This window comes from Cheilinus undulatus, linkage group 17 (genome assembly GCF_018320785.1).
Source record: "Cheilinus undulatus linkage group 17, ASM1832078v1, whole genome shotgun sequence".
NCBI classification, from domain to species: Eukaryota; Metazoa; Chordata; class Actinopteri; order Labriformes; family Labridae; genus Cheilinus; species Cheilinus undulatus.
The window spans coordinates 12,158,759-12,214,174 of NC_054881.1; the positions used below are offsets into that span (position 1 = coordinate 12,158,759).

Below are 55,416 nucleotides of genomic sequence, written 5' to 3' on the forward strand. Positions count from 1 at the left end.
CTAGCAGACATAAAATGTCATTTCATCAAGCAAAATAACTCTCAGTACCTTTTATGTTTGCCCTTGTACTGGCCAATATGTGAACTTTTCATGCAATATATATCCTGTATATATATTATACATAATAAGATAGAGAAGCAGTACAAGCAGAGGCTTAAATGTAACTTCTCATTACAACGTTTAACTGGAACTAAAAGAAAAATGTATCTCACATTAATGCTAAAGGGGAAACTCTTAATATCTTATTCTATGCCTCTGCTTCTGCCATCAAATATAATTTTATATCTTTAAATGTAGACAAATATTGTTTTTAACCAATCATAAAATGAATAAAGCAGCTTAATGTTATCTTATTATCACAGGCAGAGTAGATGGAAAGGTTGATCATACTACAAAGATTTTGCCAGATTGCCTGAATGCATCATTGCTACTCAATGGCAAACATCAGGCCTAAATACAAACATCAGGATATAACTGTGTAGAAATGTGTCCGAAATGCCCAAAATCCAAGTTTGGCTAGAATGGATGAAAAAATGGTGAAAAACTGTTAAAAAGTGGCTATAATTGGTGAAAGGTGTAAATAATGGGCAAAAATGGATTACAAAAGCAAAAATTTGCAAAAAGTGAAAAAAATGGGCAAAAGGTGGAAGAAATTGTTTAATAGTGGCCACTTTGAGTTAAAAAGGCAAAGTAGAGAAATGGGTAAAAAAAAGTAGCACAAAAAAAGTAGAAATGGCAGAAAGTGGCAAAAAAAGAAATGGTTAAAAGAGGCAGAAATTGGCAAAATGTGTAAAGTAGGTGGTAACAGTGGGGTTAAAGGGTTATAAAGGGCATGAATAACTTATTTTAACATCAGAAGCCGATAACAGCTTGACAGACCTTCCAGCTCCAAAATGTAGTAAATGTAAGCCAGGAAACTGGTACCATTGCTGATGATCCAACACACATGCATTAATATCATCAATAAAACACAGCTGGGAGGGCCCAGTCTCTGAGTTTTTAAGGAAAATATGTCAAATATGTGTCAACATTATAAAAAAAACAGTAGTTTTAAGCTAGCGCAGCAGTACTTTAACTCAACGACAGGAGGGGTGTGCCATCTCTTGAATACACTTACATAAATGTCTTTGAGGGATCAAAATCGAGAAATATATGTTTTTTACATTTTTAATTGTCTGTACTTAGTCTTTAATGTATTTACCAATCATGTATTTTTACTGAGTACATAAATAGAGGTCATAACCTCTGTTTATTATGAATTCTAGACTTGCTTTATGGCCTGAGATAATCATTTAAATTGCATTTGAATCAATAATAAATAAACACATAAAAATGTGTGTTTTTTTTCCTTCTTTCTTTCTAGTTTGAGTCTTAAACTGTTTGGTTGTATGTACGGTTGCTTTACTGTTTTTCTTAAAGAAAGCTTCAGAGGTTTGAAAGAAGATTTTCTCATCCTTGCAGAAAGCTGTGACTAGGTTTGATTCTGCTTCTTTTGTGAATTTTCAATGTGTTTCAGCAAACATACGGTACCGCTTTGGCTTGGAATTGTGTATTTCTGTCATCTCCGTCATGTATCCCCAGAGCTTAAAGCTGCTATAGGGGATAGTTTTTATATTCAGAGATGAATTACATGTGCTGTTAGAAAGGATCGTTTTTGAGCACTGACCTCCTGAGAAATCTTCTAAGGCTGGAGGTATAGATAATGTTCAACTATGCCTACATGTACACAACCAGCTGATTCATGAGCGTTATTTTTCAGCTACTTGACTAAACACATTGCTGGGACTGAAGTAGACCTACTGAGGGATCAACAGCGAGCTCAGGCTGTTTACAGCAAACAAATATGTGGGATGTAAACAGACATGACAACACTAGAGAAACTCACTTCAAGGTTAAATCGATATCATATTAACATCAGTGATCAACAAAAACATCTGCTCTGCCGAAGCGGCTTGAATGATGAAACACCAGCAGAGTCTTCTGCACACCATGTCTCTGGCGTATGCCTCCTTAAAGGTTCCAGTTTTACAGTACAATGTGAGACCTTGTTAGCTGGTAACTTTAAGCCAAATGCCCCCATAGACATGTAGCATCCCAATCAGATTTAAGTCCGGACTTTGACTTAGCCACTCCAAAACCTTTATTTTGCTTATGAAGCCATCCAGAGGGGGACTTGCTGGCTTGCTTTTGTGTTCTTTTCAGTCAGAAGTGGTTTTGGCCATTAATGCCATTTTTGCCCAGTCTCTTTCTTATCACTGAATCATGAACAACAACCTTCACTGAGTCAAGTGAGGCCTGCTGGTCTTACGATGTGGTCGTGGATTCTCTTGTGACCTCCTAGATATCTCTTCAATGTGCTCTTACAGTAATTTTGGTAGGCCGGCCACTCCTGGGAAGTTTCACCACACTTCCAAGTTTTCTCCATTTGTGGATAACAGCTCTCACTGTGGTTCACTGGAGCTGTAAAGCCTTAGAGAGGCACAGTCGCCTTTGGTTTTAGTCAGACATTGAGTAGACCCTGATCTGAGGACCTGAGGACTGGGATGTAGGGGTGGAGCAGGTTGGAGATATATTACCTGATTATGAAGGGCTTTATAAACAAAAAAAGGGCCATGAATTTTATCTGAATTGCACTAGAAGCCAATGTAGAAAATGTAAGATGGGTGATTTGTAATTTGATCTGCTAAACTTGGTAAATAGTCTACCAGCAGCATGTTTGTATCAGTTGTAGGCTGTAAGCAGAGGACCCTCGTTTTATCAGTAGTAATCTAAATGATTCTTATTCAGTCAGACAGTTGAGCAGTGCATTACATAACTTTATCTTTGTCATTTGGCTTAAAGGAAATATGCGTCTGAATGTTGTCAGCAAAAAAATGAGGCCCAGTATAGAACCTTAAGTCACACCACAGAATGAAAGATTCAGGTAAGTAACGCCCAAGGGACCCTAAGTTTCCTTAACCTTTTTTTCATGACATTTCCACCTATTCTGCCATATTTGTTTTCACATTAAACCCATTTCCCCTACTTTTAGCCAATTTGTGCTACTTTTAACCCTTTTGTGTGATGATCCAAACCTCCCTTCCCCCTTCTTTTTCTCCATTAGAGTGTTTGTGTGATAATCAGGAGCTGAGCTGAGATCACCTGCTGCCAATCAAGCCTCCACACCTGCTGCTCATCTCCATTCAGACACTGCTCCACCGGCTCAGACCCCCACTCATCACCAGATCGTCTGTTTAGCCAGCGTGTTATACAGCTACTCAGGCTCTTAGGATGTTTTTGAAAATTTCCTCCTGCATCATTCTAATTCTGTGTTCAGATCTCTGTACCCAAGCTCTTGCAGCTCCACTCCCTGTTTCAAGATCATGCCACAGCTCTGTCTCCACCCGGAAGATTCAGACAAAGAGGACAACCTTGATCTGCTTCAGATTCTGTTTAATAAACTCTGCTCCTGACACATCCTGAACACCAGTTAGCATGTCTCTATTATGCACCCAGTTGATTCAACACTGATACAACATTTTGAGTACTTCAGCTACTCATTTTTACTTTAAGCCACCTATTTGTGCCATGTTTGGCAGATTATGACACATTTTAATTCACTTTGAAAGCTGCTTTTCACCATTGTACCACCAATTTTTGCCACTTTTTCCTTTCTTAACACATTTTTGCTGCTCTATCCTTTTTTGCCTCTTGACCAAGTTTCACCACTTCAGTTTTTCAGCTTTTAACTTTTTGCCCCTAATAACCCATTTTTGTTTTTTTTTTAACTGCTTTTCACCAATGTCACTGCCCTTTATTCCATTTTTAGCAATTCCTCACAACTTTAAGCTAATTTTTACCAATTACAACCCACTTTTGCTACTTTTTTAATATTACTTTTCACTTTTTTCACTGCCAAATTTTGCATTTTTTTTCCTTTCTTATCCTAAGTTTGCTAATTCATCCATTGTTTTGCCTCCTTTATTTGATTTTTGCCACTCTTCAACACAATTCACCACTTACTTATGCCATTTTTGGCAGATTCTTTAAAAACGTGTCCACTGTGAACTCATTTTTGAAACTGCTTTTCACCATCATACCACCTATTTTTGCCAATTTTTTGCCTCTATAAATCTATTCATGCTGCATTTAATCAATTTTTGCCACTCTTTAACCAAGTTTCACCACTTATTTATGCCCATTTTGCCACTCTTTACTTTATGTGCCACTAACACTCCATTTTAGTAACTCTTTAACTGCTTTTCACCAATTTTACTGCCTTTTATTCTACTCTAAGCCAATTCCTTGCCACTCTAAGCTGTTTTTCACCACTTTTAACCCATTTTTGTCACTCGTTCACCCCTTTTTACCACTCATGTCTGCCAATTTTAGGCCATTTTTACCCACTTTTTTTTTTTTTTTTGCTTTTCACCATTGTACCACCAATTTTTGCCACTTTTTCCTTTCTTAACACATTTTTGCTGCTCTATCCTTTTTTGCCTCTTGACCAAGTTTCACCGCTTCAGTTTTTCAGCTTTTAATTTTTTGCCCCTAATAACCCATTTTTGTTTTTTTTTAACTGCTTTTCACCAATGTCACTGCCCTTTATTCCATTTTTAGCAATTCCTCACAACTTTAAGCTAATTTTTACCAATTACAACCCACTTTTGCTACTTTTTTAATATTACTTTTCACTTTTTTCACTGCCAAATTTTGCATTTTTTTTCCTTTCTTATCCTAAGTTTGCTAATTCATCCATTGTTTTGCCTCCTTTATTTGATTTTTGCCACTCTTCAACACAATTCACCACTTACTTATGCCATTTTTGGCAGATTCTTTAAAAACGTGTCCACTGTGAACTCATTTTTGAAACTGCTTTTCACCATCATACCACCTATTTTTGCCAATTTTTTGCCTCTATAAATCTATTCATGCTGCATTTAATCAATTTTTGCCACTCTTTAACCAAGTTTCACCACTTATTTATGCCCATTTTGCCACTCTTTACTTTATGTGCCACTAACACTCCATTTTAGTAACTCTTTAACTGCTTTTCACCAATTTTACTGCCTTTTATTCTACTCTAAGCCAATTCCTTGCCACTCTAAGCTGTTTTTCACCACTTTTAACCCATTTTTGTCACTCGTTCACCCCTTTTTACCACTCATGTCTGCCAATTTTAGGCCATTTTTACCCACTTTTTTTTTTTTTTTTGCTTTTCACCATTGTACCACCTGTTTTTGCCACTTTTTTCTGTCATACCCAAATTTTCTGCTATATCCCTTTTTTTGCCTGTTTCAACCTATTTTTTGCCACTTTTAGCCAATTTTTGCAACTCTTTAACAATGTTCCACCACTAATTTCTGCTTGTTTTTGCCACTTACCATTTTTCACCACTTTTTTCTGCAGTTATTATCTTCCCCCTTAAAGTTATTTTAATTTCTTCTGCTATATTTTCTGGTATCCTGATGTTTGTGAACATTCTGGTTTAGTCTGACATTACTATCCTGATAGTTGCCCATCCACATAGTTAACAACACCAAAAAAGCTGGTTCTGTAAAGGGGTTTTCATTTTGATTATACAACTCCAAAAATGAATAAAATTCATCTTTTGTTGCTTTGAGAAGTATAACTATTCCAGTTAAATATACAATATAATAAACACAACTTTACGATGGACCATGATTTTGCTGACCTCCTCATGGGCCCCCATTTGTCCCCCCTTATGGGCGGCCTTGTCTACTTGCAATCACTTTATGGGGTTTGGGAACAAAAATCTGTGTGTCACCATAACTGCTGACTAAAAGGCCACATACGGGGCACAGCGCAGCATCCCTGCCACCATAAAGATGTTCGTTTTTGCCCTTCCCATTGTTATGGAAACAAAATGGCAAGCTGTCAGTTATGTGAATGAGTAATGACAGAGCGTGTGTGACATGATGATAAGGGTTGTTGTTTTGATGCTGGCAGAAACAGGCAAACAAATACTGCTGGCATAAACTGAAAGCTTCATCAAACAAATTTAGCTAGGATCAATAAAGAGCCTTGCATTTTTTCCACATTATTTATAGATTTGCCTCTCGAGTTGTTTGGATTCCTCAAAATATCAGAAGGCGAAATAACAATGAAAGTGACAGCTGTGTTTTGCTCTGTGAATTAGACATGTGCTTGTTAAGCTGTTTTCATCACTCAGGTCTGTCAGTCGTTTTAGCATTCTTGGCATGGCTGAGCACTGGAGAAAAATCTTTAAGAGATGACTGACCTGTCTGAAAATAGACAGTACTTCTTTACTTCAGTTAAAGATGGATAATTCTAGAGCAGCACAATAAACCCGAGCATGGCGGGGTATCAGAACAGAGAGCATTTGAAAGCTGCTTTTTAACCTGATGGAGTTTAAATCACAAATTCCTTTGTGTGACCTTAAGTTTCACCTTCTAGTACCCTGATTAGAGCACATCAAAGAAACTTCAAGCAGCACATGTGGCCCTGTAGAGAAAAAGATGAAAAAGTGATGCAACCTCAGGCATTTCTCTTAGAAGTCCTAATCTCCTGTGGTTAAAGGTAGCTGCATATATAAAAGGACAGCATGCAAGACTAAATGAGACTGAGACGGGACCTTATCTCTTTTCAGCAACAGTTATCAGCTTCTTCCTCTATATGCCACTTACTTTTTTCACTGTAGAGTGAAAGTTTTTCTTTTAAGTGCTGTTCTCTTTGCAACTACAGAGCTTGTGCTTGCTCAAAGGAGCTAAAGGAAACTTAAGGTGTCACTGAATAGTCAAAGTTCATCATAAACTTCCTCTCTTTTTTCAGCAACAGTCTGTAAGTCAAAGTAAGGAGACCAGCTCCTGGAGCTTTCAGAGGGGAATGTTGTCCCAGTCTTGTCTGATCTGATCTGTCTAATGCAACCCCATATCATCAGAGATGCAGGCTTTTAAACTGTGCGCTGATAATGAGCCGGATGGTCCCGCTCTTCTTTAGTTTGCAGGACAGGGCGTCCATGGTTTCCAGATGAAATTAGAAATTTTAATTACGTCTGACCACAGATCAGTTTTCCAGTTTCCATCAATGTCAGATAGTTAAAATGTCTAATTTTCAAGCAGAAGACCTAAAAGTGTTGACTGTTTTTTTTTAAATGTGAAACAATAAAGAAAGCAAAGAAACAGGCATTTACGGAGATAAAAATGGCCAGAAGTTAAAAAATAATTGCAAATTAAGATTTATTGAAACATTGATGCTGATAATTACAGAGAAATAATCTGTAGTCTGTTTCTTCATGTGAGAGCTGAAAAGCATGTCAGGCTTTTATTGGGTTCTGATGTTGGAATTATTTATTTATGTTACTTTTTAACCACTGTCACCTCTTTTTCTACCCATTGTTGCCAAATCTATTTGCCATTTTTAACCAATTTTTGCTGTTTTTGCCCATTTTTTTGCCCCCTTTATCCAATTTTTCCTTTTTACCCATTCCCTATTTTTGGCTATGATTGTATTTTTTTGCCCATTTGTTTTTTGCCCTTTTATTCTTTTGCCAATTGGCACATGTCTGTGACATCTTTTTGCAACTTTTTGCCTACTTTAGCCTCCTTTTCCCATTTTTTGCTTGTTTTGCTGTTTTTTGACATTTTTTCCCCTACTTTTTTCTTACTTTTTTTGACCATTTTTGACCTTTTTTGATCAATTCTTGCTACTTTTTAACCACTTCTTGTCTGTATTTGTAGGGTTTTTTTTACCTTGTTTTTTTTACCCCACCTTTTTCCTATTTCTGCTACTTTTTTGCAACTTTTTGCATACTTTAACATCCTTGTTCCATTTTTGTCTGTCTTTTCCATTTTTGTGTATTTCTTGCCACTTTTTTTGCTGCTTTTTGACCATTTTTGACAAATTTTGGCAATTTTCTCCCACTTTTTAATAAACTTTTTATGCCACTTTTATCCTACATTTGCCCTTCTTCACCATTTCAGTCACTTTTTTAAAACAACTTTTTGCCTATGTTAGCTGCTTTTTGCCAGTTTATGTTCACTTTTGCCAGTTTTTGCTGCATTTAACCAATTTCTTTGCTGCGTCTCACAATTTTTCGCCACTTTTTCAATTTTTATTACTTAAGCCTACTTTGCACATTAATGCCAATTTTTGATATTTTTGTCTCTTCTTACAATCATTCAGTTATTCACTATATTTCCTAAAACTGTGTTAGAGTCTCTGTGTTTCTTTCTGGCATCCCGACATTTGTGCACATCATGGCCTGGCTATAAAGTCTGACATTACTTGCCTAATAGTACAGTACATCCATCCACATCATTAACATTACTAATAAAGAGATGATTCTGTTTTGATAGAAGGGGTTTACATTTTGAAGAGGATATATTGTACTAAAGTATAAATAAATAAAATTCAGTTTTTGTTGCTTTGATAAGAGTTATTATTATTCAGGTTAATAAAAAACCCTACTTATCACAGATTAACTTATAGACTGTGATTTCGCTGACCTCCATTGGCCCCCAGTTTGGCTGAGCTCCAGAAAGCCCTCCCCCTTACCCCCCCCCTTATGGGTGGCCTTGTTTCAACCATAATACCAGATCTTGGCACTGCCTTCGTCACCCTCACCTCCCATAATGTGCCCTTTGGTTGTCCTCCACACTTGAAAGCACTCTAAGTTGAGAATGACTCCTGAGGTGGCATTTAGATTAAATTTACCAAATGCAGATGTTCTCAGTCATTTTTCCTGATTTCTCCTCAGCTGTGCCATCCCAAACCAGTTTTCAGACTAGGTTTTCACACCTGTTAGAGCTCAACAGCATTGTATTTTCTCTCCTATGTCTCCGTATGTCTCTAACTGCATTTAGAATCATCAGTGGTGAGGTCAAAGTGTTGAATAGCACTCCTGATGTGGGTGTTATTTATGAATGTTATCAGCTGATGATCAAACGGTGTCAGACTGCCTCTTACAGAGATTAAAAAGCCATGCTTTCATCAGTAGCTGATTTTGATAAGTGCCCCGCCCACCTCCACACCCCTGACATGGACCCCTTGTTATATACCCTCCCCTTGTCTGATAGAACATATGACTACACTCTGAATATGAATACAAATGGGAGGCATTAAACAGAGAGCTGTTTGATTATTTAATCAGACATGATTACACTGAGACACAGTCACACTGCAAACTCAACAGCCTGATTACACCGAGGAGGGGGTTTGGGGTTGTGATCGACTGTGTGAAGGTACGGGAGAGAGAGGATGAGGAAGAAAAGGCTTTAAATGAAGAGAGCAAGCACATCAGATAGGGCATACAGAGGCAGAATTACAGTGAGAGATTAAATTATGGAGAGAAAATGGACCTCAAGTCGTAAGAAGAAAAACACTAAGATTGAATACGAAAATGGGCAGAAAGACGCAAAAATGAGTCTGATAAGAGAAAATGTCTTTAATAATAGTAGAAAACCTGAAGAGCATCAAGATTAAACTTCCTGTAGAGGTAACAGGACCGGGAGTGTGAAATATGGTAGACCAAATATGATAAGACATTAGTGAGCAGAAGATTTAAAGCAAGGTGAATAAAGAGGTAAAGTTTCAGAGATATCATCTTCATAATGATGTGTGACAAGGCAAGCCATTTACTCAAGTTTCAGCAGCTTTGGGATCAGTAGATGAAGTCTAATTTGCAGATACTCTCTGATGATTATTGGAGAGAGAGCCACAGCATGAAAGCAATAACTGGCTGCATAAAAAAAATGTAATCTGATCTTGCCTCATAGCTGGAACAGCAACAAGCATGAAGTTATTCAAATGATTTAACACAGGCAGAGCAAAGGGGGTGGCTTACACGGCTCAAGTCCCCACATTTTTCTTTCAAACCCCCAAACCTTACAGGTTGGTATGAAGTTATGTTTCTGCAGAGGGTTATGAAAGATGATACATCCTGGTAACATCAAGTATTAATGCGATTAACAGCATTTTTTGGAAAGCTGAGTTTAATTTCATTATCCACACGAGGCCCTGATTACTGCCAGACCTGTCTGCAAATTATCTTGTTAAAGAAATTCAAGACCAGGTGAAAAAAGTCATCAACATCTGTCAGTCTGGAAAGGGTTACAAGGCATTTTTTAAGGCATTGGGTCACAGTGAGAGCCATTATCCAAAAATGGAGAGAACTTGCAACAGTGGCAATTCTTCCCAGGAGTGGCTGGCCTACCAAAATGAATCCAAGAGCGCATCAATGACTCATCCAGGAAGTCACAAAAGAAACAAGAACCACATCTAAAGACCTGCAGACCTTACTTGTCTCAATTAAGGTCAGTGTTCTTGATTCAACAATTAGAAAGTGACTGGGAAAACTAGCGGCAATGGAGAGCTCCAAAGCCAAAACCACTGCTGATCAAAAAGAACACAGTGTCTTCTTGATTTTGTTTCACCAACTTGCTCCACTTTTAGTTAGCAGTGATGGCAGCAACTACACTATATTGCCAAAAGTATTTACTCACCCATCCAAATAATTGAAATCAGGTGTTCCAATCACTTCCATGGCCACAGGTGTATAAAATCAAGCACCAAGGCATGCAGACTGTTTCTACAAACATTTGTGAAAGAATGGGTCGCTCTCAGGAGATCAATGAATTCCAGCGTGGTACTGTGATAGGATGCCTCCTGTGCAACAAGTCCAGTCATGAAATTTCCTCACTCCTAAATATTTCACAGTCAACTGTCAGTGGTGTTATAACAAAGTGGAAGCGATTGGGAACTACAGCAACTCAGCCATGAAGTGGTAGGCCACGTAAAACGACGGTGCTGAGGCGCATAGTGCGCAGAGGTCACCAACTTTCTGCAGAGTCAATCGCTACAGACCTCCAAACTTCATGTGGCCTTCAGATTAGCTCAACAACAGTGCATAGAGAGCTTCATGAAATGGGTTTCCATAGCCGAGCAGCTGCATCCAAGCCATACATTACCAAGTGCAATGCAAAGCGTTGGATGCAGTGGTGTAAAGCACGCCGCCACTGGACTCTAGAGCAGTGGAGACGCGTTCTCTGGAGTGATAAATCACGCGTCTCCATCTGGCAATCTGATGGACAAGTCTGGGTTTGACGGATGCCAGGACAACTGTACTTGTCTGACTGCACTGTGCCAAGTGTAAAGTTTGGTGGAGGGGGGTTTATGGTGTGGGGTTGTTTATCAGGAGCTGGGCTTGGCCCCTTAGTTCCAGTGAAAGGAACTCTGAATGCTTCAGCATACCAAGAGATTCTAGACAATTCCATGCTCCCAACTTTGTGGGAACAGTTTGGGGATGGCCCCTTCCTGTTCCAACATGACTGTGCACCAGTGCACAAAGCAAGGTCCATAAAGACATGGATGAGAGAGTTTGGTGTGGATGAACTTGACTGGCCTGCACAGAGTCCTGACCTCAACACGATAGGACACCTTTGGGATGAATTAGAGCAGAGACTGAGAGCCAGGCACTTCTCATCCAACATCAGTGTGTGACCTCAAAAATGCGCTTCTGGAAGAATGGTCAAAAATTCCTATAAACACACTCCTAAACCTTGTGGAAATCTTTCCCAGAAGAGTTGAAGCTGTTAAAGCTGTACCTCGGAAGACGGATGTCGGAACTGGGATTTCCCTGTCGTTTGCGTTCCATTTGTCACTACCATGATGAGTTGGGAAAATGATAGTTGCTGCGCTTGCATTAGCCATTGTTTTTTTTTTTAGCAACATTGCCCAGTTGCTAGCCGATGAGCCTTTAAAACAACGCATTACGCAGTACTTCATGTATTAAAAGACTGTTGCTGCACACTACATGCAACTGCAGGGTAGTGCTGTGTTTACAATTTCTAAAAATGCACTGAGAAACAGCTAAAGGTTCTGAAAACAGGTCAGTGAGTTGTAAATAGGACTTGGAGAGAAGATCCATTGGCCACTTCCGGTTGGAAGTCAGAGAAACAAGTTGGAATACGAGTAACAATGATAAATGGGTTAGGGTTAGCATATCAGTCGAGATGGATGTCAGACATATCCAATGCAATTGACAGGTGAAAAAGTCTAAGAGTGGGGAAGAAAATGTCAAAGGCAAGGCTTGGTCTACTCTGGGGTTATCAAATCTGGATTTACATCCGTTACAGTTAAAATTGCATTAACACTCTTATTTAAACCTTATACCAGGGGTTCCCAAACTTTTCAGCCCATGACACCTGAAATAACAAAGGCCCAGGATACCCACCATCCCAGGAGTTGGTTAAACATATGGTGTTGCAGACAGGCGACTGTAGCTTAGTAGGTAGACAGTTAATTGGAAGATTGTTGGTTTGATCCACGGCTCCTGCAAGCACATGTTGATGTGTCCTTGGGCAAGACTTGGCGTGTAAATTGGTAAGGTCAATGCAAATGGAACTACCTAATACTGATGGCCAATTCTCTCCTGCAAAACTCCCAAAGTGCCATACAAGCTCAAGACCAACATGTAAAAAAGTTTATTTGAAGAAGTTTTTGTTTATAATAATAACATTCAAGCACAAATCTCACCCAATAACTATGGTATTATTCTAAATTCAACTGATTTTTTCTCATGATAATGGATGAAATACATCATTTCAAATTTTCCTAAATTTCTCTTTGCTTTTGTGACAGTTATCCCCATTTGGAAAATACTGCTTAATACAATTGTCAACATTAAAAACTGAAAACAAGAGTGGATCTACAGTGCTTAAAAATTTATTAGACCACCTGTCATAATTGTCTCAGAGACCATCCAGCATCATTAAGTGCTTTAATGCGGACTCTTTCAATTTCAGTGAGCTCTCCATGTTTAATCATTTTGAACAGGAATGAGGAATTTCAAACTGAATTCACCTTTTTATAGCCAAATTTGAGCCGGCTCACTGGGCTTCTCTGAGAAGTCAGAAATGAATCAAGCATAACATTCAAACACTAAAACTAATTTTTCTGTTCAGAAATGCAAGTACATAACTATAATTTGACATATTAATCAAGAAATAATAATGTGCTTTACTATTTTTTTCAGGGTTTTTTTTAAACCAGTAAATTTGAAAATTCATGGTTAACAATAATAATTATATTTTAGCATTAAAAATATCTTTTCGGTTAAAGAGCTTCTACATATTGGTGTATTAACCATTGCAGAAACATAAAAAAATGATTTTGGTAATTACCAATGCTGTTAATTTAGGGCAGCTGTGGCATAAACCTTACTTTTGGTGGTGGTCTAATAAATTTGTTAAGCACTGTATTTTCTTGGGGTTTTATCAGTGAAATGTTGAAATCATGTTGATTCTTGACAACAATGTCTCACTTTTTGTGTCTTTCAGGGGACCAAACTTTTTAAGATACAAGTAGGGGGGCTTCCAGGAAACATGGTTGTGAACCACTGCTCTAAATGATCTTTTTAGGTGAAACTCTTATTTTTGCCCTAATGATTGAAAGATGTGTTCTTTTCAAATCTAACTGGATTTTAAAATGGCTTGGAATAAGTGCATATATTGCCAAACAGGCAAGAATTCTGCAAGGAATAAATCATCTTCAGACCCACCTCAGACTGGGCTAATATTGAACACATCAGACAACAGAAACATGTAGAGTGACAGGATGTGAAAGTTTGGACTTCAGGTGATCTGAATGAAGCACAGGCTTTTTAACAGTCATGTAAACAAAGAGCTGAGAACAACAAACCCAGAGGGAGTTTGACATTACATTGAGTGTATTTGATTTTTGCTCTATTGATATTCAGAATGTCACATGCTATACCTCCTAAGTGTTTGATTATTTCGCTTCTCTCATATTCTCAGGCTGTTTTGCAGAAATAACAGCAAAAGCTTCACCTCCCAAGTTTTAACCTTGCCCTTGGAACAGCCAGGAGTCCCTGATGTAAGGACACGCAAAGAATGAGTAAACAGATAATGGAAAAGATGGCCCGTGGGCAGGTCATTTTGCCAGAGGCAGGGTGATATTCCTGGCATGCAGGGCAGCTCTGTCCGCTCTGGTAGGTATAGGTCATACTGAAAAATAAGTATAGCAATTCCTAGCTGCTCTTCAGGGACTTTAGGTACATTGCAACATGAGCACGTTTACTTGTTATGGGAATATGTAAAGGTCATAGTTCTATGATGAGGTGATTATCATTATTGGAATAGGGATTGGAATAGGAACAAGCATCTTATGAGTTAATCTTTGATCTTTATATCACATAATGAAAAAAATATTGAACCTTTGATGCTTTATGCACTCTGGAATCACTGGAAAGCTTAATATAATTTATTGGAAAGTGCCTCAGCCAATACATTTTGGCTACATAGACTCCTTGTTTTATTCTCTGAGTCTGATCTAAAGGTTTTAATGGATTGCAAACCAGTGAGTCTATTATATTAACCTGGAAACTTTCTACATATAGTGAAGCTACACATTTATGTATTTAGTATCTGAACAGCAAAACCAGTACTCTAGACATATTATGTGAAAAGACTGAGAGCTATTGGTGAGTGAGAATGCCACTCATGAGGGGGGAGAACGGGAACGCTTTACCAGGCCAAGACCTATTGAGGGGCCCATAGAGGGAAGCTAAACATGGTCCATCCAATGGAATGTGGCTCTCTGAGTAAAGTAAACATACTTGGCCGGCGCATCACTGTTTGACCTGTAAATTTGGATTGTATTTAGCAATGCCAGGGCCTCCAAAAAACTTGAGATGCAAAAAGGGAAGGAGAAGAAAAAGAGCAACATGGCTTGTCATCTTGCTGTTGAACCCTTCACTTTTATGGACTAAACCATGTCTTTGGATGACCTAGGGACTGAATTTTAGATTTAGACCATTAGAAAGGTCACATTGAGGTCTAGATCAGCCCAAATTTTGGACTCAGTGGCACACCTGGGCTACTTAACTTTAACATTTACTTATTTTTGGGGTATTGGTCTCCTTTAAATGTTCACATATCTAGGCATCAGGTCTTTCAAGAGTAGCTGAGATTGGTAGCCATCCTCTGTGTCTCTCTGTTGTGTGTTGCTTGAAGCATCACTTGAAGCCATACTACTTTCAGTATGCAGGACATTGCCAGCCACATGCCAAAAGGTAAAGTAGGCAACGCTGGGATTTGGAACCCAGGATCCTGTTTAGACAGGCGCTTTCACCAACTAAGCCACAGCGCCATTGCAAGACAGTTTTTCTTTGTGTTTTCGTTTTTCTCTCATAGAATCCAATCAGCTTGTTAACATCTTGTTGCTTTCCCTCTTCAGTTAAGTCCACAACAATGAAAGCAAAGCTGCAGGGAAAATTCTAGAAACAGGTCAGTGTCAAATCCCCAAATGAGCATCAAAATGCAAGTATCTGATCAGATTTTGGAGGCACAACACAAGGACGACAGCCCAAGAGCAAATAGCAAACCCGAAACAGCTGCCAAAGACTCACGTTTGGCGAGGTGGAGCACCAAGACCAAGCACAACAAACAGAAGTGGATGAGTTGAAGAAAAGCTGCTCCTTGCAACTGGTTGGTCCTGAAGTTCACAGTAATATGCAGATTTCATCCCTGAGTGGGCTCGAACCACCAACCTCTCGGTTAACAGCTGAGCACGCTAGCCAATTGCACCACAGAAACATATGCAGTGTAGCTATAGCCTCTCACCACATGGTGTGTACCTTAACCTGATCTCCTGGCACAATGCATGAAAAATGCATCTTTTTCAATGAATTTCTCCCAGGGATCAAGGGATTTCAAGAAACAGTGGACTTGTGATGGTTTGAAGGCACTGCTGGGATTTGAACCCAGGATCTCCTGTTTACAAGACAGGTGCTTTCACCAACTAAGCCACAGTGCCCATGGGATGGAACTTTTTGGGCCAATGCTTTCACATATCTAGGCATCCGGTCTTTGAAGAGTAGCTAAGATTGGTAGGAATCCTCTGTGTTGCTTGAAGCCTTACTACTTTCAGCATGCAGGACATTGCCAGCCACATACCAAAAGGTAAGGTAGGCACTGCTGGGATTCGAACCCAGGATCTCCTGTTTACTAGACAGGCGCTTTCACCAACTAAGCCACAGCGCCAACACCAGACTGCTTCTTTTGAATTTTCGTTTTACTCTCTCATAGAATCCAATCAGCTTGTTAACATCTTGTTGCTTTCCCTGTTCAGTTAAATCCACAACAATGAAAGCAAAGCTGCAGGGAAAATTCTAGAAACAGGTCAGTGTCAAATCTCCAAAGAGATCTTTAAAATCTCAGCAAGGTGGAACACCAAGCTCAATCCCAACACACAGAAGTGGATGAGTTATAGAAAAGCTGCTCCCTGCATCTGGATGGTCCTCAAGATTGTAGTAATATGCAGATCTCGTCCCTGGGTGGGCTCGAACCACCAACCTCTCGGTTAACAGCCGAGCGCGCTGGCCGATTGCGCCACAGAGACACATGCAGAATGTCCATGGCCTCTCATCACATGCTGTGTACCATGAGCCCAATAACCTGTGTCTCTTCTTGTCATATATGACAACATGGGTTAAGGATCCTGCCTAAGGGTTCACTCTGGATACTAGTTATGGTTCGTTTGGTAGACTAAAAGATCTTAAACAAAGCAACACATCATTTAGGCTTTGGGACTCCAGTTAACCACAGTGAGAGCTATTGCCCACAAATGGAGAAAACCTAAAAGAGTGGTGAACCTTCCAAGGAACTGTCAGCCTTTCACAAATACTCCATGTGTGCATGGATGACTCATCAAGGAGGTCACAAAGGAACCAGGAACATCTAAAGACCTGGAGACCTCACTTGACTCAATTAAGGTCAGCGTTTATGACTTAACTATTTATAAAGAATGCTTGCAGAACCATGTTGAATCTGTGCCATTAAGAATTAAAGCAAAATACAGTCAAACCCAGTTCTACTAAACTGTACCTAATAATTGGTCGGTGAGTGTATATATTCTGTTTGGAACGCATTTATCTATCAAGTACATACTCTATTTTGAGGTCAGAAAGTACAGAATCACAACACTTTCATCCCCATGCCTCCAAATTGCCCTGTTGGTGCCCAATTACTGAAAGATCTTCATTTATTATGCAGCGGTAATTTATTGTCAGGAAGAACTTGACAAGTGGAGATGCTGAAATCACAGGGAGTGAGAGATGAGGAGTTAATAGGGCAATTGCTAGGCTTACAAGTGCTTGAGTCCTTAGTCCACGTCGCCATCCAATCATTCCACTGCGGGTCAGGTCCTCAGGGCCTCCACTCGATCAGTAATCAAGATACAAAGCACAGGTTGGGGCGCATAGAGTCGAAAGCACTTGTCAAATTATCCACAGAGCATTGATCCAGTATTGATCGCCTTGCGCTCACACCAGATGGGAGGGTGGGACTGGGCGCTGTCCCTGATGCTGAATGGCATTTGAATATCTTGTTCAGGCTGGAGCATACAGACGACTCTTTCATCTAGTGTGAGACTGCAAGAAAGGAAGACAGATGACAGGTGATGATGAGGCGGATAGTATAAAAGCATAGCAAGGATGGGATCTTCTGTCAAACATGAGCATTAATCTCCTAAAGGCCTGCAGCACTTAAAGCGACTGACTTGAATTTTTTTGGTACTTTCACACCAATTCACCCATAACTTAATGTGACTATGACTGCTTCCATGCCTGCCATGTGTCCTTAAAGGTCACATGAGATGACAGCAGCCCTCTTGTGACCTTAATGAGTGTGCAGCTCTGACAGCTCTAAATGTCCATGAACTCCCCAGCTATTCTGAAGTGATGAGCCAACACTTTGGCTTAGTTCTTATACCTTATAACTCATGTGTTGTGTGCTCCATATTAAAAACGGTGAAAAGTTTGAAAATATGCATGCTCACTATCTCCTTAAGTTGACTTTTGTGAGTCCAGAGTTAGGGATGCCATCACCTGTCAACATCAATGTTCGGTGTTTTGAATCTGCAGCAGCAGGGCGTCACAGCTCCAGGCTACTTCAGCCTGAACTACAGGCTGCTGTATCCAGCAGTTACATAAAGTTAAAAAGGTGGTAAGTATGATAAATGAATTAATAAAACATAGATAACTTTTAAAAGTGATGCTGCATAAGCAGCGTTTTTCTTCATTGATATTTTTGTTCTTAAATGCCTAAAGAGACGATCCACACCAGGAAAATCTGCACTTCTGCAGTGAGGTCGATCTAAATTTTGGTACTTTTCTTAATATGGGATATTTATGCCTAGGGTACACAAAGGAAAATATTCTGGAAAACTGAGATTTCCCCCCTCTATTTTTTCAAAAATAGTCCCATTCAGACATGCTACATTCTATTATACATCTTAATTTACTTAAAAACATAAAACTCCCAGTGAAAGGGCTGATAAAAGCGTACCATGTTAACAGTTCTTTGTCCTGCAGCTACAATGCCCTTGGCATGTGAAGATGTTCATTTAATTTTCAAAGTTTTCCTATCTACTGAGGCCCAGACCAGGTCTCCTCCATAACCACTGACATTGGCAGCAGGCTTTTTTTGTCTACAAATAGATGTTTGAAGCAGCACTGTTCATCCACATAGAGCAGGGGTGTCAAACTCAAGGCCCGGGGGCCAAATCTGGCCCATGGTAAAGTTGTACCTGGCCCGCCAGATCATATCATATTTTTATCATAACTGGCCCACTGATCTGCAGATTTCCTACAGTTTAATAATGTAAACCTAACCCTGATGATTTGAAATATCCTTGTTTCTTCAAAAAATAGGAAAAAGTGAAAACCATTAGATAAAAAGTCAGGAATGTGGGAAAATAAATTTCTGTTTTCATATTCTTGATTTTGTGTCTCACAGTTATGGTTTTGACTTTCTATTTCATATTTTGACCTTTTCCATTCACATTTTTGTCTTTTTACCTTTTCTTTTTCTTTTTTTTTACCTTTTTTAAACCTCAATTTAAAAATTTTGAGTTATATTTTGACCTTTTAACCCACCATTTTATTTTTTTTCTCACGTTTTGACCATTTAAGCTCCTTTGACTTGTATCTCATATTTTGTATCCTCAATTTTAAATCTTAAGAAATATTTTGACCTGTGAAACTCAAAATTCATTTATTTTCCTCAGGCTTTGACATTTTTAACCAATGATTTTTAGAATTATCTCATATTTTGACCTTTAAAAATTCATTATTTCAAATTTTTATCTCATGTTTTGGTCCTTAAAACTTATGATTTAAACTGTCTATCTTATATATTGGCTTTTTAAAATTATGATTTTAACTTTAAATGCCTTTTGAGCTAATAAGCTTGAACTTTTATCTCAGATTTTGAACCTATAAACTTACCATTTTCACCTTTTTAAATCTGAAAACCATTTATCATCAGTGCTACAAGTAAGTGTCATAAATACATCTAATGGTGTGTTTTCACAGATTTTATGGCCAGAGGTGTGTATACATCATATCAAGTCGAAGTGCAGAAACTATGAACAAAATCTAAGATATCAGAAATGACGATATGCTAAATAGGTTAATATATTGATGTAACTCTAATATAATTAATCAAAGGTAACATTTTATTCTACAACTGAAAATATGAATACTCTGGCTCAGGTCTACCTGTATGTAACTGGGATAAAGTTTGAATTTAGGACTTTTACTTATAATGCAGTAGTTTCATAGTAAAGTGAGAGGGTTTAACTGTCTTACATTCTACAGATCACAGCAGAGCTTCGGATTTAACCTCAAACTTAATTAGCTTTCTCTATAAAGTGGTCTCACAGTCTAATTAGCCTATAGTATGATACTTTACAAAGCTCAGTCACCCACTGCCTCTCTCTCAGACTTTCTGCTGCATGGACTTCAGTCTTTACAAATTTGGCACATCTTGACAGGTGGTTTCTTTTGTTCTAATCTGACGTTTATTTACGAATCCAATTGATCATTTTTGAGCTTAAGTTTCGTTTTCTTCAGACACTTTAGTTTCACTTTTGTAGGTGGAGCAGATTTTGAGGAGGGAAGGGGGTTAAATGGACCTTTAGGAGACATTGGGAGTATAAACTATCATATTAAAAACAACAACCAATGAGCTGCCATCCCTGCTCTATGGGCCAATGCATAGTAAATCCCATACATACATCATATTTGCTGGATGGTCATAGATGCAGGTCTCGTCCCTGGGTGGGCTCGAACCACCAACCTCTCGGTTAACAGCCGAGCGCGCTGGCCGATTGCGCCACAGAGACTTGTGCAAAACCACTCCATGGCCTCCAAATACATGCTGTATACCCTAAACGATTGCCTTGTGTGATGCAAAGACATTTTTTGCACAAACATGTTCTTCCATCTTATGAGGACCAAAAAGTAATAAAAAAAATCTGTGACAAAAAATCTGAAAATTATTCACATATTTACAAAAAAGGTCTTGCACTCTTTACACTCTATGTGTGCCATTATTCAAAGCACTTCCTGTCTGCCGTGACACAGAGTCTCTTTCTCTCCATTCTTAGGTGTTAAGACCGTCTCCACCATGATTTGCCCAATCAGACATGCATAGTTTCACAAAGACAGAACTGCATGGAACTGAATGCCCAGGTCAGTGGCAAAGTATTCTGGGAAAAATATGGAGGTAACATTAGCTAGTAGCAGGAGAAATGATCAAAAATGATTTTAAAAAATGGATTAAAAAAGGTTTAATATTGGATTGACCACTGTTGATTTTCTTTAAATACCTTTTTAGTTATTCTCTTGTGTAGTCCTGCAAACTGTAAGATTTTTGAGCTTACCTTTTGGTTGCCTTAGGGAAACCGCTGCCCGTGTGTTTGGATTTCTGTGTAGCATCTTTGATAATTAATCAGGCTTGGACCTTTAGTAGCATCAAAAGTTGACAGACAGCCTAAACACTGCATCTGTTTCATAAAACAGGCTCCTCAGGGATTAATGAATCCATCAAAATTGGAAGTAAACGTGTTCACACTACCAAAATTACACATGCACAGGGTTAGTATCCTTCCAAGAGCACTTTGGCAGTTCCCAGGAAGTGAACTGGTACCTTTCCAGCTACTAGACCAAACTCCAGACATGGTTCAACCATGACTTTAGCCAACGACCCTCCATTCCCAACCAAAGTCCTCCCAGACTGAGCTACTATAACCCTCTCTCAGCAGGCAACTGACAGAACATGAGGACATCTTGTCTCTTCCAAAAACTAGGACTGATCAAACAGTTTGTGAAGCACTACTAGAGTCATGTTAACAGGATTGGACTCAAAAACAAGATCAGCTTTAATCCTGAATCAAAGGTTGAGCTAACATTAGGAGTTTGATGACTAGTCTGGGAGAATTAGAGGATCAGTAAGACATTAGAGGTATGCAGCAACATGTGGTGAGAAAACTGAAGCCAATAAGGAGGTGCAAAGGGATTAAGTTTTTTGAATATTCACTTGAGGATATCTGCAAAAGAACTTTAAGTCTAATTAAGAACCATATTGAAGTACTAAAGTCAAAGTGCTTACAGCAAAATTTGGCATGAACAGCTCACTTTTTATTAAAATAAACTGTATGGTGGTGATATTTTTAGATGTATGCATCATTTGTGGTGTAGGTAAGCTGAATGAAAGGTGGGAGTGTTGCAGCTGTTTTGCCAGGGTTTTAAAGGCCAACTCCAGCTCCCCCTCTTTGCATAGCTTAATCAAAAGTTAAGCAAATATTCAACAGAGGTCCAGCCAACTGGTGCTAATAGTCTCACAGTTGGGGAAACAGGGATCAGCTGAGTGCAGTGAATGTGACTAGAGTTATTTTAGTGTGAAGACACCTAGGTCTGGAAGGTCCAGTTACTGGTTAATCTGTATCTCTGGCTACCATTACACCATGTGGACAAAAGAACTCTCCAAACAACCCAAAGAAAAGGTTACTGAAAAGCAACAGGAGATGGATTCCAAAAATTTGAAAGGCACTGAACACCCCCCAGAGTTCAGTTTATACATCATCAAGAAATTGAAGGAATATGGCACATGTGTAAATATGACCAGATCAAGCTGTCCTCACAAACTGAGTGACCATGCAAGAAGTAGGCTAGTGAGAGGCCACCAAGACACCTATGACTACTCTGAAAGAGTTAGAAGCTTCAGCAGCTGAGATGGGAGAGACTCTGCATACAACTGTTGCCCTGGCTCTTCACCAGTCAAAGCTCATAGGAGAGTGGCAAAGAGAAAGCCACTGGTAAATCTAGAGTTTGCCAAAAGGCATGTGGGAGAATCTGATGAGACCAAAATGATGCTTTTTGGGCACCAGACATGTTATGTTTGGTGACACCAAACACTGCACATCACCACAAACACACTATCCCCACTGTGACACAGAGTGGTGGTAGCATCATATTGTGGGGATGCTTCTCAGCAGCATCAGTAACAGGGTAAAACATACATTAGGTTGAATACTTTTTAAAGGCACTGCAAAGACACTTCATACAACATGACTGTATGCAGAGTGCTGTTTCAGTCACAGCCATTGTGTGCAGGGGTGCAGCTAGGGATTTTGGGCCCCCAGGAAGAATATTACACGGAATATTACCCCATAATTGGCTAGCCAAGCAAAAAATGTTGCCTTTTTTTTAAATATCCATGCATTTTTAATGTAATTTTGAACCATAATTTCCATTTATGATCCAAATTTTACTGTGGTTAAATTAGGTTTACTTTCAATATTTCACAGCACTGGACTACACCATTTTGACATTTTCTAAGGGGAGGACTCAGGGGCCCCTAATCTGACACGCCAGATGGATTTGTTTCACACATCCAATTGGAAAACCTCCCATAGACTGTGTTTAGGAAGGGCAGAGCCTTAAAAAAAACTGAGGGTGATTGGATGAACTTTCTGTCTGTCACATCTTCACTGGCCAGTCAGAGCAACAAAACATGTGAAGTCATGTTTTCATCGCAGGCTTCTTAAGGGCCCCTCCCTACTGCGGGCCCGGCTAATCAGTATCCTTTTCCCCCCAGTGCTGCACCCATGACTGCATGAGTTAGCATTTCCAATATGGCAACTACCATTGATTAACCTCAACTATGCCTCAGAAACCAACAGGTACGTAGACTCCGTCCATCTTTATATGGTTTCTGTTTGAAGGATGATGCTGCTGAGCTTTATAGTTCACCTTGATTGAAAATCAGCATGAAACATGGGAAGACTTTGGGACAAAGTTGTATAAGGGTCCTTTGGTGAACCCAACCCCGAGGCATGGTAGCAGAGTGTGCCTCTGAATTACCAGGGAAGTGTGAAGTCACTATTTTTACCCACAGACAGTTCAAGGCACTCATTTCTGTTCAGCCTAAGGGCTGTTGAGTTCCATAATTCAAATGCAAAAGGTTAAGAAACATGTGATACACACAGTTTGCGCTTTGGGTTAAATTTTTGTGTCTTGAGCTTGTGTCTGGCAGCTGTGTCAGAGGACAGAGGCAGGGTTTTGAATTTCAGACGTTCACAGTTAGAGTCCAATTCTATATGAATATTTAAAGATGTATGTTTCTATATTTGATCACAAGTCATTAGAGTCAAATCTTGTGTCTTTGAGGCGAATCAAATGTGAAATGGAAAAGGGCCATCCTTGGTATTACACACCACAGCATTATTGGGTTGGCTGGAAATGCATGGATCAAGTTCTTACCCTTAAGTAACATTGACATCCAGCACTTCCTGTTGCTACTGCAGCATACTGAGTGAAGACTTCTGCACATACCCTCAGATATGAAGCATTGTGCAGACAGCATTAATAGTAAATCGGGTGTATCAGACGGCAGCAGCAGTTGTGGGAGGACAGTCAATAGATTTCCATAGCATAGCAAACAGCGGCAGATGGTGATGATGTAACGGGCGATCAAGTCACAGGCAGCAATTCTTTATGCCCTCTTGTTCACCTTGCTATCATGCAGCTTTTTGCATAGAAGGCAGCTGTCAAGAACAAGCAATCACCCACTCAGCAGTGCAGAGCAGGAAAAATAAGACTCTGATGCAATGTGTAAGCACCCAATCACAACAGCTGCATTTTTGAGAGGCAGGGGCAACTTGGAGACATTTATGTCAAGGAATTGACTATTCAAAGCAGAAGGGTTTACATTTAGATCTTGCAAAAACAACTCAGCTCTTTGAGGTAGATCTGAGGGAATCTGCACTGCAAAGCTGAGTCAATGATGAGAGAAGTTATACTCCCAATTGACACTTGTCTATGGAGTCTTCATCTGATCAAAACAAGGCATATGTCTTTCAAATAGCAATGTCAAACTCAATTAGTCTGAGTAGTTTGAGTTAATATCTAACTGGCATTTGTATAACTTGATAGTTTTTGTTCTCTGGTCGCAAAGCAACTGGATAATGAGTGTGTGAAAGAGTTGATGCCAATCAGCTAATGCAGGTGTGACCTCAGCGCTCTACCTTTGCTTCTTTTATTTTCACTGTGAAAATTCTGCTCTGAATGCTGCTTTCATAAATAAAAGATGGACTAATTGTCCAATTAGCCAAAGAGGTGTAAGGTCAATGTTTCCGAGTTTTATAATGGCAAGGGTGAAATAACGACAAGATCCCTAGAAAAATGTGTGTGAAAAAGTTTTTGCCACTTCTTAAGGTCTTTTTGCATATTTGTCATACTGAAATGTTTCAGATCATCAAACTAATTTTAATATAGGACAAGAATAATAAGAGAAAATACAAAATAGAGTTTTTAATATCAAATTAAAAAGGGAAAATACATCTTTGACTACTGTGAAGAAGGTTACAAGTTTCAGCAGCTGAGATTTGAGCCACTCTGCACACAACTGTTGTCTTCATCAATCAAAGCTTTATGGGAGAGTGGCAAAGAGAAAGCCACTGTTGAAGAAAACTTATTAAATCTTGGCTAGAGTTAGCAAAAAAGGGGGACTCCATGATCATGTGGGAGAAAGCTATTTGGTCTGATGAGACCAAAATAGCGCTTTGTTGCCATCAGACAAGACGCTGTGTTTGGTGGATGCCAAACAAGAATGGTGGGCGTGACATCATGCTGTGGGGATGCTTCTCGGGAGCCAGACCTGGAGGGGCAAGTAAAGGTAGAGGGCAAAATCAATGCGGCAATTCTGCAAAATATGGGAAAACCCTAGAGGACTGACTTATTCAGTCTGCAAGTGAACTGCAGCATGGGAGAAGATTTATTTACCAGCAAGACAATGACCCGAAGCTTTAAACAAAAGATCCACAGGAAAGGTTTGAAGACAAGGTAAATGTTCTGGAGTGGCTGAGTCAAAGCCCAGACCTCAATCCAATAGATAATTTGTGGCTGGACTTATAAAGAGCTGTTCACACCCAATACCTGTGCAACCTGACAGTTTTCAAATGTGCAAGCCTTTACTTGCAAGCCTTTATGCCACTGATCATCAACTGGCAGACCTAAGGCCAAATCAGGCCCCCCAAAGCTTCCTGCCCAGCCCCAGAAGATCATTAAATTCAGAAAATGTGAGCAGGAAAAGATCCATGTTGTATTTTTCTGGGTATCTTTTGGTTTTAAGTACCTGCAGCTGTGAAATCCACCCCCAAAATGGTCAATGTCGAAACAGTTTTTACTGAGAATGACTTGTCACTTGTCAGCAATTATTAGTAAATATATTTCAAAAATTAAAAAATGGGTTAAGACTGGCAGAAATGTTGCAAAAATGGCTGGATAAAGTGGTGAAAAGAGATAAGAAACTAAAAAAAAAATGGTGATAAATGACAAAATAGGCTGTGGAGAGGCAAAAAAGGGACAGTTATTGGTGGGAAAAGTGGGAAAAAAAGGCTAAAGAGTGGAAAAATGGGTTCAAAGAGCAAAAAAAAAATTGGAAAAAGTATCAAAAAGTGGTTTAAAAGTGCCAAAAATATTGCAAAAATGGCCTGGTAAGGAAGTGAAAAGTGGTAAAAGAGTGGCAAAATGGGTAAAAGTGGAAAAAAAGAGGCATAAAGTATCAAAAGTGGGTTAAAAGTGCCAAAATATTGCAAAAATGGCCTTGCAATGTAATGAAAAGGGGTTAAAGAGTGGCAAGATTGGTGCAAAGTGGCAGAAATGATCAAAAATGGGTTACAAGTGCTAAAAAATGTTGCAGAAATGGCTGGATAAAGTGGTGAAACAGGGTTAGAATGTGGAAAATAGGTGATAAGTAACAAAATGGGTTGTGGAGAGGCAAAAGGGGGCAATAATTGGTGGGAAAATGGTCAAAGTGCCAAAATATTGCAAAATTGGCCTTGAAAATTAGTGAAAAGGGGTTAAAAAGCCACACAAGGGCAAAAATTGTCAGGAAATTGGGAAATTACTTTTTATAAGCACTGTAGATGATTGTAACTGGTGATGTGTAGCTGAAATAAAGAACATGACTGCGGGTAAAAATGATGGTTTTCTCACTTGAATTTTCCATTTTTTAATAAACCAAAGACAATTATCCCGTCTTCCTGGTAAGCATCTGGTCTGGTGCAGGCCAATAAAATGAGATGTCTCTAAAAGTCATTTCCAACATGATTTACCGCTCTTTTGGATATTTGCCTTGGCAATACGCAGTGACACGGTCTGTGCTTAAAGTCCCCGTTGGGGTGGTATGAAGGGTGTGTCGAAAATGTGCACATGCTCTCTGAGGCAACACTATCACCATGCCATCTGTAGTCACTCCACAGGAACATAACCAGCACCATTTATTGCACATATGATTACTGGTTGGCATACCTTTTTTTTTTTCATCTTTTACAAGCCATCTGCTCAGGAGAGGTGAGAAGGGAATTGTGAAAAGGAATACTGTGGCATATTGATTCTCTGCTTTAACACATAAATATTTTGTCACACTTGGCTCGGTTTTAATTGTGTGAAGTGAGCCTGTTAATTGTAAAGGCTGTTATTAGCCTGATATTTTCAAAGTTTCAAGAACAAAGATGTTACTGTTGTTCAGTAAGAGCTAAAGGGAAGACTCAAGAAAGCCTTTGAGTGAAGATGTTAAACACAAGCCCCCAACCTCACAGTATTTAGATCACATATTGTTCCTGTGTGTTCACAAACAAGCCGTCTGTTTGAGGTGAATGATTGGAGCTGGCGAGTGAATCTGACGGGGGCTTTTGTGTGTTTGTGTCTGTTTGTTTTTGAGCCCATGCCCCCATAACGTCTGACTCATTTAAAAGCTTTGGAGTCATTTCTAACAAGACTGAAAGGAAGTCTGTCTTTCTCTGTATGCTTGTGAAGATCTGAGAATAAATGTCAGAATAACTGCTACTGCAACCTTCAGAGGAGAAGTCTTTGTGTCCATATGGTTGAATTGGATTGGAGATTGCTCAGTGTCATTGACTGGACATTATTATTAAAGTACACACCAGTTTGGAGTAGAGTTCTTAATAACATCACTGCAGTTACAAATGCATAGCAGTGGAGGCAAGTGGTGAGAAATGAGGAGAAACAAGCCACATCCCTGATATATGGGGAAATGTCTTGTTCTAGTTCATGGTGTCAGAATATGAACTTACAAAGCACTGCTATAAAGACGGCCTTTGTCAAGTCCAGTAAAGTCCAGATTCATTTACAGCACACTTGAGCTTGAGGTCATGAACTGAAGGCTGGACTTCCTCCTTCAGGATTTTCTGTAAGAGAGCAGATTTCATGGTCCTATCAATTACAGCAAGTCATCCATGTCTGAAAAAAACTTAACTTACCTTAGGTCTGTTTTTTAGTCCAGTCTTTGTCTTGGAAAAAAGGCTGTCAATGCACATTTTTAGTCATAGTTTTAATCAGCAAAATTAACACTGATTAGGTTGGCAGTGGTTTTAGCCTTGGAACTCTCCAATGGAGGCCATTTTTGCCCAGTCTCTCTCTTTTTGTTGAATCACGACCCTAACTCAGTCAAGTGAGGCTGGCTAGATGCTGCTCTGTCAATGGTTGACAAGCTCTTGGAGTAATTTTGATAGGCTGAACACTCCTGGGGAGGTTACTCACTGTTCCAAGTTTTCTCCATTTGTGGATAATGGCTCTCGGCATGGATATCTGAAGTTCCAAAGACTTAGAAATTGCTTTGTAACACGTTCCAGACTGATTATTGACATTGACTTTGTTTTCTTTGTTAATAAATTTCTTTTTCCTAATCAAACAAAATAACTTTATAAAGCTTAACTTAAACTAAAATTACATACAAAACATGTGGTTACACATGCAGTTTTAAAGATGGTGGACTGAGGACAAGAATGGAGCCATGTGGTAAGGAAAGAGTTCTCAGCAACAAAGTCAGGATGGTAACTTCACCACCCAGAAACCTGGTGGCCAGACTTTGATTTGACAGCAGTCACACTAGTGTTTGTGTAGGTTAAGGCACAGTATTGGACATAAATGGACACAGCAAAGTAAAACAACGCCTGAACAGAGACAACGAGACAACAAATGCAATTTTCAACGAATGCACAAACCCCCCCCCCCAGCTATTTCTGCCCAAATTAAACCTACTGTGATCACTGTGTGTGATTAGAGTCTGATGTCCAACTAGATACAGGAAAGATTTTGTCAGCAGGGATCAACTTTTAAGTGAGGCAAGGCTCTGTTGCTTTTTGGAGAACATTAGGCCTTGTTTACACGACAATGTTCTGCTTCGTCTTCCGTTTTCATTTTCAAATAGAGCCACAATAAGATGGCATTGTTTTGAAAACGGTGATGGTGATGACAGTTATTTTCATGATGATCGATAAATAAGGTAGAGTAATTTCCAAAATTAATAGAATGACTTTATCTAATGAAACTGGCATCTACACCAGACGGCTTGGGTCTAGCTGTCACAGCTTAACTCTGAGTGCTGAGACGCTCGTGCTTGACAGCTGACTGCAGCTGTTGTGCGTGTGTGCGTTTTCAGAAAGTGTCATTTCCCTTTTTCCGCAGAGACAGAGAGGGGGCGTTTTGAAAAACTGTCACTCTGGACAACCAAAATGCCGTTCTTGTGTAAACGGAAAGCCAAAATGCTAAAAAAGGTTTTGCATTTTTACCCAAAAGCGTTGTTTAAACAGGGCCGTAGATGAGTTCTTCCAATGTCCGTCTTCAGATTACAGGGGCTGCCTGTTTTTCTCCCATCTGGATACATTCCTTGATGTCAAAGAGAGGCACGAGGGATGAATCTCTCAGTGCTCAACTGGGTAGTTGCTGACTGCGTGGAACCTTAAGCTGGAAAACAAAGCAGCAGTCATAACTGCTGGTCTGCTGCTAGAATTGTTATCAAATGGCAATACAGGAGGGGTCACTGGGGCTTTTATTAACTGTGTACCCCCTGCAGTTTCTGCTCAGGTCTCCTCCTAATTCTGGAAAAAAATAATGTGTCCTTTTCACACCTCAGTGTGAAGTGCTGCAAGGGCTACTAGGAAAATATGTCTCTCAGGCTTCCTGGTTCTTTGTTTGACATTTCCCTCTAGACAACAAAAACAAGAAGCTGCATTGCATGCTAGGCATAAGTCTGTTGTCCACATGGCTGCCCAGCAGTGTTATGGTTTAAACCGTGACGGTGTAAACTGCTGACTTTCAGACAAACGTGTCTGATGGATCATTTCTTAATGAAAGTGTTTTTGTTTAGATTCCCTGACTAAAAAGCTGGCCGAATGAAGATGTAAAAGAGTTTCAAAGCTTACAACTATTTGTGTGGCTCAGTTAACAACCTTGGATTGAAAGTGATATTGAATACCGCACATGGCACAAGTCCCAGTGGGAATCAACAACAATGCATTATAAGCACTGTTTACAAAATCAAGTTACTAGACTTAAGGAAAACTATGGCAAATGAATCATTAACACTGCTAGACATGTGCATTAAAAATAGATCCCCCCTACCAGAAGACATGATTTGATCAGTGTGGGTATTGATTGAGATAATGGACAGCCTGAACGACCAATGTTGTTCTTTACATCTTATCAGGAATAAAATTTATTCCTAAATGGGCAGAATCAGATCATTGTTGTCCTACTTATGACAATTAGAGGATATTATCATGGCCTGGCTTTTATTCAGATTATTTGTGTCCATATAAAAACATCACATTTGATTCCATTTGTCAGAAATGAGTCAGCCAGACCCCACCAGGCTGCATCAGATGGGTGTATTGTAAGGCCATAAGATCTCACAGGCTCAGTCATGTTTGAGTTACAGCAATCCAAACACAAGATGACTTGAATTTGGAGTACAAAAAGCAAGATTAAGTCATGGCTGCAGTGTTAGCCTAACAGAAGTGTTTGTTTTTGCTTCGACTGCTGCCACACAAAGTTCTTTGCACTTGTGTTCAGAAAAGGTCTGAAAAGGGGGAGAAATGCAGACAAAATGCGGTGCCAAAATGCTCTGTAAAAATCACACTGTGCCACTGATCTGAATCAACACAAAATCAGCTGTGCCTCTCTGCTAAACTCTGAAACAGGTTCATTTGGCAGTCACGAAGCACTTTGGGCCAAAGATCAATGACTGACTTTGTAGCTGTCTCATTAGGCTGGAGGTGTTACGTCCTGGGAGAAGACGTGCTGTCAACTGATCCCCACCTGCTAGTGATTTAGATCAGATGGCAAAGAAGGGGATGTTTAGCGCACTTAAATCTGTGTTCCTCTATTTGCAGGTTGAATTAGCTTAAGTGATGATTTCCATCCAAACGATTTCAATTCTCACTTACGAGCAAACTCCCACCAATTATGAGCAGGGGTCAGGAACATTTGATCCTTGTTCAAACCCTGCAGCATGGACACCAGCAGTGAGGGAGGCTGTAAAGCTGGAGAAGGAGGCCATCCAAGCTGGGTTGGCAAGGGTTGGCGAGAACAAGAGGATAGATTTTCACTGGCCAAACAATCCTGTGCAGGTGGAAAGGCTACTGTGGTTTCAGAAGTACAAGGGAATGTTTTGAGAGGCATTTCAGGATGGCTGTTTACCCAGTTAGTCTCTTTAGAATTGTTAAATCTTAAATTCACTGCATTTATAAAGTTATTTTATGGTCCTCTGACCAGTCAAAGCATTTTAACAGTAATGTCACATTCAGCCATGCAGTGATACTCCGATGGCAGATGGTGCTATGTAATCACTATCACAATCAGAATTAGCTTATCCCATTCATAAGCATACACATGCTTCTGGATAGCCACAGGGACCATTTGTGGTTCAGTATCTTGCAATCATTTCTAAATATGTAACCATCCCTTCAATTAAGAGACAACTGACTGCATCACTAGGGACAGGAATTGTGTCTTTTATATATAACCTTACCAGTACTTGCAAATAATCCATGTTCTTATAGAAACCACTTTTTTACTTCTATGTTACTACTTTTTAAAAGTTGTTTAATTGGATTTAGATGTAAAAGTACTGTCTTTAACATAAGTGAGATCCATTTCACATTGCTAAGAGCACACCAGATTGACTTTTTCATATATCAACTGCATAGATACAGTCCATTCATCTGGGGAACCTCCCGTTGGCATTTGGGTAGGGCAGGACTTTACAGAAAAATTCTTGAAGGCAACTGGACAAACAATCTGTCGGCCAATCAGAGCAATAAGACAAATCAAGGCAGCAGATACCCGTGGCTCAAATGCTAATCTGAGCTATCGAGGCTAGTGCTACCATGTTGGTGGATAATATTCATACTGAAGCCTATCAGGGGACATTCAAACACGTCTTTTTTGCTAGGAGATGTGGCTCTCTTGTTTTCATAAAGAAATGTGATCGAGGTCTGATTAAACTAATGGTTTTCTACAGCTACACCCAAGCTAATCGCTACTGTGGTGGCAGACATTTATGCATCAACAAGGTACGACTAAAAAATCTGAGCTTGATATGTTCAACTCAATAAGAGGCATAATGACATGGCCCAATTTTGTCACTTGCTGTTGCCAGCAGGGGGAGGTAGAACAAAACCCTCAAATTAACCAAAGAATGTGTATAAGGGAAGGCCTTGATTGTACACATGAACTTCAAATGAAATCAGAAGTGTCATTTGAGAGTTACGCCAACTTCCTGTCTCAGGGCGCATTCACACCAGAGCTGGTCCACTTTAAATGAATTCTGGCCCATTTTCCCGGATAGTCCAGTTCATTTGGAGTGGTGCAAAAGCCCACACAAACTCTAGTGCGGACCAAACAAGCGGATTCTGGTCCGCTTAAAAACAGGGGGTCTCGGTCCACTTCCAAACGAACCCTGGTGCAGATCGTTTGAGGTGTGAAAGCAAAGTGGACCAACTTGTGAACCAAAGGGAGGAAGTGGCATAAAGCATAATGATATATGGATTTGTATGTGATTAAATACATTCAAATACATGTCAGCACCTCGCTCAGCATCTTTATAGCCGTGGCAACACGTCGTAGTCGGTGCTGATTTATCACAGAACGACATGCTGGACGGCTCACTACCTCGCTGCTGGCTGGTAATACCCCAATGCAAAAGCAGGAACCCCAAGACAGCGTAAATTTGGTGTTTTTTCATTGTTTATCTGGACAAAATGATGGGCAGAAGATTGATTTCTGGTTTTGTCTTCTTCTGCACATCCTTTTCTTCTTGATCGCTGTTTGTTTGTGACGACAGCACCCCTAACAGGCAGAGGTTGAATTGTTCCCCGGACTATCAGGTGTGAAAACGACCTCAAATGATGAGATTTCAAAATGGCCACCATTGCCACTAAGGCTTCCTTTAATAAAACATGTCAGTGTTGGGGATATACTATTTTAGGCCACACATAGGTTCAGCACAGTAATAGGAATAAAGAAATGGCCCGATTGCATCACTTCCTGTTGACAGTAGGGGCGCAAGAGCAAAACAATAGAGATAAACCTTTGAATATGGGGGCAGACCTTTATTATACACATGAATTGTGTCACACCAACATAATGAGAGTTACACCAACTTCTTGTCTGAAATGGTCAACCCCACCAGTAACAATTACAAACTCGTGCTAAAACACGTCTGCAGAAGAACAAAACCATCCTGTCTGTCATTAAATGCTTTCAGTGTGGCTCTTTGTTCTTGTTTTAATGACGAAATGCTGTCCATTTCAGATAAACTGCCCCTGTGGTTACATCTGAACTAACCACTCCACCGGCAGCCATTATACCGACTCACACTGCAAGCATGCTGGCCAGTTCCAATCTGCACATCCCATCACCAGCACATTATGTCAGCTGCTGTTGTGAAGGTAGTTTGGTTTCACATTTTTGTGTAATAGAAGAATTTGGGGATGCATTGTCACACTAATATACTGTCATTCTTATATTGTTAGGATATTAAGTGGATCTCTTTGGGCTGGGTATTTCCTCTGCAAACTTGAGGCTTAAGAGGGGATCAATCTTGTGATTTTGGCTGCAGTTTGCTCCCCTGCACTGTTTGGTTTAATGTGTTGAGAGCAGCACAGAAGCACAAAGCCCTTTATGCCAAGAACAATTGCATGTCATTTAGTGCAATTTGAAATCCCTTGACCTGCCTTACAAAAATTGTGAGACTTTTTTGCACTAAAGTCTTTCTGCCATTAGCTGATAAGTATTTGCTGACCCTCACAATCACAAGTCACATTCAAACAAGACAGTAAGACAGCCTGAATAATCCTACAAGCTCACACCTTGACACTCAATCTTCTGATCGTGTATTCTGCCTATACGTCTGCTGGATTCTTCGCTTACTTCTATGTGCTGGTTCCTCCCTCCTCCTGTTCCACCGTCTTATTACCATACTTGAGATGGCGTCTCCCGCCTTGTGCATTATGTATGTCCCACATCTCAGTGATATATACCCTCTGGGTCCTCTTCTGTGTACTCCTTGTAGTTTTAATGCACTCTCTCTGAATCTCATATGCTGTTTGGACTCATTTAGACGGCCCCATCGCACACAGAAAACTGATATCATTTCAATATAGACAGGTTCAGAGCTCCAGCCTCCCCGTTAGAGGTAATGGATAAGTATTTAAATAGTCTCTGAAGTTGGTGTGTTCTCTGTGTGTCTTAGGTTTGCTCTTTTGTATCCTCTCATTAACTTTTAAGTCGAAATATCTTGACAGATGTGACTGCTCAGATGTTTCAGCCTAAGGTCAAATGAGAATAAGTAAGCAAGCCCAGTTAAAATACTCATATGTGCTATTTTGAATGGTTATACTGCAAAAAATCAAATGATATTCGGAGCTCCATATTTAAGTAAATTGAATTCTAACGCTCTCTAGGTTTGTTGTTCTCAGCTTTGTGTTTACACACAGAAAAAAATTTCTACAGATTGTTTGTGTGCCACTAAGAGTCTTGCTGGACTCAATGGGCAAGGTGGTGGCAAAGTCAGAGTCTTCTGGGGCTTGGTCCTCCTGGTCTCACTATACTTTTGTGAGGCCTGGACGCTAACTGATGGCTAGAGGCGCCAGCTGGACCCCTTTGTGACGACTTCTCTTAGGCGTGTTTTTGGGTGAATTCTGGAGTGTCAGCTGCACTTCTACAGGCATTTGATGCACTTTTCTGTGCCTGATCCGCTTGCTGCATTCTGGGTGCCCAGGACCCAGTGGGCTGGACCAGATGTTGGGAGTGGCCATATGCATCATAAAGGGGCAGCTGGGAGGATACTCCCATACCTGACTTGACTTGAAGAGTCTCAAACATCTTCCAACTCTTTTTTTCCCCAAGGAAACCTCTACAGCAGGGATGTCAGACTCAATCACAGCAGGGTCAAATTGTGAATGGGTCTAACTGTTGCACACTTAAAGAAGAACTCTCAGTGTGACTTTAAGCAATTTAATGAAGGGTTCATGAGCTGAAAAGATAACAGAAAAGCACATTGTTGTGATCAAGCTTCTGCACAGCTTCCTACTACAGCTCAGAGCAACAGTGTGTTGATACTGTTTCAAATGTCTCAAAAAAATAAAAGAAAATACCAAATAAACGTTACATAAGCATACAAAACAGAATTGTCACTCCTTCCTAACACCACTACATATTTGCAGTCACTTAACAAGCATTTCAGACACACAACAGTTACATATCATGTCACTCGATCTCTAGAACACCAGAAATTAGCTTAGCTCCTATCATAGTGTAGCAAGCTAGCTTTACTTCACTTGAACATACTCGGTGGAAATATACGGCCAACTTTCTCACTCTACCTGTGAGAAACCATCTCTTCTAACTGTTTCTAATAAGATTTATGTCTTCTTACCTGAAAAGGTAACAGAAAAGCACATTGTTGTGATCAAGCTTCTGCACAGCTTCCTACTACAGCTCAGAGCAACAGTGTGTTGATACTGAGCAGAGCACGGCAGAAGGGCTCACTCAATAGCATACTCCATCTTGTGGCAAAAGTGGGTAACTACACATAATCTGCGCAACAGTGCTTTCTGCCTGCGGTTTCTTCTTTGGAGCACAATAACTACTTATAACAAAAAAATAAATGCAAAGCAATCTCTCAAGAACACATAAAATGGATTATACTTCTTTGACAGTAATAATAAAAATAATACGTAAAGTGGGGTGCCTTCTTATGTGCTTGTGAACTTATTATCCTCACACTCTCCCCTCAAAAATCAAATGGCGTCCCGACATTGAGTACTAATTCACATTATGAAAAACATTGCCAACACCTTAGTGGTATGAATAGCATACAGGTAGGCTACTTCCAGGTAGGAGTCAGAATTCAGAGTCCATAAGATGCAATACTGTAATCAGTCAATCATATGACATCTATCTCCTGTTAATGCCATATGTTCACAGTAGATGTCATTGTGCACTATAACAGTCCACTGCTGCTTCCGTCAAGGGTACGGGTATCTGCATCCCTTCTGAGAGTAAGTAACTATAACATAGTAGCAGCCTGACACTACATTAAGCATGCTGCACAATAGCTATGATGAGTAACCTCAATGTCTGAAATTCTAGACTGTAGTGTACATTTTCCCAATGCTACAATTACACATTTTTACAATGTTTAACAGATTCACTAACCCTTATGTAACTATTCTGAACTATAACAACATTGATATGTCTTCATCACATAGAACTAAACAAGGTTACTTATTCATTACTCTCTTCATAAACTGCTGTTCTACTCAGAAGACAAAGTGGGCTGTCCTAACTTATGATAAGTAAATATCATTTTAGGTTTTCTCTGACGAAAAGGATACTTTTTCTCTGCAGACAGCGACTGATCAGTGTCTTCTCTGTCACTGGTAGATGACCTGGCAGATTCATCTTCCTCACTCTCTGTTTGTGGTGTCTCATTCCCAGTGTTCAGTGTCTCAGTGTTCTCTTCTAGTGTTGTGATGTCTTCTTCAACCATTCTGTGTTGTTGCTCTATGTTGTCATCACACTGGAAAGCATCAGCTGCTGCTGTTTCGTTGTCTGGGAAGAACTCAGGTGCTTCTGCTATAAGATGACTGTCCTGGTAACGACTGCTTAGCTGTGATCCCACGATTGAGTCCCACTGGTCCTCATCCTCTGAGCTGTGTTCCTCTTCCCTGTGTGGATGTTTACTGTGTTCCTTTCTCCGTTTCCTGAGTTCTACAGGAACATTGCCTGTTGCAACAGGGAGGAAGTCACATGGCAGGAGAAGGTTCCTGTGCATGATCCTTATGCGTCCTTTTCCACTCTCTGGTCTCAACTCATAAACTGGGGTGTCCGGATATTTCTGCTGTGTAACCACATAGATTTGGTCTTCCCAAAATGATCTCAACTTCCCTGGTCCTCCCTTTTCATTCAGGTTCCGAACCAGCACTCTACAGCCTGGGTACAACTCTGCACCATAGACCTTCTTGTCATAGAGAGCTTTACTGCGGATCCCTGCTGCTCTGGATGCCTTAGAGGCCAATTGGTAGGCTTCTGCCATTCTCGACTGCCATTTCTCTGCGTAGTCTGCATGGGAAGGACTCTGATCTCTGGCTGTGAGGCCAAACATGAGGTCAATGGGAAGACGTGGCTGGCGACCAAACAAGAGATAATAAGGAGCATGACCAGTGGCTTCACTTCGTGTACAATTATAGGCATGCACTACTTTTGCCAGGGAAGCTTTCCAGTCTACTTTTGCCGTCTCTGGTAGGTTTCTGAGCATGGCTAATAACGTCCTGTTAAACCTTTCGACCTGGCCATTCCCTTGCGGTCTGTATGGTGTTGTGCGTGATCCTTTGACCCCACTGTATTCCTGAAGCTTGGCAAACAGTTTATTTTCAAACTCTTTACCTTGGTCGTGGTGAAGTTTTGTGGGAAATCCAAAACGCAACACAAAATCTCCAAATATTTTCTCTGCAGCTGTTTTGGCAGCTTTATTCCGGCAGGGGTAAGCTTGAGCGAAACGGGTAAAGTGGTCCATCACAACGAGGATATATTCATACCCCCCCTTGCATCTCTCCAGATGTAAGAAATCAATGGAGACTAACTCAAAAGGGTAGGTGGTGATGATGTTGGTGAGTGGAGCTCTAGTTGGTCTGTTAGGGCGCTTGTTTTTAAGACAGCTGCACACACGTGTGACATAATGCTCAACATCTTTTTGCATGTGTGGCCAATAAAAGCGGTCTCTGACGAGATTCAAAACTCGCTCCACTCCTAAATGACCCATGTCTTCATGAAGCTCCTTGTAAACCAGCTGGTGAAACTTTTTAGGGAGGAGTAGTTGGGATCGGGTAGCACTCTTGCGATACAACAGCCCATCCTCATCAGTATGCAATCTCTGCTTTTGTCTGATCAGAGCAGCTACTTTGCTGTTGAGTTGTTTCCCATTTCTTGGCCACTTTTTTGAAATGATGTAATTCAGCACCTCACCAATCACAGGGTCATCCCTCTGTGCTTCTCTCAAGGCTGTTTTAGGAATTTCTGCCACTGACGTCATCAACGCATCACTATCCTCACTTAGCATCTCGTTAATGGTTGCGGGGCACAGCCAGGGTTCTGCTTCCTGCAACTGAACAGCAACTGCTTGAGTTACACTTGTGATGACTTCAGGCGAAACTGCTTGTGTACAGTCCTGCATGTACTGTTCCATGTCTAAGGGCATGCGCGAGAGACCATCAGCATCCCTATTTACTCGACCAGGCCTATATTTGATCGAAAACTGGAAGTCAGCAAGTTCTGCTATCCACCTATGAGTGGTTGCGTTCAACTTGGCCGTGGTAAGCACATATGTGAGAGGGTTATTGTCGGTATAAACAACAAATGGTGGAGAGTAGTAGAGGTAGTCTCTAAACCGCTCACATATTGCCCATTTAAGAGCCAGGAACTCCAATTTTCCTGGGTGCAGGTGGTAGTTTTTCTCAGGGGCAGACAGAGTCCTGGATCCATATGCAATCACCACCAACTTCCCTTGCTGCCTTTGATAAAGCACTGCCCTGAGTCCTTCCTGTGAGGCATCACAATGAAGGGTGAACGGCTGTTCGAAGTCGGGGTATCCTAAGACTGGAGGCTGAGAGAGAAAGTCAATTAACTGGCAAAGCACTTGCTGGTGCTCAGCTGACCACACAACTGGATGTGACGATGGCAGTTGACCCCCATTGTTAATTTTCTTCTTTCCATGTTTTACTTGTTTGTGATTCCCACTCACAGCTTTGTCCTTGGAGAGGAGGTCATAAAGAGGCTTTGCTATGCGGGAAAAGTTTGGAATATAACTGTGATAGTATGAGATGAATCCCAGCAGCTTTCTGAGTTCTCCTATGATGGTAGGTGTTCTTTGCCTCAGAGCCTGCACAGGTGCAATGTCTGCAGGATCCATAGTGTAACCATCCTTAGTAACCAGTCTCCCCAAGAACCTCACCTGGTTTCTGAAGATCTCACATTTTCTTGGAGTCAGTTTGACTCCATGGCTCTTGTAGCGACGCAGCACACTCCTCAGATGATTAAGGTGGTCCTCAAAGGTCTTAGAGTGGACTAGGTTGTCATCCAAATAAGGTAGGCATATTTCATCACGGAGTCCAACCAAGCACTCCTCCATTGATCTCTGGAACTCAGCAGGTGCAGATGATAAACCAAAGGGGATTCTTACCCACTCATATAAGCCCCAGGGTGTTATAAATGCAGTGAGAGGACGGCTTGATTCCTCCAGGAAGCCCTGGTGATAAGCCTTCCCTTGGTCGAGTACCGAGAACCAGGCACTTCCCATCAGGCTATTGAGCATGTCTTGTATGCGTGGTATTGGATGGCGATCAGGTATGGACTTTCTATTCAGCTCCCTATAGTCACAACAGAGACGGAGGCCACCATCCTTTTTCCTCACACAAACAATAGGACTTGAGTAGGATGATTTTGACTTCTTTATCCAGCCTCTGTTCAATAAGTCCTCAAGGTACTCTTTTACTTCCTTGTGGAGTGGCTTAGGTACTGACACGTATGTCCTTGTCACAGGTGTCGGGTCACTCAGGCGGATTTTAAGTTGCAGTGAGGGTATGGTACCAACGTCATGTTCATCCTGAGCAAAAGCTCCACTCTCCTTGCGCAGCAGTTGTTTGACTTGCTGCTGCTGTGCGGGTGAGAGATGACTGAGGGGAACTGGAGGGTCCCAACTGTTATCACTACCACTCTCTGCTTTGCTTTCTCGCTCTGATGTTTTATTTTCTGTGACTGGTTGAGTTACTTCACTAGTATTCTTGACAACTGTCTCTATCTGTTCCATGTCCAGTGGTTTTGTCTGTGCCGGGTATATGGTCTTCACTATTTGAGTTTGTCCAAGTGTGGTTTTTGGAGCTAACATTATGTCATGGGTGGTATTATTTGTAATAGGGATGGTGAGGCGGGACCAGCGACCTCTCTGCAAGCGCACTACACCATGTTTCATTTCCAACCCCTCTGGCAACTGTGGATGTGGATACGGTTCAAAAAGAACATCCTGTTGTTCTGGAAGTCGGCCTGCTCTCACGCTACACTTCACTACTTTAGTCTGGCCTGCTGGAATGGTCATGTTTTCTCTCCCTATCTTCACTACACCACTGCCTAGACCATCATCCTCACTTTTCATCACTCTAAGGAACACTTCAGTTTTCTTGCAGTCAAAAGAGAATGCTGCACTGACAGCGTCTGAGACAACACGTGGTGGGTCTATTCCCATCTGTAGTAAATGTTCAATTACATTGAAGCCAATTATTGGTTCTTCTCCCACCCCCTCCTCATTAGCGACCAAAACTGGAACTACAAGCTCCAACTTCGTGGGACTAACTGAGGGTAACCTAAATTTGAGTTCAACCCATCCAGAAAAGGGGATTGGAGTTTTATTGACTGCTCTCCCATCCAGTATGCCTGGCCCAATGATCTCTGTGAGGCTCCTAACTGCAACCTGTGGGATGTTCTGTTGTCTCCACTTTTCATTTATGAGGCAGACTTGTGACCCAGTGTCCCATAAAGCTTTTGTCTCCACTTCATCCAACAGACAGGTGATCATATACTTATTTCCAATTAGGTTAAGTAGACCTTCTCTTTGTTTTGGGGAGAGGAGATTGACACGGATCACCTAATTTCTCTGAGATCCAGCATCTGCTATTTTTGCTTCTAAGTGCTGGATACTGTCAGTGATAAGCTTGTAAACATCTTTTAGTTGGTCACTCTGTTTTTGGTTTTCCACAGGTTGTGCTGGTCTGGATGTGACAGTGCTAGCTGACATATCTATCTGTCCTGACTTATCAGTGTGGCTCCTTCTGGATCTACATCCCCGGGACAGATGACCACTCAGTCCACATTTAAAGCAATGATCACACTGATCTCCCCTGTTGCTATCCTGGCAGCTTTTGCAACCACGTTTTCTGCTTGTTCGTTGTTGTAGCCTTGGAGACTCATGAATGAACTTTTTAATTTCGTCCATCTCTCCTTTTAGCTGTCTGATAGTGTCCAGAAGTTCTGTTTCTGTGCGAGACACTGTTTGTTGAGCTTTTATAGTTTTCACTTTTGCGCCTGTGGAGGATGGTAGTTCCTGTCCCCCAACTGCTACAACTGCTGCTTCTGGGACTGACTGTGTTGCTGCTCTTATTTCTCTCACCTTTGATTCTTTACTGTTTCTCTTAAATTTTTGTTGCCTTTCCCATTCAATGCTTGCAGCTTCGTTTGTCTTAGCTATCAGGATATCATCAGTGACTCTAGGATCATCCAGGTGATTTTTGAGCTGATATTTTACATTGTCACTAATAAGTCCCGTTCCCACAGCTCTCAGAAATTTCCTCTGGACCAGGTCAGGGCTATACTGTTCCTCTGCTCCAGGTTCTCTGGATGAAGCTAAGAGTCTCTCTTTCAGCTCTATTGCCCGGAATAGGAAGTTTTGCGGGGATTCATTATTTTCTTGTGTGATATTTATCAGCCGATGGTACAAGTCGGTTGAGCTATCTTCCTTGTAATGTCCCTTGAGTATCGTGCGTAGTTGTGCTAAGGTGAGGTCTGTTTTGATCTCCAACATGTCGCGGAGGTTGAGACCTGGGCTTATGGCTCTGACAACTGCTTCAATGATCTCTGCCTCACTGTGGTTTCTCTTAAGGCCCATTTCAATCTGATGCATCAAGTTGGAATAAGACAGCTTATCTTTCTGGCCCCTTTCACCTATTTGGCCATTTATTTTGAACTCTCTCCGTATGGTGAATTCAGGTGGCTGGGTAACTAAGGGAGTTGCTGGAAGAGGGAAAACATCACCTGCTTTCTGGTTTGTTGTTTTATTTAGCAAGCTTGCCATTTCCTCCTCAATTTTCTTTGCGGCTGTCTGAAAGCTCAACTGTAATGCCGCATATTGCTCCTGTAAGCTAGCTAATGCAGCAGCCTCTTTACTGGTGCTTTCCTCTATCACTGGTGTTTGGTCAACACCTCCTTTACTTTCTGTAGCAATTTTTATGACGCGTACAAGGAACTCATTAGACACTTCCTCATCCTCTTCTTCAATTGCTCGGTCAACTGTCTCATTTATGAGTCTAATTAGCGTGTGCTTTTTAGCCTTCTTGTCAGTGGAGATTTTTATTTGCAAACACACCTCTTGTAGCTGCTCCGCTTTTAACTGCACCAGGACCTCACTTAGCTGATCTTGCAGTTGCTCCAGCTCCATGACTTGTGTGTTGACTCCGTGATCTCTCACTGCCTTCTTAGTAGCACCGCTAATCCCACCGCTGCCACCAAATTTTGTTGCACACTTAAAGAAGAACTCTCAGTGTGACTTTAAGCAATTTAATGAAGGGTTCATGAGCTGAAAAGATAACAGAAAAGCACATTGTTGTGATCAAGCTTCTGCACAGCTTCCTACTACAGCTCAGAGCAACAGTGTGTTGATACTGTTTCAAATGTCTCAAAAAAATAAAAGAAAATACCAAATAAACGTTACATAAGCATACAAAACAGAATTGTCACTCCTTCCTAACACCACTACATATTTGCAGTCACTTAACAAGCATTTCAGACACACAACAGTTACATATCATGTCACTCGATCTCTAGAACACCAGAAATTAGCTTAGCTCCTAGCATAGTGTAGCAAGCTAGCTTTACTTCACTTGAACATACTCGGTGGAAATATACGGCCAACTTTCCCACTCTACCTGTGAGAAACCATCTCTTCTAACTGTTTCTAATAAGATTTATGTCTTCTTACCTGAAAAGATAACAGAAAAGCACATTGTTGTGATCAAGCTTCTGCACAGCTTCCTACTACAGCTCAGAGCAACAGTGTGTTGATACTGAGCAGAGCACGGCAGGAGGGCTCACTCAATAGCATACTCCATCTTGTGGCAAAAGTGGGTAACTACACATAATCTGCGCAACAGTGCTTTCTGCCTGCGGTTTCTTCTTTGGAGCACAATAACTACTTATAACAAAAAAATAAATGCAAAGCAATCTCTCAAGAACACATAAAATGGATTATACTTCTTTGACAGTAATAATAAAAATAATACGTAAAGTGGGGTGCCTTCTTATGTGCTTGTGAACTTATTATCCTCACATAACCTAAGGGCCTACCTGGGTCAAAATTTCCCATAAATTGTCAACCTCATCTTCACTGGTGACAAATTATTGGGAAAAAAAAACATAATACTGATGATAAAAGCTTTTGCAATAAAAAAAAGGTAAAAAATTACAATCATGATTTTTAAAAGTTAAAGTACCAAAATCATAGGTTTTAAAGGTAAAAAATGAGACAAAAAATAAAAATGTGAAAGGAAAAGGTCAATATTTGGGATTAAAAATTATATTTAGGAATTGGAAAAGTCAACAACTGAGAATGAAATTGAAAGTGATAATATTTTTTTAAAAATCAAGATTTTTAAAGGTCAGAATATAAGAAAAAATTTGAAATAATTAGTTTTTAATGTCAAAATATGAGATATGATTAAAAAATACTGAGTTATAAAGGTCCAAAGATGAGAGAGAAAAATAAGATTTTAAATCAAAAAAGTTGTAATTGGGGTTGAATTCAAAGTTAGGAGTTAAAAATGTAAGATAAAATTCAAATTCATGAGTTCAAAACGTCAAATTATGACGTAAAGATTAAAATTGTGAATCTAAATGGTCAAAATACAAGACAAAAGTCAAACTTATGATTTTAAAAGGTCATATATGAAAAAAAATCAAAACCAAGACTTTAAGTCAGAATTGTGAGATGCAAATTAGAAAATATGAAATGAAAACACAAGTTTCTTTTCCCACATTCCTGACTTTTTATCAAACTATTTTAACTCTTTACTCTTTCTAATTCTTATGACTTAAAAAGGATATGTCCAGTCATCAAGGTTAAGTTTACATTTTTATAGTGGAGGAAATGTGCAGATCTCATAAAAGTGGGCCAGTTATAATAAAAAAATGATCTGGTGGGCCAGGTATAACTGTGCAAAGGGCTGGATTTGGCCCCCGGGCCTTGAGTGTGACACCCCTGCTCTACAGTGTCTGGATTTGTGCAGCATTTCATCCCCATCGTGATGTTATTGCACCCCTGGTCAGGGCTTTTTTATTTCTGTGGCTTGTTTTTTCCGTCCATCTGGGGTGCACATCAGAAATTAAGCTCAGCGTTACTTTATGGCTTACAAAAACTGGACAATAGAAGATTGGAAACACATTGTCTGGTCTGATGAGTCTTGATTTCAGCTGCGACATTCAGATGGTAGGGCTAGAATTTGACGTAAACATGAAAGCATGGATCCACCCTGCCTTGTATCAACAGTTCAGGCTGGTGGTGTAGCTAAAGCCTACCTTAGTATTGTTACAGACCATGTCTAACCCTATAACCACAGTTTACCCATCTTCTTACTCCCAGCAGGATAATGCACCATCTTACAGAGTTCAAAAATCATCTCAAGCTGTTTTTTTTTTTTACAATTAAAAATAATGTGTACTTTTTCAAAGTGGGTCCTTTGGGGGCTTAGCTTTTCTAAGACACAAGTAAGGGGGCCCTAAGGTGAAAAAGTTGGGAACCACTGCTATAGGGCATAAAGACTGAGCCTCATTGCAAGAATGCCACTGAAGGAAAACCAATGTTCCAAAACAAAGAAAGAAAGAAAGTATTTGTCCTTTCTTAAAAGTCAAACATAAGCACTAAATCAACGTGGGGATGCATATTGCCATTTGAAACTGATCCCAAAATCTTAATTTCAGATGTTTATTTATGTCTTCCACTCTGCATCTCACTAACACAAGCTGGGGAAACAGGAAGGTAGGGGTGATGAAAGTATGGAGGCAGGAGGGGAGGGAGAAGCAAAGAGATGAAGAAGGTGCACAAAAACAGCATTCCGTCCAGTCTGAAAATCTGCTATGTAAGTGGCATAGTAAGCTTGTGGCCTGATAATAATGTGTGACAGAAAATTTCCAAATGCAAAATTCTTTCACAAAACATCAAATGAAAATGCTATCAGCATTACATCATCTGCATACAATGTAATGCTTGTTATACACAGTTCTCCCCTATAAAATACAATCTTTACCATCGCTCACCTTTTACTCCGTTATTTCAGAAAATGATTTAACTCTTGGCTCTTTAATTGTTAAAATGATGACAGACTGTTGGGGAAAGCATGTTTCACAGAGGTAATATTTGCCCATGTTACCCTATCTTTCAATCTGCCACATCTGCTGCACCCACTGATGGGTTAATGAGGGGCATACATGTCCTGTCCTATTTCCTGCAATCAGCTCACTCAGACATTTTGACAGGAGGCAATTATGGACGAAAAAATACTGAGGAGGCTGCAAAATTGCTTAGACACATGCGCTCAGATATGTCTATTCGGGGGGTCAAAACTGCATAAGGGATAAGGCTCGGTGCATCTGATTGGCATACACTTTGGAATTAAGCCTGACACGGGAGGCCTCTGGACCATTTGAACCACAGCCATAATCACTTTTACAAACACAGCAGCCTCGATATTTTGCAGAGGATTCAGGGTCAGGGACAGAATGGAAATTCATATGTCTATTCTCAATGGTGTTGTAGTGAGCATTCAGTAAAGTCAAAGAAGAGTGACACCTAATAAAAACAACCTCTTTAGATAATCACATTTGACCACATATTTAAGGTCACTGTGTTTTTTCCCTTAGAAGAAGGCTTATATACTGTAGCTGTGCTGCTATGTGACCTATTTCTAACCACACACATAAGGAGGCTAAGATTACCCGCATCTGACTTGGGTAGAGGTTGAGGCCATTAAACAGTCTGCCTGTGCATCTCCATCTTGCTGAGTGATTGAGCGATAAGGCAGTCAAAAATGATGCAGGCCGGTCATATATCAACCAAATACTTCAAACAGCCCACCTCCACAGCCCTGCGTCCCCTCCAAGGTGATATTGACTGGAGCTTCATAGCGAAGGGCAAAAGAAAAATGTTCACTCTCAGCATGCTAACATCACACTTTAATCAGGATAAAACATGTCACAAGATATAATCGTACTCATGCTTGTGAACTGGTTGGAAGACTGGACTATGAATCTCTCTTTTACTTTAACTATCACATTTTCATAGCCTCGAAATGTTTGAAATATGAGCATCCATTTCACGCTCAAGAAAATTACTTTGGTATTTTTTGTTAGATTGAGATACTGATTGCAAGTGGCCAATTTATCAGGTCTGCCTTTTCCAGGAAGGGACCCTTTGTCAAGCCCTGCAGTCTTCGGAAAGAGTTCAGAGTTCCAAGAACCTCTCAATGCAGGATCCTCCAGAGGCTTGCTGATGTGCATGAAGCTACCCTTAACCAATGCCCACAAGGTGAAATTATTGCATTGGGCTCAGGAAAATATAAAAACTTATTCCCAAACAGTTTTATTCACTGATGAATGTCGTGGTACACAGGATGGTCCAGGTGGGTGGAGTTCTGGATGGTTGGTGAATGGCCACCATGTCCCAACAAGACTGCAAGGAGGTGGTGGAGTTATGTTCAAGGATGGAATCAGGAAGTGGGTAAGTGGGCTCTTTTAAGATGTCTGAAGGTGTGAAATTGACCTCAGTAAAATATGACTTCCTAACTGCCCATTTCCTGCAATGGTACAAAAAGAAGAACCATGCCTTCTGGAGTAAATTAATTTCGTGCAAGACAACGCTTCATCCCATGCTGCTAAATATATTTCAATGATGCCTTGGCTGCTATGGGCATAGAGGGAAAAACATCATGGCGTGGCAACCATCATCCCCAAACCTCAACCCTATTGAGAACCTGCTCTTTTGCCATGTAGTGGCTGGTCTTGTTTTGTGTTTTATTATGGTGGGGAGGGTGTTTTATAGGGTGGAGATAAAAAAAAAAGTTGCATTAAAAACTATAGCAAAGAAATTGTGAAAACTAATTTAAGAACACAAAAGAAAAAAATGATCCGTGACCCAACCTAAGGTCCTGGCCCGTACTTTGGGAATGAATGCGTCATATAGACCACTTACCTAGTTTAGGGTTGCAGGGGTTGGAACCAATCCCAGCTGTGACTGGGCAAGAGGTGAATCCACCTTGGAGAGGTCAACAGTCAATCACAGGACTTACATATAGAGCCAAACAAGCAGTCATGCTCATACCCACATCTACGGGCAATTTAGAGTCACCAGCTAACTTAACGGGCATGTCTATGGAAATTGCACAAGGCTGGAGAATCCGATGAGAACTCATGGATGCATGTGAGAACAAGAACAGAAAAAGGCCCTTTTGGACAGGGAACCTTCTTGCTTTAGCTCTGTTTTTTATACTTTTCATTGGTTTGTGTAAAACCCACCGACGGATGCAGTGGTTGACTAAAAGCACTGACTTATGTAAAAGACTGAAAGTCGTGCAAAATGGAGTTATGGTATTCTTGCCCAATAGCAACATTATGCTAATGTTACTAGCAATATCATGTTAGCAAGTCATAGCATCAAATATTGTCAGTATTAAAAATGTCTGCTGTTACATGAGTATCTGTAAGTTATGCTTTATGTCTTTGGGTTGCTCCATAAACCACAGGTCAGATCAGGCATGGGAGCATTTTCCAGTTTGGCACTTAGCAGCATCCATCTTGGTCCTGAACTGCTTTGGCTTCCTGATGGCCATCCTCCAGGCCTATGCCAGGCCCATGCACCAGGATACCCAAGTATCCTTCCATCTGCTCCTTCTATGATGCACATGTCACCCCTAGTGTCTGGACCAGCCCACCAGGTCCTGGGCCCCTAGTATACAGTTAGCTGGATCAGGCCTGGGAAAGCGCGCCAGGTGCCCTTAAAAGTGCAGCTGCCATTCTCATATCCTTTCCATCCTTGCCTTTCTGAGCACATCAGCAAATAGCCACATGGGCTTTCCAACAATATCCAAATAGACGCCAAAGAAAAGTTGTCACATAGGAGTCCAATCGGCATCTCTGGCCATCAGTGGCCATCAGTTGATGTCAATTTTGCAGTCAGCAGATCAATGGATCACACTGCCAAGGTAGGTGAGCTTTTCTACAACTTCCACGCCAATTGCACCATAACACCATTCCAATGAAGGTCAGAATTTCATCATTACCCACTGAAAAGACTAGGGTGAAAGTTAGTCTAAATATCCCGGCATTAGTTGCTATGAGAGGAGCCTCCCTTGGTTGATCAGCGGACCTATTAGAGAGCCAACAAAGGGTCAGCCATCCTGTTTGTGAAAAGTTTGGCAATGTTTAAGACACTTTTAAATAAAGAGCTTAAGAAACACATTAAGAGCCCCCCAGACAAATACACAGAAGCCTCATTTCTGACAAGAAGCTGATTTAAACCCGTAAAGTGTCTCCTAATCTGCCCTTCCACCTTGGGCAATCTGTCATGATTGACAGTGTGTGCTCAGTGGTAACAACACAAACATTCAATCTGACTGTTAAGGTCCCACAAGGCATTTAATTCCTCTCCAAAGAGACAGCCACGGAGTAAACCCTGTGATTACAGGTATAGCACTGGTTAAAGTTCAGCTTGGCAGGATACTGCTCTCTGGTGATTCAGGCGCATTAGCAACCCAGACACTCAAGATGATTTGCATGCATTGTCAGGCCCTTTAGAACATCACACAAAGTACTTGAACAGCTTGCTGCTGCTGGGGCCAAGAGGCCTCAGACCTCCCTGCTGTCAAAGATTTGTACACTCACAACCCTAATCGTGCTGCTACTGCTGGTGAGACTAAATCTTATCAGAGCAAAATGACCCTATAGGTTATTTGTTGAGTTATCTAACTTAATAGGTTAAATCGGCAGTAGTTATGAACGATTTAACAAATTACGGCCTGTATATGCTACATTTTCTTCATCTAATAAACCTGAATCTCTCTACTGCATTTTTCTCATCTGTTTAATGTGAAACTAAATAAATTTGCCTTCAAAGTAAAGTTTATAACTTGGGCAAAAAAAAGGTGTTACTAAAACTCCTGTGAGGAGTTTGTATTTGGGTTTTAAACAGACTGAAGTAAATCCTGATGTCTCTATTTCTATATGAGCCACAAAGGCAAACCAGGCCATTAGAAAGAAGACAGATTATAAAGATTAACAGCATGCTGCAGCATCAGACTTCATTTTCCACAATAAAGACTCACAGTGAGTCATAGGTGTGACTGTTAAGAGAGAAGGAGGTTTTTTCAATAGAAAAACTTTAAACTTCAAACAATTTAAGTTGCAAGAAAACAATTTAAGGAACTGTCTGGCAACAGAGGATGCCAAAATCAACACAAACCAAAAGTCCCCATCAGTTAAACTTACTGTGTCAAAATGCTATGAGTACATTCTCCAAAACCTTGTAACTTATCTGTCGTGGATTTAAGCCTAAGAGTTAGTTCCTTCATAGATAGATAGATAGTCTTTTATTGTCATTGCATTGTAAAAAACAAAACAAAATTACATTTGTCAGTCCCCTCTGTAGCAGCAAACACAGTCGTCCAAGAGGTGGTTAGAAATTCGCAGCCTCATGTCATCCATCCTGCTGGCGAAGGAGCAGGCAGCCGGGAGAAAGATGCTCAGTACGACAGGTTTGTGTGGGGCTGCTCTTAGCCTAGCCTGCAGCCTGGCTTGTTTGCCCCGCTTTCGCCGTCTTGCACAATGCTGCCTCCTTCACACCACCGGCTGTAGGTGTCATGTTGGTCCACGTCATCCTCCTTTCAGTCTCCGAGCGCCCCATTCTCCGGATAAGTGGGCACGCTGTCAGTTCTAGTGTAAGTGTAGGGCTTTGTTTTGCTGCTTGTGATGGAGCGCCAGGCCACTGCGTTCGTACGCGCTTCTCCATGGTATCTCAATAGGTAGCATTCAGTAGTCTAATTTGCATGAATGTAGTATTAGAGCTGGTTGCTTAAAGGTTAAAAGCCTGCCGGATCTCCAACTCTTTGTCATAACTAGGTTGACCAACAGTTAGCTTCAAGCAGCTTTCCAATACAGCAGCTGGCATCAGAAAGACCACTGATAGATCAATACATCCTATGTTCTTAGCCTTGTAGCTTCTACAGAGAGGTACCTCAGGATCTGTTGTGGGTCCTCTCCTTTCTTGATTGTAATAATAAGTAACCTAGCTCTGTTGGTAACCCTTATATCTTTTCTAACCACAACAATTTAGACAATAATTTGTTAATTATATTTTTCCCCATCTGAAACACAGGTGGCAACAAAAATGTCTTGCAAGTCCCGTGGAGATGGCTTGCAAGTTGGTCACGGCTACTCCCGAATAAAATCCTGCTCAACTTTGTTCATCTGAGGCAGATGGTACATAAATTTGGGTTTAATTTTGGCTCTTCACTTTCCGAGTTGAAAAAATGTCCTACAATATGGTGTACAAGCTAAAAGCAATGGATTTTTGTTAAACTATATATAACATCACAAATCTATTTACCTGTAAAAGATGACAATGAAATAGTTGAAGGTGAGAAAGACAGTAATACAAAAGATTTTGTCGTTGTCTTTTTTGTCATCTTTCTTGTTGTTGTCTTTTTCCATCTTGGTCACTTTAGTTGTCATCTCATTCATCATCGTAACCCATCTAGATGCATCTTTTTCATCATCCTCATTTTCATAATGATCTTTGTCATCATCTATTGGTAAATGCCTCATCGGTCATCTTTTTGTCATCATCTCTTTATTTGTCTTGTTTTTGGTCTCAATCTTTTTGTCATCATCTTTGTCTTCATTGTCCTTGTCTTCATCCTTGTAGTCGTTTTGGTCATTGTTTTCTTGTCATCGTCTTTTTTGTTGTTGTCACCATCTTTGTAATTGTCACCATCTCCATCTCTTTGGTTATGATCTTTTTTTGTGGTCATCTTTTTTGTTATGGTGTTTTTCATCAACATCTTTTTCATTGTCTTTTTGTCATCACTTTTTTCTATGTGTTTTGTTCTTGTTGTCATTGCCATCTATATTGTCATCGTCATTTTTGTTTCTTCTTGACCTTTTTCATGGTCTATTTGGTCAATGACTTTTCGGTCGTCTTTTTTGACACATTTTCAATGCTAACTTTGTCATTTTCATCTCTTTGTTGTTGTTCTGGTCGTCTTCATTGTCATCTTTATTGTCGTCGCCTTTTTTGTCCCTTTTGTCTTCGTCTTTTCGTCGTCATCTTTTTTTGTCATCGTTGTCTTTGTCGTCACCTTTTTGGTCATTGTCTTTTTCATCAGTTTTTCATCAGTGTCCTTTTCCTCGTCATCATCTTCATCGTCACCATCACTGTCACTGTCTTCACCTTGTTGTGTTCACCTTTTCATAATCTTCTTTGCCAAGAATATTTTTTTGTTGTTACTGTTTGCTTGGTTTATAATTAGTTTTGGTTTTGATGTCTTTGTTAGAGTTAGAATCTGCCAAGAGAGAGATTGGTTATGACATGCAGGAAAGAAACCCACAGAACCTGAGCTGCCTGCTACAAGGACAAAAGCCTCTGTACATGGGGTATGCAGACATAACAACCAGACTAATGGCACCTCTTTGCAAATAATTGTCCTAATTCCCCCAAAGAGACATTTCCTCCTTCTTTTGTTCATAGGATGTAATTGGGTGCTAAAATGTGTCAGGTACTTGATGTCGTCTCTGCCATGATCTCCCACCATGATGCATGCATGGGCTCTCTTCAGCCTCTGCTGCAGTCATTGCTGATGAGAACACCATGTGACCCCTAATAACCCCTCTTAAAACAGACTGTTTTTCTACAGCTTGGGTCAGAAATGGGCTATATGTACATTTGACCTGCTTGAACCTGAGTCAGACAGTTTAGATGAGGCAAAACAACAACAACAACAACAACAACAACACAAAAGCCCAGTAATTCTGGGTAATTCTGTTTGTGTGTCCATCCTGCATTTTGCTACACATCCTCTTTGCTTCACTGAATATATCTGCAAGATAACCAAACCAAGCAAGCCACGTCTAATCCATCAGGACATCTGCTTGATCAGGCTTCTTGTCAAACAGAATGAAAGCTCCTTCCTCAAACAAAATGGACATGTCAGCATTAGATAAAGAGGCCACTTCAGCTCCGTATGCAGGGCCAGTGAGCGATAGCCAGTTCCTACTTGGCAGAGACTGGAAACTGTGAAGATTCTGTGATCTGGGAATTGATATGTTAGCTGCACTTAGACTAAAACCTAACACCTGAAAAAAGCGGGGTCCTTGATTCCAATTAATGTCTTTGCAAAAAGCCACAGTGCACAGTTATCTATAATTATGTGTTTGTGGATGATAGCACAACATCAGATGGCTAAAGCTAATGTGAATAAAAGGTATTTTGGCTTTAGTTATGTAGTCTAACCATTGTTTTGAGGGACTTTTAGGTGTGACTCAGCATCAGGACTCTTGAGTGGTGCTAATAGGAGTGACATTTTCCCCCAAAAGGACTGAAAGATGCGTCTCAGTATGCTAGCTAGATCAATGCAAACGTATAAAAACATTATATCGTACTTAATATTGAGTAAAATGTGGATTTTTTCAAATTAAAAGACTTAAAATGTAGCTCCCCCACATCTCTACAGTCTGTAACTGTCCAATTTGAATTTTACCTAAAACAGCCTAAAAACAGAATAACTCAGCACAAACAAAAACAGCAGGAGATCCAACTCAGCAAAAAAGAAAACAAAAGAAAAGATAATTGTCAAGAATCAATTAAAGAAACCAAAGCAATGAGGCGGAGATGGCCTTGTGGTTAAAGTGTGCCCCATGTACGTGGGCAGACCGGGTCCAAGTCAGGCCTGTGGTTCCTATTCCGCATGTCTCACCCCCACTCCCTCATCCAACTGTATTTACTGTTCCCCTCTGTCACCTAAGACAAAATAATGCACAAAAAATAAATCTTAAAATAGAACAAGAAAGCAGAGAAGTCATAAAAAAGAAAAAAAATAATAATAAAATAAAATAAAATAAACAATGCATTTAAATAATATCAAATCCCAATTACATTATCAGGACAGTAAAAAGTTCTATCAAAAGGATAGCATGAGAACAATGAAAGAGATAAAAGAGTACCAAGTAAAAGCTTTAATGTTAAAGTCCCTGTAAAGTTAAATCCAAACCTTTTGTCTTAACACGCTGAAATCTGCATGTGACTGAATTTCTAATAAAGACCATTAGAAAGTTGTTCATCTTTTTTTCTGGCTTGGTTTAATTTCGGTAAATATCTGAGCCCATGACATCATCAGTCTTGATGGAGAATTGCCCCAACCCCTTAAGGCTACCATGGTATAAAATTACAGAGCATCTCAGTACACTGTTGTTAGCCAGTGTCACTGCTTTCAATGAAAGTTGATAACCATCTACATGCTGTGTTTTTGTTCATTGTGAGGCAAATTTGCCAAATCTGTCAGCCACGGTGGACTACGGGTCATAAAAAGTATCATAACGGAGAGATTTGTACCAGAAAACAGTAATATTAACCCCCAACTTCTGTCTCTTGGCTCTTGCACAGAGCCAGGCAGCTGCGCTATCATACGAAGCATTTTCTTTTTTAAATTTGAGATGATCGTATTTCTCACAAGTGGGCGTGGCTTCAGCTCATTCAACAGACACGCCCACACCACCCGAGAGCAGATTTTGCTGCCTCATCTTTCACGATTCTGAAGCCTTATTCATAAACAGATATGTTTTTCACGGCTGAAATTTGGCCTGGTGGTTCACAACACAGTAGACAGTCATACATTAAATCTAAAGGACAGATTTTTTGTAATCACTTTACATGGACTTCAAGGCACAAATAGACATTGGAGCATACAAAACAATATCTGAATAAAAGCCCCAGAAGCAATTAAAAGCATATATCAAAAAGGAACTAAAAGCCACAAAGAAGAGTGAGTATAAAAGTGGCTTCAGCCATTAAAAGAATAATAAAAAGCAGGATAGTATATTAACTAAAAGTATATTAGGTATATTGGAGTGTGGGTACTATCATGTGACTGCATGTACTAAATACAAGTACCATTACAAACCTGGATAAAGGATTTAACACCTACAAGAAAAGGTAGATCATGACCCTGCTAACCCATTTGTATCGGCCATGACCAGCACTCTGTCATTATAGGAGACACTCAGTAGATGTGAAGTGCACTGATTAGTTAGGATAAAGTGAACTCTGATTGGTGAATGCTCCTCATCATGAACAACAGGCAGATTTATCTTTAAAAATTCATGTAGCATCTGTCAATATCCAATACACAGCTCCAACCATACCGTCTTAAATCTCTGAACTTCTTATTCCTAATGATAAGATGACAAAAAAGAGCAAGATGTCCCCATGTGATGATGTGATGAAACTGTGTTATCATTCCACAGGAGTTCCTTTTCAGCATTAAGGACTTCAATATTTATATTAACATAGGTCTTTTTCAAACCACCTGCTATCAGAATGATTTAATTTGATGGAGTTTTATCTTAAATGTTTGCCTCCTTGTTGCATCACTCTCAGGCAGTCCTCTGCGTAGATTTTTGAATCACAGGATTCTGGTTAACACGGCTCAGGGTTTTGAAGATGCTGTAGAGAGAGATTTCAAATAATGATGTACTTTTTCTCATCTTTCATTACTTTTGGCACTAGATGGTTCGTTTTTTTTTTTTGTTTTTTTTTGCAATAACTAGATTGGATATTTCTCTTTCACTGAGCATTTTTTTAGCTTTGAAGTGAATCAGATGTTTGATTTCAGCTCAGCTTAAATGCAAAATGCAGAGTTAAAATTATGATGTGATCCTGCAAATCAATGAAAATGCTTTGAACCATTGCTTGGGGTTTGATTCAGAACTCTAAGCCATGAATCATCATTATGTGTAGAGTTCAAATTGATTTAAAAATATATTAACTATATCTATTTTATCTACATATAGCCAGGCTGCCCACAGATTTGGCTTGGCACCTAAAAACCCAGAGAATGTGTCCTTCCCCATTTATAATATCAATGTGTGTTGATCAGCAGCACTGGTAATAGCTATCCTGGCTTACAGATCGAAGATTGGCGACAATTTGGAGCTGAAAAGTGAGTCAAGCTTTGATCTGATGTTGAAGTTATTAATTTGTGCCACTTTTAAATCTCTTTAAACTGCTTTTTGGCACATTCTTGCAACTTTTGTTTGCCAATTCTCATCTCTTTTTCACATTTTATCCAATTTACCTCTTTTTACCCATTTTTGCTAAGTTTTAGCAACTTTTCCCCACCCATATCACTAGGAATCCATTTTTGACACTATTTAACTCTTTTCACCACTTTTTCCTGCTGTTTTTGCCATTTGTGACTATTTTAACCCTCTGTTGACTAATTTTTTTCCACTTTCTACCTATTGTTTTGCCTCTGTTAACCTTTCCCCCCACCCTTAACCAATTGTTGCCACTTCTTATCCCTTTTTCACCACTTTTTCTGCCATTTTTGCTACTTTTGACCCTTTTTGGCTCTGTTAACCCTTTTTTTCCACCTTTTAACCATTTTTTGCTCTTTTTCTTGCCAATCTTTGCCCCTACTAATCATATATCAACACATTTTGTACTTTGTATTGCCATTTTGCAATTTTTTCAACATTTTTCTTTTGCTAATTTTGCCTCTGTTACCACATTTTTGCCACTTTGTATTTCCTTTTCACAACTTTTTCAGCCATTTTTGCCACTATTGACCCATTTTTGCCTCTGTTAAACATTTTTGCCACTTTCTACCTATTTCTTGTCTCTCTTGACCTTTTTTTCATAACTT

General features: G+C 40.2%; 4 non-coding genes across 4 annotated transcripts; all 4 read right to left on the reverse strand.

Moving 5' to 3' along the window:
• Window positions 1–15,721: 15,721 nt before the first annotated feature.
• trnat-ugu lies at window positions 15,722–15,795 on the reverse strand. The gene has a single exon. It is a non-coding gene; the product is annotated as a tRNA-Thr (tRNA).
• A 153-nt stretch (window positions 15,796–15,948) lies between these two features.
• On the reverse strand, window positions 15,949–16,022 carry trnat-agu. The gene has a single exon. It is a non-coding gene; the product is annotated as a tRNA-Thr (tRNA).
• Window positions 16,023–16,306: 284 nt separating this feature from the next.
• trnan-guu lies at window positions 16,307–16,380 on the reverse strand. The gene has a single exon. It is a non-coding gene; the product is annotated as a tRNA-Asn (tRNA).
• Window positions 16,381–20,092: 3,712 nt separating this feature from the next.
• Window positions 20,093–20,166, reverse strand: trnan-guu. Its single transcript has one exon. It is a non-coding gene; the product is annotated as a tRNA-Asn (tRNA).
• Window positions 20,167–55,416: the final 35,250 nt, after the last annotated feature.